The sequence below is a fragment of the Diabrotica undecimpunctata genome, chromosome 7 (assembly GCF_040954645.1).
Source record: "Diabrotica undecimpunctata isolate CICGRU chromosome 7, icDiaUnde3, whole genome shotgun sequence".
NCBI lineage: Eukaryota > Metazoa > Arthropoda > Insecta > Coleoptera > Chrysomelidae > Diabrotica > Diabrotica undecimpunctata.
In genome coordinates, this window is record NC_092809.1 from 81,080,343 (window position 1) to 81,152,431 (window position 72,089).

At 34.2% G+C, this 72,089-nt stretch overlaps 2 protein-coding genes across 2 annotated transcripts; both read left to right on the forward strand.

Annotated features, from left to right (window-relative positions):
- Positions 1-24,704: 24,704 nt before the first annotated feature.
- LOC140446490 (uncharacterized) lies at positions 24,705-25,967 on the forward strand. The gene has a single exon (XM_072539045.1). It carries the CDS (start codon positions 24,705-24,707, stop codon positions 25,965-25,967), a length of 1,263 nt encoding a protein of 420 aa, XP_072395146.1.
- Positions 25,968-26,079: 112 nt separating this feature from the next.
- On the forward strand, positions 26,080-27,327 carry LOC140446491 (uncharacterized). The gene has a single exon (XM_072539046.1). The coding sequence runs from the start codon at positions 26,080-26,082 to the stop codon at positions 27,325-27,327; it is 1,248 nt and encodes a 415-aa protein (XP_072395147.1).
- Positions 27,328-72,089: the final 44,762 nt, after the last annotated feature.

Consider the following 72,089-nt stretch of genomic DNA (forward strand, 5'->3'; position numbering starts at 1 on the left):
GACTAGAATGATACGATGGCAACAAATTTTTTCTAATGATCCTTATGATATGTGACTCAGACAAAGGAGTCTCCAACCGTTTACACAAACTAACAATCTCATTTACAAATATAGTTACCTTCTCCTGCGGAGCTTGTTTTCGAGACTTAATTTCATCAAGAAGATTGTCCTCATAGTTATATGGAAGAAAATCTGACCTAAGTTTGGCAACTAACTCTTGCCATGAAGCAAAACTACCTCGGTTATTGAGATACCAAGTGAAGACTGAATCCTTAAATAAATCGGCAGCAGAAGAGTAACACTCTTCCTCGCTGTTACCACGCGCTATACGCAGACATTCTACCTTCTCTAAGAAACTAACAACATTTTCATTATCTTGACCTGAAAAATGGACACCCCATTTATGAATAGGAGCCGACTTAACGAAGGGAAATGGATTTACTGAAACACTAGCATTATGAGGAGTTGACTATGCCTGTGGAATCACTTTACAATCAAGTTCACCTTCCAGAATCAGAACCCTGAAATTAAGAGACCTCTTCACTTCCTCCTCTTCCTCTGTTGTAGCTTCTAACAGATGGACTCTAGCTGCAACATGACCTAAGCGAGAAGTATAGCGAGCATAGGCAGTATCACTAGGAGAACCAACAAAAGAACCAATTCTGACCACCAGATCTGCAAGAGTAACCTCTATTTCCGAAATCTTGTCCTTAAAATTAAGATGGGAAGCAGACAGAACAGCATAACTCCGATTTGCTGCAGCTTGCTTTAATGCACCACGCAACACTACCCTTTTCCTTTCCACTGTTGTCAAAGATGGATCGTTTAAGTGCCGGACTCTCAACTCGTACTCTAATTCTGGACCTAACAGATGCTCTACCTTGAAAGCAGACATTTTATACAACTTGGAAATATACCAGAAAATATATGAGGAAAACTATGATAAAATAGGTAAAGTCTAACTTACTCTATGTTTCCAGGTTATTATTATAATTGAATTATTTTACCAGTAATGTTTGCTTGTTTATCCAGTCGTGAACTCAGATGCAAGGTACGGCTACAATCCCTGAGAAACCTAGAAATTTCAAAAAATGTTACTTCCAGACAGTGGTGAATTACTTTGGTGCTACTCCGGACTTTTATAGTGTTAAGATAGTTAAATTTAAAATATTTAAATAATTTTCCTTTTTAATATATACTTATGTTATTTATTATTAATCCAATATGGATATTTAGTTAATCAAAAAAAGCAATTTATTCAGTCTACCCACAATATAGCAAAACAAGGGTACTACGGGTATATTTAATAGAGAATGTAGATAAACTAAATATTGAAATACAAAAACCAATGTTGCAGTTAAGAAACCAAGAGTTAAAGAACACAGCTAAAAAATTAAAATACAACACCAAAGGTACACAACCAGAAATTAAAGTGGGAGAAAAAAAAAACCAAAGATATAAAGCCAAAAGTACGTGCAAAAAAAAACAGGCCCCACGTTTGGGTCTAGCCAATTGAAACAACTCAAGTTGCAAACGCAAAAGCGCCAATTGAAACCTAACCAAATTGCAAACGCAAAAGCGCCAATTGAAACCTAAATAAAATTTAGGGGTGGTATATGGAGAAGGAGATGATCAATTAGAGAAGAACTAGCAAAGAAGTTATAATAAAAAGAATGGCTTAGCTCAAAAGAACACAGAGACACAAAACCTCAAGCACGAATTCGGGCTAGCCTCACTACACTAGAATTTGGCTTTGAGATAAGGGGAAAAGAGATCTTTTAACCAAAAGAATACAATATAATAATGCACCGGAAAATCTGGAACTATAAAAGGGGTAAGATAAGAGAATATACGGAGATGCCTAGGAAAATACTAAAATGGGCGCCAGCTAATTTCTGAAGGAAATTAACAAAAAAAAATAAATGAAGTTATGAACAACAAGGAATAAAGTACTATTGATTTAATACCCTGTAATAATGTTTAAAAACCGAAAAGACACTATTGATCTTGTTCTGCTATATTATAACTGTAAGCAGGAACTGAAATAAAAGCAAAACTATTTGTAACAAATATATTTATAATATTAACAACTAACAAAACTCACCTATATATATATATATATATATATATATATATATATATATATATATATATATATATATATATATATATATAGAAAATATAATTACAGTAGTGGGGCTACGGTATGCGAGGACCAAAAAGCCACGACAAAATTAAATATCCCCACTACTGGGCCAAACGAAAAAGTGTATTAGTAAATCTATAATCTAAGTCCATGGGAGAAGCGAAATCTTAACACTAAGGTTAGTTACGAAAGTTAAATCCTAGATAGGTAAGGTAGGGAATATAAATACTAAAAAAAAACCGTGACGGTTATACAAAAGAAACTACCTTACCTAACAAATATACGACTAATATGTGTCGAAGCAGCTTAACACCAGATCTATGTGTAAGTGTTATGCTTACACATAGATGCTGGGAGATATCTAAAGTGATCAAGTGTGATGAGTATGGCCAACAGACTCGGAAAGATATATATATAATTTTTAAAAAACCTGATACATAAATTTCTTCCCTTCCCTTTTAAAAACCGCTATACAAAAATCATGAACCCCTTCCCTAACAATGAATCTAATTTAATTAATTAATAGCTATTTACCTAACTTTTATAGATGTTACAAAAACTGTAATAAGTACTAACCTTGGTATATGCATATACAAAGTTGTAAATTACAAGAAAAACCTTAACCCTGAGAAACTAGTTGTTACTGTCTGTCACAACACTACAGCGGTCCTGGATAAGTCCCCTTAAGACTCTGACGATCCTTGAGGCTCCGAAAAAAAAACGAATGAAGAGGAACGCTGTGGTTCTGGAGACAATCGGTTCCTGGTTACCAATGGGTTGAATTAGGTGTTTGGTTAAACTAATTCTAGTATTAAACGTTATCCTAATCGGGTGAAATCTACAAAAAATAATTATTTCAGTAGATTTGGAAGCCGGGTCTTAAATATTCATTTCTATAGATTTGGAAGTCGGTTTTTTAATCAAGATTCTTTATCATCTGTTCCAATTTCTCCCTTGATGTTCGGGGAAAATATTAAATCCAATTCCAGATTTTCTACCCGATTTAAAGACAAAAAAATGCCGGTTAAGGCTTGGAGAAATACACCTCTCTGCGTGAGTTGTTGGCCAAAACTGACTTTAGCGAGCGCCTCTTGACCTGTAGTTTGCGCATCGTACCGTCTATTGCCCATGAACGTTTCATAAACGGGATTCTGAGGGGTTTTAGGATTTCAATAATAAATTGTATTAATTAATTATATGTTAGCAGTTGTGACTGCTACAATATGAAGACACCAATGCCCTCATAAATTTTCATGTTAGACAAATATTAAAACTAGAACCAATATCTAAAGAATCACATTATGATCTTAAGCATATTCAAGATAAACTAATTCAAAATCTTCGGGTGCTAAAAACTCTTGGTGAGCCTACCGATTATTGGTATTGGATTATACCTTATTAATAAACACAATTTATCTTAAGTTAGATAATAAAACTAAGCAAAAATGGGATTCTAAGGTATCAAAAATCACAAAGCTTAAAAAACCCAATCTTAATGATTTTATTGAATTTTTAAAAGATAGATGTAACCTCCTTAAAGCTCAACAACCTGATTCAAAATTCATTGGCAAATCTAATACTTTCAGTCATAAGCCAAAGGCTTTGACTTCCACTAATGCTGCAACATGCACATTTTGTAAACAAAATCACATCATTCAGAATTGCTCCAAGTTTTTACAACTCAGTCCTAAATTAAGATACGAGCGTGTTAAGCAACTTAAACTATGCATTAATTGTTTACGTAATAATCATTTTACTAAAAATTGCACCTCTAGTAAATGTAGAAAATGCAGTAACTTACATAACACTCTTCTTCATTTCGATAAACAATCAGTACCTTCTAAATCTCAAACTTCTGAATCTCAGTCTGATCACTTTGGCTCGCAAGAGCAGCCTAGCACTTCCAACGCTGTCGCATCGTTTTCAAAGGATTGTATTTTACTTTCTACAGCTCAAGTGACTGTTCTTGATGATCAAGGCAATTCTCATAATTGTAGAATCTTGCTAGATAGTGGCTCGCAAAGTAATTTTATTACAGATGCTTGTTGCAAAAAACTTAATCTGTGTGTAGACAAAATAAATATGTCCGTTGCAGGAATAAATCAAAGTACTTCCAAGGTCAATTCGAAAACATTAGTTACAGTTTATTCTCGTACTACTGCATACAATGCATATTTATCGTGTTTGGTAGTTGACAAGATTACATCTTGCATTCCGTGTATATCCTTTGATAAAGATTTACTTGACTTACCGTCTAATATATTGCTAGCTGATCCTGATTTCAATGAAAGCACACCTATTGATCTTCTAATAGGAGCAGGATCTTTTTGGGAACTACTTTGCTCTGGACAGATAAAACTTGGAACGAATTCACCTATATTGCAAAAAACTTTATTCGGATGGATAATTTCTGGTCCGATTCGATTGGATGAATCAAAATTCACCACAACTCATTGCAATTTTAGTATGAATAATGAAACTTCTATAGAGTCTTCATTAAACTATCAATTGGAAAAATTTTGGGATATTAATGAGTATCCTTCAAGAAAACATTTTTCTCTAGAGGAATCCTATTGTGAAAAGCATTTCGTAGAAAATACTATTTTTCACCCAACTGGTCGTTTTGTTGTTAAATTTCCTTTGAAGGAACCTATCAATAAGTTGGGAGAGTGTCGAGATATTGCTGAAAACCGTCTTTGTTCGTTAGAGAGACAATTTGCTAAAAATCTTGATTTAAAGATTCAATATTCGAAATTTATTGATGAATATATAGCTATGAAACATATGACATTGGTTTCTGATTCAAGTCGTATCTTTAGGTTATTTTTTACCGCATCATTGCGTCTTTAAATCTGATAGCACCACTACCAAACTCAGAGTTGTATTTGATGGGTCTGCAAAGACTTCTTCTGGTTCTTCCTTAAATGATCTTATGATGGTCGGCCCTGTGGTGCAGGATGATTTATTTTCAATACTGATTCGTTTTAGAAAGCACAACTTTGTATTGGGAGCTGATATTGAGAAAATGTACCGGCAGGTACTAGTTGATCCTAAATTGCGTTCACTGCAACGCATTCTCTGGCGAAGTGATCCTTCTAATCCTATATCTGTGTACGAACTAAACACTGTCACATATGGGACAGCGTCTGCTTCGTTCCTTGCCATCCGTTGCCTCCATGAAGTAGCTTACAATATTTCCGAGAAACATCCTTTCATTAGTAAAATCATACTAAAGGATTTCTATGTTGACGACCTGCTCACTGGTGGATCAACAATTGAAGAGGTTCAACATATAAGGTCCATTTTGTCAACCATTTTAAATACTTTTGGATTTCCACTTAGAAAATTCGTTTCTAATTCTATCGAAATTGCAAACTCATCCACTGACCCTGAATCATTTGTCAATTTAGGCATAGACGAACCTACAAAAACCCTTGGACTTTTATGGCATCCAAAAAATGATGTTTTAATGTATACAATCAGAGATCAATTTTCCGATCCTGTCACAAAAAGGTCTATTTTAAGCATTATTTCTCAGATATTTGACCCTCTTGGACTGTTACTTCCGTATACAGTAACAGCCAAGTTAATAGTGCAAAGATTGTGGCAGCTGTGTATCACATGGGATGAATCAATTCCTTTGAACTTAACATATCAATGGCAACAATTCAAAGATCAAATCCACTTGCTTCAGAAGTTACAAATACCAAGGCATGCATTATGCATCTCGGCTGAAGTTATAGAACTTCATGGATTTGCTGACTCTTCAGAATCAGCTTATGGGGCAGTTATTTATGTGAAGTCCATAGATAACTCAGGAACTATTTCGGTTCACCTACTTTGCGCTAAAAACAGAGTAGCACCTTTGAAAATTTTACCTATTCCTAGATTAGAGCTATGCGCAGCATTATTATTGGCCGAGCTCATAAATAAAATAAAAGATTCTCTACAACTGCATGTGTCAAAAATTTATTATTATTCTTTCATGGATCAAATCCTCACCACATCTTTATAAGGTTTTTATTGCTAATCGTATACAAAGCATTCAATCACTTTCTAATTCTCAACAGTGGTTTCATATTCCTACTAAGAAAAATCCTGCAGACCTATTGTCTCGCGGTATTCCAGCTCTAGAGTTATGTAATTCTGATTTGTGGTGGCATGGTCCAGAAGAGCTTTTATTACCTTCTTCATTATGGCCTATCAATGGCACTCCACTTGTTCCTTGTTCAGAACTTCCTGAATTAAAGTCTATTAAAACTATTGTTTTAAATACAAATCAAATTCAAGACTTTAAAGGAATACCCTATTTAAACAAATTTTCTAACCTCACTAGACTCACTAGGGCTTTTGCTTATGTACTGAGATTCGTGAATAACACTAGACATACACCCTTTAAGTGTACAGATCACTTAACTGTAAAAGAGATAAATAGTTCTATGATACAACTCGTGAAACTGGTTCAGTCTGATAAATTTACATTAGAGATTAAAGCTATCAAGATACATATAAGAATATTCCTTCTAATAGTAAGTTGCTAAAATTAACCCCTTTTCTTGATGAATCTAGCATTTTAAGAGTTGGAGGTAGACTTAAAAGATCAGGATATGATTTTCCTAAAAAACATCCTATACTTTTACCCAAAGATCACATTCTGTCTAAGCTAATTATTTTAGATCAACATAATCAATTGATGCATGCAGGGCCTCAATTAACTTTGTACACGCTAAGAGAAAGGTATTGGATACTCGATGCTCGAAATTTAGTTAGAAAAATCATACATAATTGTATTGTTTGTTTTAAATACCGTTGTGTTCCACTGCAACCCTTAATGGGTGAACTCCCACCAGAAAGAGTAACCCCAAGTAGACCATTCTATAATACAGGAGTAGATTATGCTGGTCCTTTTATGATAAGAGATCGATTTACCAAACCCTATAAAACGATAAAGGCGTATATCTGTCTTTTTATCTGCATGGCCACGAAGGCAGTTCATCTCGAACTTGTTGGAGACCTTACTACACACTCATTTTTATCAGCATTGAGAAGATTTTCTTCTAGACGAGGCAAACCTGTAATTTTTTCGGATAATGGCACTAATTTTGTAGGTGCCTATAAGGAGCTTGGATTATTTCTTAAACAAGCAAGTAAAACAATACATATTAATTTATCACTTGAAGGTATATCTTGGAAATTCATACCTGCGAAAGCGCCTCATTTTGGAGGATTGTGGGAACGGGGAATAAGATCTGTCAAGTTTCATTTGAAAAGAGTAGTCGGAACCAATGTTTTATCCTATGAACAGTTTCTAACAGTCTTGGTTCAAATAGAAGGAATCTTAAATTCCAGACCTTTGCATCCGTTGTCGTCCGATCCCAATGATACTACACCACTCTCTCCATCGCAATTTCTCATTGGAGAAGCTATCACAAGCATTCCAGAACCAAATTATTTGAATACACCGACTAACAGATTGAAGCAATTCCAGCTTACTCAAGCAATCACTCAAGATTTTTGGTCTTGATGGTCTAGAGACTATATTAGTCAACTTCAGGCTCGAGAAAAATGGAAAAATAATTCACCTAACCTACTTCAACCTGGAACGTTGGTAATCGTTAAAGAAGATGACTTGCCCCCACAAAAATGGTTAACCGGTCGTATTTCCGAAGTGTTCCCTGGTGTTGATGGTGTTATTCGAACTGCTACCGTAAAGACTTTGAATGGAAGTTATCAACGCCCAGTGATAAAACTTTGTGTTCTACCAATTATTTAAAGTCCACTAGACTTTCAATGGAGGCGGCTATGTTGCATCCCGCCATATATTCAAACTTTATTTTGAACCTTGAACGACGCTGTGTTAATCCTATGCGCATGTGCTGCTGGTGCCATGACCGAGGAGGCGTGCGCCGACCCATTTTTTTATGACAAGTGACATCAACTCACTCGACAAGAAACAACCTTACTTTATAATTGTATTTTTAATAGTCGTAAAATAAAGATTTTAAAAACAAGAATTTTCCTTCTGATTATCGCAGAAGAACGTATATTTGTTATAATCAAAAATACGAAAACCCCATTTTCAGCATCTATATTAGATCTGGAACATAGAAGAAAACTACTGGCCCTTTACTGTTTTGGTATAAAGACAAAATACCATACCTAGTGGAAGCAATTCAACAGTATAGGCCTTATTTAAAGTTAATATATAGAGGTTCAAATTTTCCATGTTACGAAAGTGATTTTCATATACTCAATAAACCTTTAAAATATTTTAACTGTAATTGTAAAAAAGGAGACATTATGCCAAGATTTAATTTTGAGGCCGAAACTAATAGTCTAAAATCTCAGTATACTTTCATTTTTTCTGATGCGTCATAGAGGGACAACAGAGTTGGTTTTGGTATATTCATTCCATCCCTAAATTATAAATTTTCGTGACGTCTTCCCAATCATTTAAGTATTTACAAAGCAGAAATAATTGCCATGCATGATGCAGTAAAAACTGCCATTAATAAAAAAATAAAAAATGTGATAATTTTCTCAGATTCACAGGTGGCTATAACAAAACTCTGTAATCCTTCTTTTGCAACAAATTCTGAATATTGGGTTCTTACGACAAAAAGGCTAATTGCTTCATCTAACATGAATGGTTATAATATCCAATTATCCTGGATACCGATTAATAATTTTAATTTATTAAAATTTCAGGGAAGAATTTATTAGATAAGGGCATTTTAGTATTAATTCTTTTTGACATGTATTTGCAGCAATTTTTATTAACGAAACTAATTTTATTTGGTGAGTTAACAAAAAATGTTTTTCTTTATAATTCAACTTTGTAAGATATTTTGTCTTTTTTAGCAGCTCTTGATAAGAATTGTAAACACAATTGAAAGCTCGAGATATTAAATAGTTAACCAATAGCCCCTTTTATTGACTCCAACCCATCAAAAACATTTATATATATATATATATATATATATATATATATATATATATATATATATCCTCTAAAATAACAGCTGAACTGGTAGATGAAAAAGGGGGGTTGAGGTTAATTGGGTATACAGCTGATTAAAAGCCAAGTGTACTCTGTTTAACAATTCATTATATTTCGCCAATTTTCATTGGCATCATCAGATGAGAGCTACAATTATTTAAAACATGGTAAAATACAATTTAATAATAGTTTGTTGTTTATATACTTACTTAATTGAGGTTAATGGCAGTGCGATTTATTTTAATACCATCAAGTAAAAATGGAATATATTTTTGTTGGAATAATGTTGATTGTAGTTGATGTTGATTACAAATTAAAATATAGGAAACAAATACAATTCAAATTAAAAATAAAACAGACACAACGTTTAGTTCGGTAAATGTCATTAAGGTTAAGTACTAGAACTATCAAATCAAATATCGAATGTTATTAATTGACTTTTGTGATGATGATTAGTTCCATGGTGTTGACGTAGTAGTTGTTTATTTGATTAATATTTACTATAAGGTGTGTTATAGTTGAAAAAATTTTTGAAATTACATTATGTGTTGTATTAATTATTTAATAGTTATATGTGTCTATTTATAATGTTTGTTTTTCGATGTGTAATAAATAAGCATAAATCTCACTCAGATGTTCAACATCTGATTTCTTATTTATTAAATTATCCATTTGAGTGATAAATGCCATCTCGAGGAAGAGTCTTTTATTGAGATTATTTTCCATTGCAAGAATCTTTGTTTCACTGTAGTTCATTATGTGGTGTTCATCATGTACGTGTTTTGCAAGGGAACATCTATCAGGATATAATCTGCTGTCACTCTTGTGGGAAGTGATGCGACTTTTTAGGTGTCTGTTGGTTTGGCCAATATATCGTTTGTTACAACTTCCGCACGGGATACGATAGACTATATTAGATAATTGATACATTAACACATTAACAATACATTAACTATTGGTCATATCATAAGCATAGCACAAAAATTAATCTTATAAAACAAATGAAAAACAGAATTTTACAGATTGCAGATCAATCACTCTATTATAAAAACCTAAAAATCCTTCATCAGCTCTTTCTAGACAATTCATACCCAAACACATTACTTACTAAAATACTATTCAACACAACAAATGATACATTATCTGTAACACAAACCATCTCTAACCACACACCACAAAACACTACACCTACACTAGACACAACCCCTAACACTAATTTAACTCCTTTTAAATACTTTAAATTACTCTTCATACAAGACTTAACACCGAAACTTACACGAATTTTCAAATCAGTTGACGACAACATAAAAATCGCTAATTACACAGTGTTAAACATTAATTCGATATTCACCAAACTAAAAGATAAAACACCTACTGATCAATTATCTAATATAGTCTATCGTATCCCGTGCGGAAGTTGTAACAAACAATATATTGGCCAAACCAACAGACACCTAAAAAGTCGCATCACTTCCCACAAGAGTGACAGCAGATTATATCCTGATAGATGTTCCCTTGCAAAACACGTACATGATGAACACCACATAATGAACTACAGTGAAACAAAGATTCTTGCAATGGAAAATAATCTCAATAAAAGACTCTTCCTCGAGATGGCATTTATCACTCAAATGGATAATTTAATAAATAAGAAATCAGATGTTGAACATCTGAGTGAGATTTATGCTTATTTATTACACATCGAAAAACAAACATTATAAATAGACACATATAACTATTAAATAATTAATACAACACATAATGTAATTTCAAAAATTTTTTCAACTATAACACACCTTATAGTAAATATTAATCAAATAAACAACTACTACGTCAACACCATGGAACTAATCATCTTCACAAAAGTCAATTAATAACATTCGATATTTGATAGTTCTAGTACTTAACCTTAATGACATTTACCGAACTAAACGTTGTGTCTGTTTTATTTTTAATTTGAATTGTATTTGTTTCCTATATTTTAATTTGTAATCAACATCAACTACAATCGACATTATTCCAACAAAAAATTTTTTACTTGATGGTATTAAAATAAATCGCACTGCCATTAACCTCAATTAAGTAAGTATATAAACAACAAACTATTATTAAATTGTATTTTACCATGTTTTAAATAATTGTAGCTCTCATCTGATGATGCCAATGAAAATTGGCGAAATATAATGAATTGTTAAACAGAGTACACTTGGCTTTTAATCAGCTGTATACCCAATTAACCTCAACCCCCCTTTTATATACATATATACACTTAGACTTAGACACAGATATAAAATCATATTTTCAGCGAATAGACAAAGATAACAATCATATTTCCCCTTGGTCTCCCTTCCATATTTCTTATTGACACCCATTGCCCATTAGTGAGACGATTAGTTCCGATCAGAGATATTTTACATATCTCTGCTTCCGATCCTAATATACCCATGAAACTAGAGGTGGGTCGTTGACATTTTTATCGGAACCGTTTTTCGTAAACTGTAACTAGTTGATTGTTTACCAGTAGTTTCAAATAAGCGAGTACACAAACAAACATATTGGCTATTATATTGAAAGAAACTAACGAAGGATATATTTATTATAACTTGAAAAATAAATTAAACAATACAAATAGTACTTACATTTACATTACACATTATTAAATCGCGAATCGTCTAAATTGGCATTTAAAAACATAAGTTTTTCCACTTTTCTTGTTAACCGTGTTCTTCTTTTATTTAAAATTAAACTAGGTTTTGACCATGTGTTCAAAAGGAACAGATTTTGTTACAATACTACAATATTTTATGAATATAGTGGTTAAGTTAGGATATACATGGCGATAGTTTTTCCGCCACTATAATGGACAGTTCCAATCTCCGTTCGAAATTTTTTGTGGGTAATATCAGCAGAAAAATACATGTCGATTTCTTTTGTATCTCTCGATACAGGTGTATGTTTAGATGAGCCATGTCCAATTAATTCATCTTAATTCATCAAAAATACACCATGGACTTAAGTCATCTTTATCAGTTTCTTTTTCTTGTACTGGTTGATTTTCACTAGTACAATCTTCTTTTTCTTTTTTTATAGAAATAACCAGCTTCTTAACTCTTTCTTTTGTTTTTTATAACTAGGTATTCTTATTAATGAATGAGTTTCGATTGATCTGCATTTTCGATTTCAAATCTTTATTGATAGTTCGTTAAAGGATTTATTTAGTGTAAATATTCAATTAAGAATTATTTTTCTTAGTCAAAATTATTGACCTAGTATAAGAATAATAATTTTATTTTCAAAAAATGCACATTTGTAGAAGATGCAGCTTTTATGGTCCACTTTCTGAATATTGCAATGATTGAAACTTCTCATGACGCATTTCTGTCCGTTTCTACTACAAGTACTGACATACTGCCACCGCCACCCAAGCGTCAAAAGGTGATGGATACTTCCATTAATAACAATATTAGTTTAGAACAAAAGAAACAAATAGATATGGATTTACTAAACCTATGCAAAGACTCGTTTCATCCGTTTTCCATAGTTGAAGAACGAGCTTTTAAAAAGTTTTCAGGGTGGATTCCTGGATATAAACCGCCAACAAGAAAAACTTGTTCATTACGTCAGGTTCATTACTTCAGGAATGTTATATTTTCAGGAATGTTAAAACTGAGCAAATTATTAGATCACAAGTTGTTAAAGAAGTAGAAAATATCTGTATTACTACTGGCCTCTGGACTTATGGAGTAAGAGTTACATCGCATTAACAGGACAATATTTATTTTTCACATTTAACATTTTTCTGAAAACCATAATTCAGAAAACATCGCTTTTGAAATTAGTGAAATTATTATCAGTGGGGTCTAAAACGAAAAGTAAATTTTGAATTTTGAAAGTAACTAATAATGCCTCAAATATGGTCAAAGCTATTAAAGATGTTTTGGAATGAAAACATTTAAATTGTTTTGCTCATACGTTAAATTTATTGGTGGAGGACGCACTTAAATGCTGTCGTGTACAAATAGATAAAATAAAAAGTCTTTTTTCGACAATTCGGCAAAAAACACATTTCAAAAAAAGTACCTTATCTTCAGAAAGGCTTTTAAAGTATCAATTACAACATAACAAAGTTCCCAAACGGCCAATCCAAGACGTGGAAACTAGGTAGAACTTCACCTATTACATGTTTAAAATAATGATCGAATTAGAAGAGGCAATCCGTTCCACATTGGTATTAGTTAATACAGACTTAGACTTAGACCAAATCTAAATAATGAAGACTGGATTATTTGTTCTCAACTTTCCCAAATTTTACGGCCTTTTAAAGAAATAACAAGTACAATGAGTGGCCAAAAATACTTGAAGGGTAGTTCAGTGATTGTTATGGTACGCTGCCTGCAAGAATCTTGCAATAAAATCTTAGCAAACGGTAACCTTACATCCATAGTATCCGACGTAGTACAATTACTAATATCGGGTTTAGCAAAAAGATTTAGAAGGATAGAACAGAGTGGCACATTGTCATTATGTACATTTATGGATTCACGATTTAAAGTGCAGGGATTTTCTGATAAAAATGCAGATAAAAAAACGAAAGAAAGAGTTAAGAAGCTGGTTATTTCTATAAAAAAAGAAAAAGAAGATTGTACTATTGAAAATCAACCAGTACAAGAAAAAGAAACCGATAAAGATGACTTAAGTCCATGGTGTAATTAATTGGACATGACTCATCTAAACGTACACCTGTATCGAGAGTCCATTACAATGGTGGAAAAACCATCGCCATGTATATCCTAACCTAACCACTATATTCATAAAGTATTGTAAATGTGAACACATGTTCAAAATCTGTTTTAATTTTAAATAAAAGAAGAACACGGTTAACAAGTAAAGTAGAAAAACTTATATAATTAATAACGTGTAATGTAAATGTAAGTACGATTTACTATTTGTATTGTTTAGTTTATTTTTGGGTTGCCGAGATGAAAACCATAAAAACAATAATGGGCAAAACAAGAAGAGACAGGGTGAGAAATACAAACGTTAGAGATCAGTGCAAAATTCAAGATATTGTAAGATAAGGAAGGTAGCGTAAAAGGATGTGGTACAGTGATGTAATACGAATGGATGGGAATAGACTCCCAAAAATTGCCCTAGAAAATAACCCGCCCGGTTTAAGACCACCTAAAAGATGGAGGGATAGTTGGCAATCTACCTCCCAGGAAATTAACCAGAGGCAGCTTCAGAATTAAACAGATCGAAAGATCTCCAAGAAGTGGAAGAGGAGTTTATTTTTCAAGTTATAATAAATATATCCTTCTGTTGCGTCCCGCCATATATTCAAACTTTCTTTTTGAACCTTGAACGACGCTGTGTTAATCCTATGCGTGTGTGCTGCTGGTGCCATGACCGAGGAGGCATGCGCCGACCCATTTTTTTTATGACAAGTGTCATCAACACACTCGACCAGAAACAACCTTACTTTATAATTGTATTTTTAATAGTCGTAAAATAAAGATTTTAAAATCAAGAATTTTCCTTCTGATTATCGCAGAAGAACGTATATTTGTTATAATCAAAAATACGAAAACCTTTTTCATGGTCCTTCATCGCTGGATTGGAATTAATAGTGCCAATAATTAAAACATCGTTTTCGTCATAACCTTGAAGGAGTTGGTTTTGGAATGGAGACTTGGACATTTTGTAAGGTATGAGTTTTCGGTTTTCTTTATTTGAATCAGAATCAGTATAAGTTGTCGTTGGATGAAATGTTGGTTTCGATTGGTCAAAATTAAATGATACTTGACCATATTTTAGTCAATAACAATATAACCTTGCATAATTTTGTTACTATACTTCTTTGGTTACAGTAATTAATTCCTAACACTTGTCGTAATATTGTTATTATAACCTCCAACCCAGACTATGTGCGTTGTTTTTGGTAATATTATATGTGGTTGTTATATAGTAAGTCGACACACTTAGTTATAAATCATTAGTATTATCTAATCGATTTAAATTTGCAATAAATAAACATAAAGTTCATTCTATAGAACTAAGAGTATACCTCGTAATAATTATCGCTATGTTTTCTTTCATAAAATAAACATTTAGTCAAGCTTTTATTTGCTTTCTCTCACAAAATGGCCGATGATTTAGATCTTTTAAAAGGTAAACGTAAAATTATTAAATCAACTCTCACTCGTTTTCATTCATTTTTAAATAAATATATCTCGTCTTCTAATAAAGATTTTAATCAACTCGATTTGCGCTATAACAATATTCTAGGAATTTTAGTGACTTCAATAACATTCAATATAGTATAGAGGTGGCTTCACCACTTGTTGACGGAGATTTTTTAACTGATGATTTTGAACGGGAACTTTTTGAAGAAACTTATTTTAAATTAATTTCTCTTGCTAAAAAAGAACTTGAAGAAATAAGAAGTAAGTCAAGCTCCTCTAAATCAGTTATTTTTGACAATAGTCAAAAGCCTCTCAAAGTTGTAAATGCTGAAGAAAATATTCCAGTTGTACCTAGTAGTATTGAGTGCAACATTGCCAACACATTACAAGCTACCAATGTAAATACAGCATCGAACATTAACTTCTCTTTGCCAAATAATAATGGCATAAACATGGTATCTAATGATTTTGTTGACTCTAAAACACTTCCATTGCCTTCGGTTCACACACCATTTCCTGTTTATGATATTGGTCTTAAACTGCCTGATATCAGTTTGCCTTGTTTTGATGGTTCTTTTGGAGACTGGCTATTTTTTAGGGATACTTTTATCTCTGTCATTCACAATAAACCTAATTTGTCAAAGGTTCAAAAGTTTCATTACTTAAGACTTGTCTTGAAAGGTGAAGCAGCTGAAACTGTACGGAATTTACAAATTTCGGAAGACAGTTATGATGTAGCCTGGCAAAGTTTATTGGAGCAATATGAAGACACCAATGCCCTCATAAATTTTCATGTTAGACAAATATTAAAACTAGAACCAATCTCTAAAGAATCACATTATGATCTTAAGCATATTCAAGATAAACTAATTCAAAATCTTCGGGTGCTAAAAACTCTTGGTGAGCCTACCGATTATTGGTATTGGATTATACCTTATTAATAAACACAATTTATCTTAAGTTAGATAATAAAACTAAGCAAAAATGGGATTCTAAGGTATCAAAAATCACAAAGCTTAAAAAACCCAATCTTAATGATTTTATTGAATTTTTAAAAGATAGATGTAACCTCCTTAAAGCTCAACAACCTGATTCAAAATTCATTGGCAAATCTAATACTTTCAGTCATAAGCCAAAGGCTTTGACTTCCACTAATGCTGCAACATGCACATTTTGTAAATAAAATCACATCATTCAGAATTGCTCCAAGTTTTTACAACTCAGTCCTAAATTAAGATACGAGCGTGTTAAGCAACTTAAACTATGCATTAATTGTTTACGTAATAATCATTTTACTAAAAATTGCACCTCTAGTAAATGTAGAAAATGCAGTAACTTACATAACACTCTTCTTCATTTCGATAAACAATCAGTACCTTCTAAATCTCAAACTTCTGAATCTTAGTCTGATCACTTTGGCTCGCAAGAGCAGCCTAGCACTTCCAACGCTGTCGCATCGTTTTCAAATACTTTATGTTCAGTGGAAAACAAGGATTGTATTTTACTTTCTACAGCTCAAGTGACTGTTCTTGATGATCAAGGCAATTCTCATAATTGTAGAATCTTGCTAGATAGTGGCTCGCAAAGTAATTTTATTACAGATGCTTGTTGCAAAAAACTTAATCTGTGTGTAGACAAAATAAATATGTCCGTTGCAGGAATAAATCAAAGTACTTCCAAGGTCAATTCGAAAACATTAGTTACAGTTTATTCTCGTACTACTGCATACAATGTATATTTATCGTGTTTGGTAGTTGACAAGATTACATCTTGCATTCCGTGTATATCCTTTGATAAAGATTTACTTGACTTACCGTCTAATATATTGCTAGCTTTGAAGGAAGCGTTGAATGGGCAGATATGAAAAAAGCCATACTAAAAGCGGGAAAGGAGGTCCTAGACGAAGAAGAGAAAACCACTAAAAAAGACTGGATGACACCGGAAATAGTTGAACTAATAAATGAAAAAAGAAAATACAAAAATAAAGATGAAAATAAATATAAAACCATCAAGAATAAAATCAAATATGAAATCAGAAAGGCTAAGGAGGAATGGATGAACAAAGAATGCCAGGAATTGGAAGAACTCAGCAACAAACATGACACCTCAAACTTACATAAAAAAATGAAAGAACTTACAGGCAACACCAGACAAAGAAGAACACTCATAACAAGAGATAATAATGGAGAAATACTTACTGAAGAGAGCAAAATAAAGGAAGTATGGGAACAATATATAATCCATCTGTTCCATGACGAGAGAGAAAATGAACAAGATATAGGTGAAGAAAAACAATACCTACAAATTTTACCCTCAGAAGTAAAGAATGCCCTACGGAATGCAAAACAAGGAAAAGCACCGGGTCCTGATCAAATTCCAGTTGAACTGTTAAAAGCCTTAGATGACGGTAATATAAAGAGACTCACCCGAATTCTCAACCACATATATGTAGAGGGCAACATCCCGGAAGAATGGCTTAAATCGATATTTTTACCTCTACCAAAAAACAACAATCCCAAATCATGTAATGACTATAGATTGATAAGCCTAATGCGCCTAGCTAGGAAGACCTTTGACCGAGTGCAGCATATAAAGTTAATAGATGAATTAAAAAACATCAATTTAGACAAAAAAGACATTGAGTTTATTAAGGCTATATACTGGAACCAGAAAGCAGTAGTAAAGGTGAACGATATAGAAACAAATAATATACCGATTGCGAGAGGGGTTAGGCAAGGATGCGTCTTGTCTCCGACGCTTTTCAACGTGTACTCACAGGTCATATTCAGAAAAGCCTTATGGGAAAGAAAAGAGGGAATAAGAATTGGTGGAGAAATCATAAACACCATGAGATTTGCAGATGACACGGTAATTATGGCTGAGAGTATAGAAGAACTACAAACTTTACTAGATGCAATAAATAATGAATGCATTCAAATGGGACTTGACATCAACACAGATAAGACCAAATTTATGATAGTATCAAGGAGTCCTATAAATAATGAACAACTAACTCTTGGTGGACAGCAAATAGAGAGAGTGACAAAATATAAATATCTGGGAGCTTACATCAACACAGAATTAGATCCAGACCAAGAGATCCGGGTACGAATAGAAATGGCAAGGGCAGCGTTCTTAAAATTCAAACAATTGTTCTGTGACAAAAAGCTGAATACTGCGCTGAGACTGAGGTTTGTTGAATGTTACGTCTGGTCGCAACTATTGTACGCGGTAGAAACATGGACACTAAAAGCGCAAATAGTTAAAAAGATTGAAGCCTTTGAACTTTGGATATACCGGAGAATGTTGAGAATTCCATGGACTGCCAGGGTCACCAATGAGGAAGTGCTGAGAAGGATGGGTCGAGACAAAAAATTGTTGAGAACGATAAAAGTACGCAAGACTGCATACCTTGGACACATACTAAGAAATAATAAATATAGTCTTCTGCAGGTCATCATGCAGGGTGGAGTCGATGGCAAAAAGGGAATAGGTAGAAAGAGGAAGTCATGGCTGCGAAATATTCGAGACTGGACAAACATGACTGTAGACGAATTATTCCAAAAAAAAGTTAATCTTTGTATATGGGTATATTTTATAAAAACCCTAAAAGGGCTACATTAAAAACACGAACGTTTTCGGAACAACAGTTCCATCATCAGGTTAAAATACCTAAAATAAGTATAGACCATTTAATTAAAGTAAACGTGGTTTTAAATTTTGACTAAGGTTAAAAAAGCAAAATGGTTATACTTACAGGTTACCATGCCTGAGCCACCAAAATATTTGGGTAAATACCCTTTAAAATATATTGTGTTACCGAAGATAGTACATAATGTTGATAATATTATTTGATGTTTAAATTTTACTTCAGGTAACATACACCCATGCTTTAAGTGAGTTCCAGTGTCCGGAGAGTAAACCTCTTCAAACGGACTTCACCTGGTAACTGATTGACAAGATACCCATGAACGGTGTCAAAAACAAAATGTCAGTGTACCATGAAACAATATTAGTTAAACATAGGATTACTACAGCCAAAAGATTCAAAACTTGATGTTAAAATGATAACAGCAATCCAGATGTTGGGATTTTAAAAAATTTTTTTAATTATTTAATATTGGATATAAAAGATGTAAAATTACTGATGTTGTTAAAGGTCATGTTTGAGAGGATGACGTATGCATTAGGCAGCTTATGTTACTCTTTGTCGTATTTAGTGTGGTCTAAAAAGTGTAATTTGTGACAAATTAGCTTAAATATATGGAATTGTCCTTTTATGTAGCTTACATCTAGGACAAGGAAAATCGAATAGAATATATTTGTAGCTAATGTAAGACTTCGTATTTAAATGAAAGTGTTTGTTACTGCTCGTATGGTAAAAAGGTTTAATATGAGTGAGTCCAATAGATTGAGAAAAGGGATTGAAAAATCTTCCGGCTGAAGGAATTAAATTTAAAACATATGGAATTAATTTACAATTGAAAAGGATGAGCTCCTCAGAGACTTGACAAGAGTAAAAGTAAAGGAAATGACTAAAGAATAAAGGAGAGAGGGTTAAAGGAAAATAAATGAGTTAATCAACAAATTAGAGATAATAGAGGTCCTTCATGCTTAAAGCATCTAGCACCCTGAACAAAATATATTTGATTGTATTAAAATCGGTACATAAAATCCTGAAATTTTATTTATGAATGTGCTGTACTAAGGTGTTGACTAATAAAGTGGAGCGAAGGTTGATTAAGGGTTTTGGTAAAGTGGGAAATAGTGAATTCTGATGAGTTGTTGGGTTATGTTTAAAAGGTTACTGAGTTTAGAACTAATGAGTGGACGGTAGATATATGAAATGACAGAGAACTAGCAAAAGAAAAAAGAATGGGCAGGAATATGATGTAAGCGTAAAGATTGTAAAAATGATGGAATAGTGAGGTATGATAGATATGGTAGGTTATAAAGTTGACAATAGGGGCGGAAAAATTTTTGGAGGGAGGGTTGTGACAATAGTGTAAAGAGAATGGTTGTTTAAAAGCGACAATTGTTGAAAAGGATTAAGGTGTTGACGTTTATAGAGGAAGGTTAGATAAAGAAGATAAGGCGAATTTCAGAAGTGTGGGTTATGAGAAGAGTTGTCGGTGTAAGGGTTGAAAGTCACGGTTGAAAGAAACATGGCGATTAACGCAGTTGGGGCTTCTTTGCTTTTCTTTGACTATTTCCAAGTCTTCATATAAATCTAATTTTAGAAAAATTTTTTGAGGTATATTATGTAACAAAGAGAGGTCTTCTGGTATGTTGAGGGTATGTTTATGTTGTGCGAGATGTTGTGAGAAGGTGGAAGTGTTCTCTTTTTTAGTATGTTCTAGTGAACGGGAAGTTAGTGATCTACAGGTTCTACCTATATATGTAGCATCACAATCAGAGCACTGTAATTTGTAAACACCACTACGATCCATGTACTTGATGCAATCTTTTGAATTGGTTAAACATTGTCCTAGATTGTTCAGGACTTTAAAAGAAATGTGAGTATTCTCAACAGATCTTTTTAGGATATATCTGATATCTCCGGAAACACGTTCTTGAAGGTATGATAAGGAAGCATAATGAGGTTTAATGGTCAAGTCTCTGGGGAACGCAGCCTCTCTCAATAGTTTGAGTTGTCTCTTATGAATAAGTTTGTTAATGAGGTTGGAGTCATACCCATTGTTGGATGCTATTTGCTTTAGAATATTGAGTTCTGTGTGGTAGTTGGATTGTGATAGTGGGATTGTTTCTAGGCGGTGAATATAACTATGGAAGGCTACATATTTATGTGACATTGGGTGGTTGGAAGATAAAGGTATGATATGGTCGGTTTGTGTAGGTTTCCTATAGATACTGAAATCGAAATGGTCGTTTAATCTGGTAATAGTCTTGAGCTAGACAAGTTTGTAATAATTGAATAATTGAGACTTTTTTGTTTTCAATAGTAAATTTTACAGACAACCTGATGGCTTAGCCATGGGTAGTTGCCTTTCCCCTCTCCTAGCTGATATATTTATGGATCACTTAGAATCCACACACATTATAAAAAATCCTGAAATTCTCCATTGGTTTCGATATGTTGATGACTGTTTAGTCTTCATATCAGGTAACTCGAATTCAGCTGATCTATTACTCTCTAAAATAAATCAAATCCACCCAAACATAAAGTTCACTATGGAACTAGAGTCGTCTCAATCTATTAATTTTCTCGACCTTACTATTACCAGATTAAACGACCATTTCGATTTCAGTATCTATAGGAAACCTACACAAACCGACCATATCATACCTTTATCTTCCAACCACCCAATGTCACATAAATATGCAGCCTTCCATAGTTATATTCACCGCCTAGAAACAATCCCACTATCACAATCCAACTACCACACAGAACTCAATATTCTAAAGCAAATAGCATCCAACAATGGGTATGACCCCAACCTCATTAACAAACTTATTCATAAGAGACAACTCAAACTATTGAGAGAGGCTGCGTAAAAAGATCTGTTGAGAATACTCACATTTCTTTTAAAGTCCTGAACAATCTAGGACAATGTTTAACCAATTCAAAAGATTGCATCAAGTACATGGATCGTAGTGGTGTTTACAAATTACAGTGCTCTGATTGTGATGCTACATATATAGGTAGAACCTGTAGATCACTAACTTCCCGTTCACTAGAACATACTAAAAAAGAGAACACTTCCACCTTCTCACAACATCTCGCACAACATAAACATACCCACAACATACCAGAAGACGTCTCTTTGTTACATAATATACCTCAAAAAAATTTTCTAAAATTAGATTTATATGAAGACTTGGAAATAGTCAAAGAAAAGCAAAGAAGCCCCAACTGCGTTAATCGCAATGTTTCTTTCAACCGTGACTTTCAACCCTTACACCGACAACTCTTCTCATAACCCACACTTCTGAAATTCGCCTTATCTTCTTTATCTGACCTTCCTCTATAAACGTCAACACCTTAATCCTTTTCAACAATTGTCGCTTTTAAACAACCATTCTCTTTACACTATTGTCACAACCCTCCCTCCAAAAAATTTTCCGCCCCTATTGTCAACTTTATAACCTACCATATCTATCATACCTCACTATTCCATCATGTTTACAATCTTTACGCTTACATCATATTTCTGCCCATTCTTTTTTCTTTTGCTAGTTCTCTGTCATTTCATATATCTACCGTCCACTCATTAGTTCTAAACTCAGTAACCTTTTAAACATAACCCAATAATTCATCAGAATTCACTATTTCCCACTTTACCAAAACCCTTAATCAACCTTCGCTCCACTCTATTAGTCAACACCTTAGTACAGCACAATCATAAATAAAATTTCAGGCTTTTATGTACCGATTTTAATACAATCAAATATATTTTGTTCAGGGTGCTAGATGCTTTAAGCATGAAGGACCTCTATTATCTCTAATTTGTTGATTAACTCATTTATTTTCCTTTAACCCTCTCTCCTTTATTCTTTAGTCATTTCCTTTACTTTTACTCTTGTCAAGTCTCTGAGGAGCTCATCCTTTTCAATTGTAAATTAATTCCATATGTTTTAAATTTAATTCCTTCAGCCGGAAGATTTTTCAATCCCTTTTCTCAATCTATTGGACTCACTCATATTAAACCTTTTTACCATACGAGCAGTAACAAACACTTTCATTTAAATACGAAGTCTTACATTAGCTACAAATATATTCTATTCGATTTTCCTTGTCCTAGATGTGAGCTACATAAAAGGACAATTCCATATATTTAAGCTAATTTGTCACAAATTACACTTTTTAGACCACACTCCATACGACAAAGAGTAACATAAGCTGCCTAATGCATACGTCATCCTCTCAAACATGACCTTTAACAACATCAGTAATTTTACATCTTTTATTCCAATATTAAATAATTAAAAAAATTTTTTAAAATCCCAACATCTGGATTGCTGTTATCATTTTAACATCAAGTTTTGAATCTTTTGGCTGTAGTAATCCTATGTTTAACTAATATTGTTTCATGGTACACTGACATTTTGTTTTTGACACCGTTCATGGGTATCTTGTCAATCAGTTACCAGGTGAAGTCCGTTTGAAGAGGTTTACTCTCCGGACACTGGAACTCACTTAAAGCATGGGTGTATGTTACCTGAAGTAAAATTTAATTAAAATATTAAACATCAAATAATATTATCAACATTATGTACTATCTTCGGTAACACAATATATTTTAAAGGGTATTTACCCAAATATTTTGGTGGCTCAGGCATGGTAACCTGTAAGTATAACCATTTTGCTTTTTTAACCTTAGTCAAAATTTAAAACCACGTTTACTTTAATTAAATGGTCTATACTTATTTTAGGTATTTTAACCTGATGATGGAACTGTTGTTCCGAAAACGTTCGTGTTTTTAATGTAGCCCTTTTAGGGTTTTTATAAAATATACCCCTATACAAAGATTAACCTCTTTTTGTGATACGTGGTATACAGCCAGCTGCAGGAATTATTTTCCTTGTGGATTTTGAATTATTCCACGTTGCAAAAGACCGAGAAGCTTTTAAAAATGTGGTCGCCAACCTCCGTTAATGGGGACGGCATAGGAAGAAGAAGATATTGCTAGCTGATCCTGATTTCAATGAAAGCACACCTATTGATCTTCTAATACGAGCAGGATCTTTTTGGGAACTACTTTGCTCTGGACAGATAAAACTTGGAACGAATTCACCTATATTGCAAAAAACTTTATTCGGATGGATAATTTCTGGTCCGATTCGATTGGATGAATCAAAATTCACCACAACTCATTGCAATTTTAGTATGAATAATGAAATTTCTATAGTCTTCATTAAAATATCAATTGGAAAAATTTTGGGATATTAATGAGTATCCTTCAAGAAAACATTTTTCTCTAGAGGAATCCTATTGTGAAAAGCATTTCGTAGAAAATACTATTTTTCACCCAACTGGTCGTTTTGTTGTTAAATTTCCTTTGAAGGAACCTATCAATAAGTTGGGAGAGTCTCGAGATATTGCTGAAAACCGTCTTTATTCGTTAGAGAGAAAATTTGCTAAAAATCGATTTAAAGATTCAATATTCGAAATTTATTGACATTGGTTTCTGATTCAAATCTATCTTTAGGTTATTTTTTACCTCATCATTGCGTCTTTAAATCTGATAGCACCACTACCAAACTCAGAGTTGTATTTGATGGGTCTGCAAAGACTTCTTCTGGTCCTTCCTTAAATGATCTTATGATGGTCGGCCCTGTGGTGCAGGATGATTTATTTTCAATACTGATTCGTTTTAGAAGCACAACTTTGTAGTGGGAGCTGATATTGAGAAAATGTACCGGCAGGTACTAGTTGATCCTAAATTGCGTTCACTGCAACGCATTCTTTGGCGAAGGGATCCTTCTAATCCTATATCTGTGTACGAACTAAACACTGTCACATATGGGACAGCGTCTGCTTCGTTCCTTGCCATCCGTTACCTCCATGAAGTAGCTTACAATATTTCCGAGAAACATCCTTTAATTAGTAAAATCATACTAAAGGATTTCTATGTTGACGACCTGCTCACTGGTGGATCAACAATTGAAGAGGTTCAACATATAAGGTCCATTTTGTCAACCATTTTAAATACTTTTGGATTTCCACTTAGAAAATTCGTTTCTAATTCTATCGAAATTGCAAACTCATCCACTGACCCTGAATCATTTGTCAATTTAGGCATAGACGAACCTACAAAAACCCTTGGACTTTTATGGCATCCAAAAAATGATGTTTTAATGTATACAATCAGAGATCAATTTTCCGATCCTGTCACAAAAAGGTCTATTTTAAGCATTATTTCTCAGATATTTGACCCTCTTGGACTGTTACTTCCGTATACAGTAACAGCCAAGTTAATAGTGCAAAGATTGTGGCAGCTGTGTATCACATGGGATGAATCAATTCCTTTGAACTTAACATATCAATGGCAACAATTCAAAGATCAAATCCACTTGCTTCAGAAGTTACAAATACCAAGGCATGCATTATGCATCTCGGCTGAAGTTATAGAACTTCATGGATTTGCTGACTCTTCAGAATCAGCTTATGGGGCAGTTATTTATGTGAAGTCCATAGATAACTCAGGAACTATTTCGGTTCACCTACTTTGCGCTAAAAACAGAGTAGCACCTTTGAAAATTTTAAATATTCCTAGATTAGAGCTATGCGCAGCATTATTATTGGCCGAGCTCATGAATAAAATAAAAGATTCTCTACAACTGCATGTGTCAAAAATTTATTATTATTCTGATTCTACTATTATTCTTTTATGGATCAAATCCTCACCACATCTTTATAAGGTTTTTATTGCTAATCGTATACAAATCATTCAATCACTTTCTAATTCTCAACAGTGGTTTCATATTCCTACTAAGAAAAATCCTGCAGACCTATTGTCTCGCGGTATTCCAGCTCTAGAGTTATGTAATTCTGATTTGTGGTGGCATGGTCCAGAAGAGCTTTTATTACCTTCTTCATTATGGCCTATCAATGGCACTCCACTTGCTCCTTGTTCAGAACTTCCTGAATTAAAGTCTATTAAACAAATTTTCTAACCTCACTAGACTCACTAGGGTTTTTGCTTATGTACTGAGATTCGTGAATAACACTAGACATACACCCTTTAAGTGTACAGATCACTTAACTGTAGAAGAGATAAATAGTTCTATGATACAACTCGTGAAACTGGTTCAGTCTGATAAATTTACATTAGAGATTAAAGCTATCAAAATACATAAGAATATTCCTTCTAATAGTAAGTTGCTAAAATTAACCCCTTTTCTTGATGAATCTGGCATTTTAAGAGTTGGAGGTAGACTTAAAAGATCAGGATATGATTTTCCTAAAAAACATCCTATACTTTTACCCAAAGATCACATTCTGTCTAAGCTAATTATTTTAGATCAACATAATCAATTGATGCATGCAGGGCCTCAATTAACTTTGTACACGCTAAGAGAAAGGTATTGGATACTCGATGCTCGAAAGTTAGTTAGAAAAATCATACATAATTGTATTGTTTGTTTTAAATACCCTTGTGTTCCACTGCAACCCTTAATGGTTGAACTCCCACCAGAAAGAGTAACCCCAAGTAGACCATTCTATAATACAGGAGTAGATTATGCTGGTCCTTTTATGATAAGAGATCGATTTACCAAACCCTATAAAACGATAAAGGCGTATATCTGTCTTTTTATCTGCATGGCCACGAAGGCAGTTCATCTCGAACTTGTTGGAGACCTTACTACACACTCATTTTTATCAGCATTGAGAAGATTTTCTTCTAGACGAGGCAAACCTTCTGTAATTTTTTCGGATAATGGCACTAATTTTGTAAGTGCCTATAAGGAGCTTGGTTTATTTCTTAAACAAGAAAGTAAAACAATACATATTAATTTATCACTTGAAGGTATATCTTGGAAATTCATACCTGCGAAAGCGCCTCATTTTGGGGGATTGTGGGAACGGGGAATAAGATCTGTCAAGTTTCATTTGAAAAGAGTAGTCGGAACCAATGTTTTATCCTATGAACAGTTTCTAACAGTCTTGGTTCAAATAGAGGGAATCTTAAATTCCAGACCTTTGCATCCGTTGTCGTCCGATCCCAATGATACTACACCACTCTCTCCATCGCATTTTCTCATTGGAGAAGCTATCACAAGCATTCCAGAACCAAATTATTTGAATACACCGACTAACAGATTGAAGCAATTCCAGCTTACTCAAGCAATCACTCAAGATTTTTGGTCTCGATGGTCTAGAGACTATATTAGTCAACTTCAGGCTCGAGAAAAATGGAAAAATAATTCACCTAACCTACTTCAACCTGGAACGTTGGTAATCGTTAAAGAAGATGACTTGCCCCCACAAAAGTGTTCCCTGGTGTTGATGGCGTTATTCGAACTGCTACCGTAAAGACTTTGAATGGAAGTTATCAACGCCCAGTGATAAAACTTTGTGTTCTACCAATTATTTAAAGTCCACTAGACTTTCAATGGAGGCGGCTATGTTGCGTCCCGCCATATATTCAAACTTTCTTTTTGAACCTTGAACGATAATAAACACATAAACGATAATAGTGTAAAGTCTTTTATTTATTTATAATTATTTATATTTTGTTGTATTTTATTTACGAATTCTTTACTAATTTATTATATTGTTCTTATTTTAATTTATTAAAAAGCACGATAATTTATATCAATTTATTTAGCTAATAATACATAATTTCTCTAGACGAACGTAACAATTAAAATCGCGACAGCGAATCTTCTTCAAAATTAACTGACCCTCTTCATAACAAAATTCCTCTATAAATATAAAATCCCGCTATTCGAGAACAACGGCAAAGCGACGATCTCCCATCGAAGTAACCAGAAGCTCAGACCGGTCTTATTCGGCCTACCTGGAAACCTCGAGTCGGATGATTCATCATAATTTGGGTCTAGATCCTTCGCCGAAATTTCTACAACAAAAACAGAATTAGTCACAATATATTTACAGTTTTGTAGGCCATGATATTTATTATCGTAACATTGTCCCCCTCTTAAAAGAAGGTTCCTCCTGGAACCTTGTCGGGACTGGAACTGGAACGGTATGCTGGTATCGGCAACTGGACCCTCTTTTACAACTTCCAGTTGTATAAAAATGACAAGGGACGGTTTTCTCTCCGCACCAGTAACTATGCGGATTGCAACAGACTAACACTTGGACTTCTGTGTCTTTAAAGATTTCCTCCACCATATTTCGGATAAGCCTCCAATCTAATTGGCGGCACTCCAACTTTGGCATGGCCAACTTTTGCACGTAGGAATCTAGTACGTGCTCTCTCAATTGAAGTAAGGCTTCCCATACATCTCGGTAGGTAGGTTGGCCACGGGCAGTGTCTTTTGTTACCAGGTAGAAAAGGTAACGTGATGCATCTTGGAGTTTCAGGGTTTTACCGGGAGCTGGCACTTGGCATTGAAGTTCTGCAACTCGACCAAACTTCCTTCGAAAAACGGATGCCAACCCTGGTGCGTCTTTGATACTGGCCGGGATGGTAAGGGCCAGCGAGTAGTCATCGGGGAGTGCGAGTAGATCTTGCTTTTCTTCGATTAAAAAGCACGATAATTTATATCAATTTATTTAACTAATAATACATAATTTCTCTAGACGAACGTAACAATTAAAATCGCGACCGCGAATCTTCTTCAAAATTAACTGACCCTCTTCATAACAAAATTCCTCTATAAATATAAAATCCCGCTATTCGAGAACAACGGCGAAGCGACGATCTCCCATCGAAGTAACCAGAAGCTCAGACCGGTCTTATTCTGCCTACCTGGAAACCTCGAGTCGGATGATTCATCATAATTTGGGTCTAGATCCTTCGCCGAAATTTCTACAACAAAAACAAAATTAGTCATAATATATTTACAGTTTTGTAGGCCATGATATTTATTATCGTAACAATAGTCATTATGTTTGTTCATGTAGGTACTCTCTTTCTTGAAACTACTGTTAAACAATCATAGTTACTTGTTTACGAAAATCGGTTTTAAGAGCCGTAGGCGCAAAATTTCAGGCCAATGCTTTTTAAATGCATTCATTTTTTTCGAATCCTGAGAAAACTAACAAATATTTTTGAAAAATTTAAACGCAGAATGAAAGATTACATTATTACCAAGGGCCGAAAGTCCTTTATAATAAACAAGAAGTTTTTTTTTAATGAGATATTTGAAATTCAAAATCATACTAAATTTTCTCGTTTTTTCATCCCTGTAACTTATTAAAATAAACATTATAGTTTCAGGGACTTTCGGCCATCGGTAATAATGTATTCTTTCATTCTGTGTTTAAATTTTTCAAAAATATTTATTAGTTTTCTCAGGATTCGAAAAAAAAGAATGCATTTAAAAAACATTGGCCCGAAATTTTGCGCCTACGCTCTTAACGATAAAAACGTCAACTACTCATCTCTACTCGTTCTCGTTACCTGTGTCCCTACTTTGATTTGGAGCTTTGACCACGCGACACGAGATGTTGCCAAATAATTTTGTATGAAGTTTGTGGCGTTATATGCAGTTTATTATTTTTATTGGAAATAAGGCACAATCTGACTTTAAAATAAGCTTATTTTGATGTTTAGATTTTTAATTCGGAAATCGTACTTAAAATACGAATCATTAATAAATTTAAGTGGTTATTATTCCCAATAAAAAAGAGTAAGCTGCCATTTAAATCCATTTCGATTACCTTAGAACATTGTTCAAATGCTAAAAAGACAACAGGTCAAATAAAACCAATAAGTTTGGCAACGTTGAATTTCCCCTTTTTTATTATTTCCACTCATGTATTTTCGGCGATATTTAAAGGACGGACCTAATATACCTCTCTCTTTCTAAACAGGTGTTTCTCACTCCATTTCACGTAAGGTCCATACCGATCATAAACTTTTACCTATACTGTATATATATATATATATATATATATATATATATATATATATATATATATATATATATATATATATATATATATATATATATATATATATATAAATCAAAATCATAATATAAGTTCCAGAAAAATATTCTGGTTATCATCAAAATTATGATTTTGATTAGATTAGCAAAATATTACTTCTTGCAAAAAGAAAACCCAAGAATGAGGAATAACTGAATGATAGCGAAAACAAAAAAAACAAGCAAAAAAAGAACAATGGATAAGGTAAATCAGTTATTTCTAGGGTATGTTTAAAGTTTTCACCCAGAATGCAAGCTTTGCTAAAACCTGATATATGTAGTAACTATAACTATATTTGCTCAGTATAAACTCCAAATAACAGAGGATAATAATGTTTTTATGCCTGAAATGACAAACACAATCACAATCAACAGGTTTTCTCACCAGTATGTCATCTTAAGATCAGTCATCCCATGTTATATCCATATCATCACATCAACAGAATAGGACAGATCCCTGTCGACACATTCAAATTTATTTATTCATAACTCTGAAAGCCTGACCACTGTCTGTGTGGATGCAGGCTAATTATATTTATATTTTTTTTAGAACACTTTAGATTATTCTTCGATTGAATTTGTGGAGTGTTAAAACATTATTTGTTTTGACTATTCCATCTATTCATCTATTTTTTTTTTGTTTTCATAATGTCTGCATTTAAGGTAAAACATTTGTTAGTGAAGAAATTGGATTACGAGTGAAGGATTAGGGACATCAATATTGATGAGTCTTCCAATGTTGATCTAAAACGCAAAATATTGCGTGGAGCTTTAAGGCGGGAAGAAGGAAACAGGAGTTTCCGACAGATTTCCGCCTCAAATATTCCTTTTGAGGTGCAACAACATGAGATTAAAGACACTGTGGATGATTTGGCGAAAAGGATAGCCGATTTTAGAGGGACTGTCCAAGATAGCCTATATTCCAGGCTAATATCACGCCTAGCTCACATATCAGGTCGTATTCATCTATTATCTTGCTCAGATGAGGCACAACAAATCTTCCAACGCTCTGTTTCTGTCCGAATCTTAAGTCTAGAGGGCGAACTTGATTCTCGAGTGAGTCCAATAGCAACATCAACTCCAATCTCTTCTGTCCAAGCGGCAAATGCGTTTCTACAACCCAAACCTGTTCTGGTTTATAAATGGGGCATTACATTTTCTGGTGAAGGTCATTATGACCAGGTTATTTCCTTTTTGGATCGAGTGGAATGTCTTCGTGTATCGAGAGGAATGAGTGAAGATGATCTCTTCGCAGCGTCTGCAGAATTGTTTTCAGGTGCAGCTTTTACGTGGTTTATGAATAACCTCAATATTTTTTCAAATTGGTCTGATTTAGCTCAGAAACTTAAGTCTGATTTTCTACCTTACTCTTTTCAAGACGACCTTTTAGATCAAATTAAAAATCGTAAACAGAAGCCAGACGAGTCTGTTACGATGTTCATTAATAATATTTTAGGTATGTGTAGTCGCCTTGAAACACCTCTGACAGATTCTGCAAAGATTAAGATCATCCTGAAATGTCTATTGCCATTTTATCATCAGCAGTTGGCCCTCGTAGAGATCACTAGTATAGCTGATATTACGGAGAAGTGTAAACGTTTAGAAGAAACTTTATCTTGGTCTTCTCACCTTCCTTCTACTTCTCGGCCCTCTTCTTTTAACTCTGTACGTCACCTAGATACTTCCAAACACCGTTCGTGGCAATCCAAAGGCCATGAACGTAATATTTCCACATTGAGTTCTGTAGTTTGTTGGAATTGTCGTGAGTCTGGTCATACTTTTTATGATTGCGGTATCCCTCGTACCCGTATCTTCTGCCATGGTTGTGGTAAAGAAAATACTCTTAAACGTAATTGCTTTAAGTGTTCGGGAAACGAACGATCGGAGGTCCGTCCCCTGAGCGTTTCTCCGTCCACACCCCCATCAGGGAGCCAAACCGATACATCAAACAAAGCAACTGTTCCAACCACTCAAACCCATCTTCCAGTCGAAAAGGAAAAAAACCAACACACATCACACAAAATCACTCAAAAAAGTAACTTCCCAATCTAAAACATTTGATTCGCATAGATTATCTTCCCCAAATTTTAGTGTTAAACGTGATAGTAGTAGTGTAGTAGTTCCAGTATGTATACCAGAGTCTACCACAGGTCAGGAGGATTTTTTTATTTCTGATTCTTCTTGTTTTCCTATTGCATCCTCTGATTGTGTTGGTAGAGATAATAAGTTTAGTTTGGTACCATTTAAAACTTTTGACCAATCAGATAATGATTGTTTTGATTTGAATTCATTATTAGTGAAGAAACATAATGATAATAGACCTTATCTTCCTATTAAGATTTTAGGACAATCTTATTTACCTCTTTTAGATAGTGGCTCAAACATTTCTGTGATAGGTTCACATTCATTAGCTTTATTGAAAAAGGCTAAGATTTCTATTATGCCCATTTCTTCTCTGCAAGTATCTACTGCAGATGGTACAGTTCAGTCTATTACAGGCAAATTTGAAACTGAAATCACGGTAGCAGATTTATGTAAGCAAATTACATTCTATATTATTCCCTCAGTTCAGAATTCTATAATTTTAGGTATGGATTTCTTAAATGCTTTTAATAGCACACTAAATTGTTCTAATTTTTCTTTTTCTGTTTCTCAATTTAATCTGTCTGTACTTAGTACTATTCAGGACTTTTCGAGTTTATCTAGTCTCGAACAAAGACAATTAGAGAATATGATCTCTAAATTTGTATCTCTTTCATCAAAAGACAAGTTAGGTCGTACCTCCTTAATATCTCATACTATTGAAATGGGAGATACCACACCTTTTAGACAATATCAGTATCCTATTCCTCAGGCATGGCTAGTTGACTTGGAAAAGGAAATCAATTCCATGTTAGAGTTGAAAATCATTGAACCTTCCACGTCTTCTTACTGTAGTCCATTGTGGTTAACAAAGAAAAAAGATAGATCTTTTAGGGTCTGCTTCGATGGTCGAAAGTTGAATAGTATTACTTCAAATCGGGATGCTTATCCTATTCCCCGAATAGATGTCATTTTAAGTAAACTTCAGAATGCTAGGTATATTTCTTCTATCGACCTATCTAAAGCTTTTTTTCAAATACCTTTAAGTGAGGAAAGTAAAAAGTATACAGCTTTTGCAGTCAGTGGGAAAGGATATTTCCAGTTTGTCACTATGCCTTTCGGTCTTGTTTCAGCTCCTCAGACAATGTGTCGTTTGATGGATTTGGTTATCGGCCCTCAATTAGAGCCCTATGTTTTTTATTATTTGGATGACATTTTGGTTATAAGTTGTTTTTACGTCTCAAAGAGGCTAACTTGACTATTAATTTAGATAAGTGTCAGTTTTGTCGTCCTAGTCTTAAATTTTTAGGATATGTAGTAGATAGTAAAGGTTTAAGGGCAGATCCTGATAAAGTTACTGTAATATGTGTTATATAAATGTCATATGTAAAGGTGGCTGAAGTCCTAAAAGGTAATGGTAATGACAGTTACCTGTTAGGACAGTTGTCATCTAGGCGCCTGTCGGTAGCAGCCGCAACACTTAGGTTAGAAGTTATTGATACACATGTGTTATGTATTCTTGAATAAACAGCTATACTAAAGATATCTAATGTTTATTTTAAGTCATATCTTACAGTTACAGCCATTAATTGTGGATATTATCGTCGGTTTGTTCCGTCTTATTCTACTTTGTTGTGTCCCTTACAGATTTGTTTAAAAATAGGAAAAAAGGCCAAACCACTACATGGACTTCAGAAGCCGATGATGCTTTCCGGCGTATAAAAGAAGCTCTTACTAGTGCTCCTGTCATGACGTCTCCAAATTTTAAAGAGCATTTTTATCTCATGACAGATTGTTCCAACACTGCTTCAGGTGGTGTACTATTTCAGATAAAGGATGGTTCGGAACACCCAATAACTTATACCAGCAAAAAGCTTAATAAAGCACAGAAAAAATATTCCACCACAGAAAAAGAACTTCTTGCAATTATTCATGGTCTTGATGCCTTTCGGTACTATTTTGAAGGTCGTAAGTTTACTATCATTACGGATCATAGTTCTTTATTATGGTTACATTCTATGAAAAATCCGTCACAGCGTTTGTCCCGTTGGATTTGTAGGCTTTCTGTTTTTGATTATAGTATTGTACATCGCAAAGCCAATGGTTTTGTGGTTGCAGACGCGTTGTCACGAACGTTCGATATCAATCTTTTAGATCTGTCCACTTTATTTCCAGATAATTGGTATCGAAAGATGATTCATAATGTCACCCAAGAACTTAGTAGATATCCTGATTTCAAGGTGGAAAATAATATCCTTTATAAACACGTTATCAGTCCTGTCGAATCTTTATCGAATATGTCTGATTGGAAAATAGTAGTCCCAACAGCTAATAGGGATGAAGTGTTGAAAACCTTTCATGATGATGTGACATCAGGTCACTTTGGTTTCTACAAAACAAAAAAGATATAGAGTTTGTGCAACATGCAAGCCGAGCATGGACGTATAAATAAAGAAGGACCGGGCTATTTACATCTTTACTTGAAGTCATAAGATCGTCACAGTCATAGGCACAAATCCCTAATTTGACGTTGTCAATTTTTTTGTTTTTAAGTCAATCTTCGAAATAATTTTCGATTTTTAGTAATATATTCTGATAATCTTAAATTTTTGTAAAACTTGGCACATTGGTAATATAAACCAATCGTAGCGATTTGAGGAAAAGGAACATGGCGTTGTATTGTTTACCTTTGAGTTGATAATTTCCTTATTTGTGACATTTTAGTGAATTTGTTAATATATTTTAAATTTTAATTGAAGAATAGTTAAGTGTAATAATGGTGCGTAACTGTATTGTATGCAGGAAAACTGCATATTTACATCCAGAACTGTCATTTCATTCGTAAGTATTATAAACATTGGAATTACGTCCATGGGGGTAGTACAGGGATGTGATATTACTTAATTCTTGACATGAATTGGAGTTTTTCTAATCTACACTATAATTGCTATAAATATAATAATTTCAATGAAATATCATATTCAGGTTCCCAGTAAAGAATCTGCAGATGCTGGATATGTGGTTGTCTATGTTCGGCTTAGATAAAGAACAAATAACCAAAACTGCTATGGTCTGCTCAGAACACTTTAGAAAGCATGATCTAATTATACAACCAAGTTGTAGCATTTGAAATTTATTGGAATCCTCTCGTATATGTGTTAATTGAAATCCTCTTATATATGCATTATAATAACGAAGAATTTTTCCAATGTTTCGTAGTTCGTATCCTTCAATGTAAAACCAATATAATCCTTCGTTCTTTTTAGGTCGCCGCCGTCGATAATAAATCATTTTATTGTTTATTTATGTCACAGGAGCAAATTCTTCGATATTTCTTTGTTCAAACCGCCCGATATTGCGTTTTCAAATTAATCTACGTCTTAATTTTCGTTGTGTTTTGTTTATTTTAGCGTTTTGTTTATTCTAGTTTATGCGAGCAATTTTTGAAGATAATTTCGTCACTTTCAGTGGAGCCGCTGTTAGAGGCAGTGGTTTCGGTGTTGGTCCGAATTTTCATCTAGTTCGTAATGGTTTTTCCTTATTGTTTTTTTTTATCGGAATTAGTGAAGTTTTTTAGTATGTAGCAGTTCAATGTGTAGTTACAGAGGTTAGGTTTGAAGAGTCAATCAAAGGGGACAGTTCGTTGTTATGAGATGATATAATTTGTTTAAAATAAGTGGAATTTTACTCTTATGTAATATGTCGAATTTAGAAGAGTAACCACTCGTTTCGATGTTCTGAAAGATTTGTGATAACATCTAAAAAATAAATAAGATGGTTCCAGTTTTCAAGATTTGCATAAATGCCACCTTCAACATCCTTTTGTTCCTGGAGCAGTTTTATATTTGGAAGTGCCAGTTACAACCTCAGGAACTTAAAGTGTTTTTGTGAAATCCAGGTAACTCTTTTTTGTGTTCAATTTAAAGTAAAGACAGACATTTTTTTAATAATTGCTTTCATTAAAATTTAAAAGGATTTGTAATATTTAAAGTAGTAAATTTTATGGTTTGACTTTTAGCTGTCATTGTATTTATTCAGTTTTGTTTTAAAACATTTTTGTTTTGTTTTGTTTTCTTTAAAAGAAAGGTTAGCTTACATTTAAATTTTGTAAGTTTTTGTAGTATCTCCAACTCCTGGAAATTGTAAACAGATGACACATGTAAGTTTTTTTTTGTATTTTTGTATTTTGCAGCTATTGTTATTATATTTTTGTATTGTCTTTTTTGAGCATTTTTGTGTTCTCGATGTTTTGTAACTGTTTGTGGTGACACAAAAATAAATGTTAAATTTTGTTTCTTAACATTTTGTTTTTTCCTTTTTTTTGAGTTTCGATTTGGAAAAGATATGGTTTTTTATGTTTAATAATTATATCTCCTGTTACAACTAGATGGTTGTAATAGGTATAATTAGGCACCTCAAGTGGCGCCCTATATTAAATTTCTTGAGGTGTTTCCGGTTTATTTTCATTCTGTTTGTCCCAAGAGATTCATGACCCTTTATTTCATTTTTCTGTAGTTGCCCCAATCCCAACCCCCTTGTCTTTTACTTATCCACGACCCCAGCTCTCCTACCAAAACCTGAGTGCCGTTCGCATATGTTTCGATTATTTTGCTTGCCCTTCTCCAACCTCAGTAGTTTCTTCCCCCAATGTTCTACCCTTAATAGTAATACCCCATGGTAGGCAAAATATTATCGTTACAAAAATGGCGCCTCCCAACGTGTGGCATTTTTTAGATTTGTCCCTTTACCCGAAGCCAGATATCTTTTCCAATTCTTCCCCGAGTTTTTCTGCCATGTATATGAAACACAACTGGCATGGGGCGCTTTCGGCAAATTAGCATATATCTTGAAAAACACCTCCATTCCTGTAAACTTAAAGAAAAAGGTGTATAACACATGCATACTACCAGTTTGTACTTACGGCTTGGAGACAGTAGCCCTTACCAAAAAATCTGCTAAAAAATTAGAAACAACGCAAAGAGCAATGGAACGAATCATGCTTGGAATATCACTAAGAGACAAGATTAGAAACACCGAGATAAGACGTAGAACGAAGATTAGGGATATTGTGGAAGAAATTGCAAAAATGAAATGGCGCTGGGCAGGTCACGTAGCCCGATATAATGACAACAGGTGGACACGGAGAATTCTAGAATGGAGACCAAGGACGACAACAAGAAGCACGGGAAGACCTCAAAAAAAGATGGGTAGATGACATAAGAACAGTGGCAGGCAAACAGTGGATTAGATTGGCGCAAGATAGAGAAAGATGGAAGCAATTGGGAGAGACCTACATTCAGGAGTGGATGGAAAATGGTTGACAAAGAGTATATGAAACCCCGTCTTCCAGATAGTGCCCCGAGTGTCCCACAAACAGTTTGTTCATGTATTTGTATGAAGATATGTATTTTGTATCAACATATGTATTTGTTTTTCTATGTAATGTACTGGAAATGTTTCTATATGTATCTTATGTGTATTGGTAAATGAAAGCAAATATTTTGAGATTGAATATTTAAATATGAATTTTAAATGAAGTATTGATATTGATTTGAATTTTAAAAGTTTATTAACAGTAACAAATAATACCGTTATTGTTGCATTTATTTTTGATTGATTTAACATGCTTTACAGAATAATCGTTTTTTGTAATTTAGTTTGTTCGGTCATTTTGAGTAGATGTTTGTATTGTTCGAGTGACTTTTGTTTGAGCTGTGTATAGTTGAGTTATGCCCTTTGTCCCTTGTTTTTCATTGTTTCCTTCTAGGCCCTCTCTGACGGCGTTTATGTTATGCCACGGGTAAGTAGGAGATTGTGAAAGAGAAGTAGTTCCCTGTATCCCTGTTGTTTTCCTAATTAACCCTCTTTGACGGTGTTTTTGTAATGCCACGGGTTAATAGGAGATTGTGTTCCCCTGTGTCCCCTTTTGTGTTTCCTGTCTTGAATCTGAATGACCACAAGTGTATACTCGTGATCAGAGGTGCTGTTTAGTTTTGACTATGAGCAGTCTCATTTAGTTTTCAGAACAAGAGCAAGGTATTTTATTTTGCGTTATGTATCAGTCCCCTGAGTCCCCTGTTGTTTCCTAATTAACCATAATTAATTACTATTTATCTGGGAATAAGCCACAATTAAAGGTTAAAATACGTTTATTGACGTTTCAATTTCCACTTCGGAAATCTTTCTCAAAATACAAACATTAGTAAATTAAACAAATTTTGTTTTTGTTACTTAGTGAAAAATTCTTCTAATAATTTAATTTTATCTGACTCATCTATATTGACAATTCAGACATACAATATACATTTTAAAGTAGACGACTTTAAAATGATATTGCCAATATTGTTGAGTTGCGTTCCTGGGACGACTTTACTTATAAGATAGTTCATTCGATTACATGAAATCAACTTTAACTTGAGAATATCCGTCAGAAAAGATCATAACATGTAATTCGTCTTTAAAAAGACAACTACATGCCATGATGACAGTAAAACTCTCCTGTTAGTGATTCCATAGTAAATTATGAGGGAAAAACCAGGAAAAAAACCTCATAATACTATCCCGACATGGTAAGTATTTGATCTTGCATTTATTTTACCTTCAATAAATAACAAATTCCGATTTTATATGTTTGTTATTTAAAAAATATAAATGATGTATTCTCTATATGTTACTGACTTACCAATACTGAATATTGAAGGTAAAATAAATGCAAGATCAAATACTTACCATGTCGGGATAGTATTATGAGGTTTTTTTCCTGGTTTTTCCCTCATAATTTACTATGGAATCACTAACAGGAGAGTTTTACTGTCATCATGGCATGTATTTGTCTTTTTAAAGACGAATTACATGTTATGATCTTTTCTGACGGATATTCTCAAGTTAAAGTTGATTTCATGTAATCGAATGAACTATCTTATAAGTAAAGTCGTCCCAGGAACGTAACTCAACAATATTGGCAATATCATTTTAAAGTCGTCTACTTTAAAATGTATAATGTATGACTGAATTGTCAATATAGATGAGTCAGATAAAATTAAATTATTAGAAGAATTTTTCACTAAGTAACAAAAACAAAATTTGTTTAATTTACTAATGTTTGTATTTTGAGAACGATTTCCGAAGTGGAAATTGAAACGTCAATAAACGTATTTTAACCTTTAATTGTGGCTTATTCCCAGATAAATAGTAATTAATTTAAAATGCCACAAGAAAATAGCTTCAGAACAATACTAATTAACCATCTTTGACGGCGTATTTAATGCCACGGGTTAATAGGAGATTGTATTCCCCTGTGTCCCTTTTTGTGTTTCCTGTCTTGTATCTGAATGACCACAAGTGTAATACTCGTGATCGGAGGTGCTGTTTAGTTTCGCCTAGGAGCAGTCTCATTTAGTTTTCAGAACAAGAGCAAGGTGTTTTATTTTGTGTTATTTTGTGTAGCTCACTCAAAAGTCAAGTTTTCAATATTATTAGTTGTTTTGTCCCCCCTGTATGTGTAGTTTATCGAGTCTGTTGTTTTGTACCCCCCTGTATATGTAGTTAATTGAGTTTGTATGTTTTAAACCATTTTTTTAGTTACATTGTGTATTTGCTTTCATCCAAACATTGTTTTAATATTTTTGTATCCCCCTGTATGTGTATTTCATTGAGTCGGTTTGTTTTGAACCATTTTTTTTTAGTTAAATTGTGTATTTGCTTTTACCCAATTTTCGTTAAATCAAGTCCACTGCTACTATAAATATTCGTTTTTTATGTTGTCTTTGAAAAATTGCGTAGTAATATTCTCGTCTATATTTTGTGAATCAAATACGTATTTGGAATGATATAATCATCCACTGCTTACATGCGAATTTCTTTTCGTCGGTATTCTAAATGTGAGAGATATTAGTTTGTTTATTTCCAATTCGTCTAAAATAAACATTCCATGTTAGAGAAATTTTGTTTACGTTCATGAAATAATTGATTTGTTATCTAAACGCTGGCTTTCTTTGAAGTGTTTGTAAGTCATTTATTTTGTCTTCATTTTAAGTGTAGACAATTGTTGCCTTTTTAAATCAGCAGAGAAATTTTGATGACCCAATTTCCGTACGAAAAAATATTTCAAATATTTTCGTGAAAGATTTCATAGCACGGGTGCTGTGATGAAAATTTTTAATCTCCGAGAAATCTATTTACAGACCATGTTCCGTCCGTGTTTCCGTGTTGTTTTTTGCTTTACAAATAGGAGGAAGTAATGATACGACTTCGCTTGTCCATGGCTAAGGCCGATTTGTTAGTGACAAAGTGGAGTATTCCTATTTTCCTTCTGTCTATTAGTCCCGTGTTTTCCCGTGTTTTTACCTGTTCCTTTTGTGTGTTATAAGTAGGAGGAAATGATGATACGACTTCGTGTATTCCTGGCTAAGGCCGATTTGTTGAGAATATATAGCGGAAGTATTGTTATGTTTTCTCCTGACAGTTAGTTTTGTGTCTTTCCGTGTCTTTGTGTGGTCAGATGTTGTAGTGGAGATGTGTTGATGGTCTAAAATGTATTAGTTTGTGATTTGAGTATTATGTTTTTGAAATGTCATATAGGACGTACAGGCGTGACCTGGATTTGTGTATCCTTGGATATTTCTGTTGTTGTGTAAGACTGCGTAGCAGCATCCCCCTTTCCGTGAATTATTAGAAAGGATAAACCTTTCTGTGTTGAAGTAAGACTATTGGCCTAGTCCCAATAGCATTCCTTCTTGTTGTAGAGTTTGTGATGAGTGAGATGACTTGGCAGAAGCGGAGGTATAAATACTTGCATTGTCCATTGAGACGTTTTGATTGCTAAGGTGAAAGTACCTGGCCGCTTATTGTGAAAATATTTTGTATGTCGACTGTGAGACCACGTTCGTGAAAGATTTGAAGTAGTTCTAGTACTACCGTCGAATGACCCACTAAGAATTCCCCAGTCTTATGTTGTGACCCTGTTCGAGTTTTGTTGAAGAATGATTAACGTTTCTTTGTGATTTGTATCATGATATTGTATTTGATTATTATCCGTGAAATGATGAGGTTTATTTCTTGATTGTGTCCTTTATTCCCTTCCCAGACTATGTCTTTGACCTTATTAGTTGTCACGAGAGGAACGGCTAGGGCGATGAGTTTTGGATTCGTCCGCCAGGTGACCTGTTTGAGCTTCTAAGGAAGATAAGCAATAGTTTTTGCCTTGTGTATATATATATATATATATATATATATATATATATATATATATATATATATATATATATATATATATATATTCTTCTTTTCCCTTCTTGCCATTTCGTTTGAGATTTTTGTACCCAGTTGGAAGTTTTATTATTGATGACGGACTGTAATGATTTTTTTGTTCTTTTGGAAGATTGTAGTGATTCTTATGTCCCCTTGGAGATGTTAGTGATGATTCAGTTCTTTTGAAGTGTTGTCGTAACATTTTTTGTTTTCTTTGGAAAACTGTTACGATTTTTTTGTTCTTTTGGAAATATTAGTTTGAGACTGAACTATTTGTGTATCGATTATGGTTTGTATGCCATTTGCCCCTTTTCTTCTTCTTTTCCAAGATTGTGTATTAGCGTTTTGGATTTATTTTCTTCTTTTGTCCTTTTGGGAGTTTCCTGACTTGGAAATTGTTCGCTGTGTCGATCCCAGAGGATATCCTATGGAACTATTGGCCATCCTGTTTTCTTTTGTTTGTGTAGTTTGATTTTCAACAAGGTGTTGGAAAATCAGTGGTTGACTGCCAGAGTCAACTTTGTTATTGTTATTTGATGCTATTTTGGTTATCTACCTAGTGGATAACCATAGCGAAGCTTGCTTAAGCTGTGTTGTTGGCCACCCGCCTTTGCTGAGCTGGAAGCACCCCTCGTTTCGCTCCCAGAAACTTCAGCACTGGTCTGTTCCACTTTTTTGGTTAGGCTAGAGCCATGTTTGTAGAAATCTGCCATTGGTCGTTGTGCTTAAGAGCCAACGAACTGTACCTGGTGCCGATTCATCAAATCGAGCATCAAGTTTTATTTTGAGTGTTATTATGTTAGTACCATAGACAGTTATGATGAATAGTTTTTGGTTATGATTTTTGTTTTTTTTGTTTTGTTTGATTCCCTGAAGTCATGATGTATTTTGCAATGGTTGGAAAATGCTACTGTTGTTCCAACCTGATTGTTGTTTGCCCTAAACGAAAACTTTTCCTGTTTGTCCAGTTTTCGCTCTTACGTGGGGGTATTGTAGCATTTGAAATTTATTGGAATCCCCTCGTATATGTGTTAATTGAAATCCCCTTATATATGCATTATAATAACGAAGAATTTTTCCAATGTTTCGTAGTTCGTATGCTTCAATTTAAAACCAATATAATCCTTCGTTCTTTTTAGGTCGCCGCCGTCGATAATAAATCATTTTATTGTTTATTTATGTCACAGGCGCAAATTCTTCGATATTTCTTTGTTCAAACCGCCCGATATTGCGTTTTCAAATTAATCTACGTCTTAATTTTCGTTGTGTTTTGTTTATTTTAGCGTTTTGTTTATTCTAGTTTATGCGAGCAATTTTTGAAGATAATTTCGTCACTTTCAGTGGAGCCGCTGTTAGAGGCAGTGGTTTCGGTGTTGGTCCGAATTTTCATCTAGTTCGTAATGGTTTTTCCTTATTGTTTTTTTTTATCGGAATTAGTGAAGTTTTTTAGTATGTAGCAGTTCAATGTGTAGTTACAGAGGTTAGGTTTGAAGAGTCAATCAAAGGGGACAGTTCGTTGTTATGAGATGATATAATTTGTTTAAAATAAGTGGAATTTTACTCTTATGTAATATGTCGAATTTAGAAGAGTAACCACTCGTTTCGATGTTCTGAAAGATTTGTGATAACATCTAAAAAATAAATAAGATGGTTCCAGTTTTCAAGATTTGCATAAATGCCATCTTCAACATCCTTTTGTTCTTGGAGCAGTTTTATATTTGGAAGTGCCAGTTACAACCTCAGGAACTTAAAGTGTTTTTGTGAAATCCAGGTAACTCTTTTTTATGTCCAATTTAAAGTAAAGACAGACATTTTTTTAATAATTGCTTTCATTAAAATTTAAAAGGATCTGTAATATTTAAAGTAGTAAATTTTATGGTTTGACTTTTAGCTGTCATTGTATTTATTCAGTTTTGTTTTAAATTTAATGTTAATTTATGACAGCCCGTTTTAGCATTTTTGATTTGCTTTGTTTTCTTTAAAAGAAAGGTTAGCTTACATTTAAATTTTGTAAGTTTTTGTAGTATCTCCAACTCCTGGAAATTGTAAACAGATGACACATGTAAGTTTTTTTTTTGTATTTTTGTATTTTACAGCTATAGTTATTATATTTTTGTATTGTCTTTTTTGAGCATTTTTGTGTTCTCGATGTTTTGTAACTGTTTGTGGTGACACAAAAATAAATGTTAAATTTTGGTTTTTCCTTTTTTTAACAAACCCTTTTTTTTTTAGTTTCCATTTGGAAAAGATATGGTTTTTTATGTTGTTTAATAATTATATCTCCAGTTACAACTAGCTGGTTGTAATAGGTATAATTAGGCACCTCAAGTGGCGCCCTATATTAAATTTCTTGAGGTGTTTCCGGTTTATTTTCATTCTGTTTGTCCCAAGAGATTTATGACCCTTTATTTCATTTTTCTGTAGTTGCCCCAATCCAAACCCCCTTGTCTTTTACTTATCCACGACCCCAGATCTCCTACCAAAACCTGAGTGCCGTTCGCATATGTTTCGATTATTTTGCTTGCCCTTCTCCAACCCTAGTAGTTTCTTCCCCCAATGTTCTACCCTTAATAGTAGTAATAACAGTAATACCCCATGGTAGGCAAAATATTATCGTTACAAAGTGGACGGGTTAATTTGAGGAAAGGAATTGTTCCAATAAATATTTATCATAAAACACCAGAACCAAGGTAACTAAAACGAATTTCTATTTAATTTACCATACCGAGTATAATAAATACTCCTATATATTCCATAATTATGATAGCATGTTTTTTTTCTATTAATTCAATGTTTTAGTTCTACAAACGATATGGAAAATAAAGAAACAGCTTCGAGTAGTATTGATAAGGATGATTTTTATGGACCTTCAAAAAGGTGAGTTTGTTTTTTTCGAATTTGTTTATTAAATTTACAAATAAAATCTTAATCTGGATTTTGATTACTTATTTCATTTTAATATTAAAATTACTCACACTATTTTAGGAGTTTCATTGATACTGACGAATGTAATATGGAGACAGACTTGGGCTTTAATCTAAAATCTAATTCTCCTAAACTGTTAAAAGAAGGTGAGTTTTGGCTTAATTTTGTATGAGATTATTTCAACCTTAAACCAATTTTAATATTTTTCTTTAATGTACATAAATTGAATATTCTAGATGTTTAAATGCCAATGAAGAAAACAAGGAAAATATAGATATAGAAAACGCATCTTCGAGCACCATTACAGCATCAGAAACTGAAACTGTAGAGTTGTTACTTGGTGATAATACTTTAAGGTATGGTGAGTTTTCCGTTTAATTTATAAAAATAAGGATTATAACTATGAAAACCTAATTATATGTTTTAGAAATAAAACCGTTGAAGACATGTCTAGCAGCGATTTTTTAACACCTGAAAAGGCCAAGAAACATTTTAGAGTGTTAAAAAATACTGTTAAGAGTCAAAAAAGTAAAATAAAGTATTTACAACAATCTGTAAGAAGGCTGAGAACAAAAATTACATCTCTAGAATCACTTTTAACATTATTGAAAAACAAGCTATTGCTTAATGAAAACTCTGAATGGCCATTGAAGGTTAGCGTTATTTAATTTGATTTTTAATTAATAATAATATATTATTTTTTTAAGGCTTCACTACCAGGGGCCACTAACGATATTTTTGAAAAAATGTTAAAAGGTCCAAAGAAACAAAAATATACTCCAGCCTTAAGAAGTTTTGCACTAACATTGTCATTTTATTCTATGAGGGCATATAAATATGTTAGGAAAACATTTAATCAAACATTGCCACATCCAAGAACAATTTCAAAATGGTACCAGTCCATAGATGGTAAACCTGGATGGACACAAGAAGCATTGAACACGCTGAAAATTAAAGCAAATGAAGCCCAAATGGCAAATGCAAAAGTTCTTTGTAACCTTGTGTTGGATGAAATGTCTATTCGGAAACAAATTGAATGGACTGGAAGTAAGTTTTGCGTTATGTGGACATTGGAACAAACCTTAATAGTGATGAACTTCCTGAGACCAAGGAGGTATTGGTTTTTATGTTAAAGATACCCGATGGATACCTCCAGAATAGTTCCTGGAAGATACCCGTTGGGTATTTTTTATTAAATGGAACAACTGGCTCTGAAGAGCCAGTTGTTCCAAGAGCAGCAGGGCATGCTTTTCCAATATTTATTAGTTAAGTTTTCAATGTTTAATAATTCTAATAAGATTTGTTAAAAGGTCTGACTCTTTGTGCTAATAGTTGTGTACGTAATTCTAATGGAATTTCACTATACTCTACTAGCATAACATTTGTTGGAATTAATACCATTGTAGTGCAAGTAACATATTTTAAGCATCTGTATTGTACACACGATCTAATATTTTAAATTCGTATTGCTGGTTGATACATGTATACAACACCCGTAGTCCACGACTGAATACTCATACACTGCTTATTTTAGTTCATAAAAACAATGTTATACAATCCATTTTTGTAACTATTACTGTAAACAATTTTGTATTGTATTTTTATGTTGAATTATTATTTTGTTTTTAATGTTTATGCGTAGATTTTAGAATTTTGAATAATGTTATAAAACTATTAAAATAATGCAAATTCTATATTTGCAATCACTTTGTAATTTAAAATTATGTCATTAATAAACAGCCCAGATCGGGCGAATTGATTAAAAAACATTCTTATTTATATATAGAGACAGACAACAATGGCGTGTGTGTATATAATATGAATAAACAAATAAAATAAATACTACTAGGTATTTATTTAGGTTTTGTTAATTATTGATCTTTTTTATCCAACGCATAGATTTGTCCAAAAACATGTGTTTTAAAAAGATTTTCTTTTTTAAACAATGATAAAACTTAAGTCTCAACAAAAAAATAAACACTCGGATGAATCTTCTAAGACGATGGCAATCGAGTCTATTTTAATTACAGTCCATCTAATTTACAAACCGTTGCACTTCATCGGCGTCATAGTCCGTGACGTCACATGATACCAACACGAAATATTTAGGCGGTAGGTGTGTTCTTTTTTAGAATCACTTTGCCGAGTACACTGGCATTACAGACACACACTAGACATATTTTATTATATACGGGTAGAAATAGTATTTAAAGATTTCTATTAATGTTAACTTAAAAAAATACACAATAATATGTTTCATATAATTTGTATAAATGCTTTAAAGCGTTTTTATGAAGAACATTTGTTCGGAACACACTGTAACTATAATCGAACGAAGGTGATATTTTGGCATAAATTGGTAACACTTATTTGACAGTTGCGGTGTTGACACTTTAGTTTTGTTTTTATTATTTGCTATTAATTAAACTATGTTGTTTTTTAAACAAGCGGCTCAAATTGTTTTTAACAAGATTTTTTTTAAATGTTGTTTTGTTTCTATTTATTCACATTAAATATTAATTTATTTTGTTGTATAATCCACTTTTGCAATAATTATGTGACCTATTTGATTTAAAATGGATTCAGGATTTTTTTATACTTTGGCAACTATGTCAACTTCGATCTCTGTCAATGATGATGACGTGCAACAGTTTGTAAATTAGATGGACTGTACATATTTATAATCATTTTCTAACAAATCGAATAAACAAATTAAATATCTGGCAAACTAATAAACATTAAAAAAACGGCAGCATTTACATTATTTAAATAGATTACTGACCGATTTAGATTTGGCAAGTCTCAAATTATATAAAACAATTTGAAATATTATTTGATTCTTGTTTTAGCACTCGAACGAGGAAGTCGTATGCCAAATATAATTAAATTCCAGTTTGCCTTATCGCTAGTAATTAGAGTGTTTATTTTTAAATAGTGTAATTTAGTAAAGTAATTTCTGGACAAGTTTTACTGTAAGTTAGACCATCTTTTTATTAATATCTCATCAACAAATAGCAAACAACGACCAGAAATATTAACGTAAAGTTAATTAATTTGCTTATTACTAATAAACCTGTTCAAGTACGAGGACCGTAATCAGATAACATAGACCCAATATGCAGGACCCAGGGGAAGGAATTTCTGGACTTAATAATTCATCCAACCAATACGTCAAAATTATACTCTACTGCTGTAAACTATTCTAACAAAAAATTCTCAAGCAAAAAACAAAAAAAAAAGCATTTTGTTCAATTTACTTTCAAATACTAAAATTGAAGATTATTTAAAAGCCATAGCTACAAATAGTGATCCTAATAAAACAGATAATGGAACAATAGTAATCAATCACGAACGTATCCAAGCTAGGAAGTTAGTCACACCAAGTGAAAGACATAATTTTTAACGTCTGCCCAGCAATACCTCAGTATTATAGAAGCTGAACTATAAAATATTGATATTCATCAAATAACTCCAATGTATTTTCCAACAATAGCAACAATTACTCTTTATTAAAGCATATTTTGAGCTTCGGACCTTATACTTACATTACTTCTAAAAATCTTGAAAAATTCCGGACTCCATGGTAATTAATCATGACAATCAATTATTCAATTTTTTTTTTCATAGGAAAAAACAGTCATGCTACATTTGCGAAAAGCAAGAACATTTAGCATCTCAGTGTACAAATAATACAAACACAAATATCTATTGAAAATACACCGTCTATTTCTCATCCAAATTGTAACCAAAATTATCACCCTAATATTCAATCAATTATCCATTATTTAAATTCTCCACAACCGACTAGTTCAAAGTCGGAAGAAACAACCAATATTTTTCTATTATTTATTTAAACCCCATACAAACTCCCATCCAACCAGATAACGTCAAAATTAATAATCTAGGCCAAAATCAACCTCCAAAACTTCTGACACTCAATCGTAAAAACGAACGGCATCAGAAATAATTACTCCCCCGACAGCAGAAGACCAGAACTCATTTAAAGAACCTGTAAGTAAATCTAAGAAACCAAAAATCCCAAGCAACCCCTTGATACCCAGGCTGTACGGTTTACCTAAGATACACAAAGAGGGCATTCCCATTCGTCCAGTTGTTAGTTTCATTAACACTCCAGTCTCCATCTTATCAAAATTTATATTAAATCTTATTAACAACATGACGAACTTCACTTCTCGATTTCAGTCAAAAATACTAGTCATCTAGTCAATAATTTACAACACATCAATCTTCACCCCAACATTACTATGCTTTCATTTGATGTCAGCAATCTATTCACGTCTGTCCCTAAACAAGAAACAATTAATCTGGTTAATTCTCTTCTCAGAGCCAACTCCATTACTTCATCTACTACCAAATCCATTATCCAACTTCTACAACTTTGTTTAGAACAAGATTTCTTTGTTTTTAACAACAAATACTATAGACAACCTGATGGCTTAGCCATGGGTAGCTGTCTCTCTCCTTTTTTGGCTGATGTATTTATGGATCATTTAGAATCCACACAGATCATGAAAAACCCTGAAATACTCCATTGGTTCCGCTATGTTGATGACTGTTTAGTCTTCATTTCAGGTAATTCCAATTCAGCTGAACATTTACTTTCCAAAATTAACCAAATTCACCCCAATATCAAGTTCACTATGGAACTAGAATCATCCATGTCAATCAATTTTCTAGATCTCACCATTACCAGATTAACTGACCACTTCGATTTCAGTATCTATAGGAAACCCACACAGACTGATCACACAATTCCATTTTCATCCAACCACCCCATGTCACATAAACATGCAGCTTTTCACAGTTACATCCACCGCTTAGAAACCATTCCACTTTCAGACATAAACTACAAAAAAGAATTCAACATACTTAGACAAATAGCAGTCAACAATGGATATGATCCCAAAATCATCAACAAACTCATCCGTAAAAAACGCCTTAAGACCCTGCAGGAGAATGCGTTCCCCAGAGACCTCACCATCAAGCCCAATTACGTTTCACTTCCATACTATCATGAAAGTCTTTCTGGAGATATTCGAAATCTCATCCAACGGTCGGTTGAAAACATCCATGTGTCATTTAAAGTACCCAACAATTTGGGTCAACACATATCTAATTCCAAAGATCCCATCAATTATATGGATCGGAGTGGAGTGTATAGATTAAAATGTTCAGATTGCAATGCCTCTTACATAGGTAGAACATGCAGATCACTATCCTCACGTTCTCTAGAACACACTAAAAGAGAAAATACTTCCACTTTCTCTCAACATCTTAAAGAACACAAACACACCCTTAATATCCCAGAAGACGTTTCACTTATTCACAACATCCCCCAAAAAAATTTCCTTAAATTAGACTTATACGAAGACCTTGAAATTCTTAAAGAAAAACAAAAAAGCCCAAATTGCGTCAATCGTCATGTATCCTTCAATCGAGACTTCCTCCCTCTCCATCGCCAACTATTTTCATAATCTTCATCCCCTACTCACTTTTACAACAAAAATCTACATTTATCACTATTTGTCCGCCCAATACTCATCTTCTTTAATCCACTCCAAAAAACTTTTCTGTTTACACATCACACTCCCAATCAGTCCTTATCTCTCTCTAGTAAACCCAAACTTCTAGTCCGACCCACTATACCTTTTGTTGTCCATACTTCTTGTCGGCACCTCCAAACCTTAGACTATTCTTCATCTCTTTCAAACAAACCTCTCAGTCCTCATTTCACTCTTCCACACAACCCCCCTAGGGTTTGGTTGCAGCTCTCTGGGGATCTCAGCCTTCTGTATTCTTTCCGTATCCTACATTTTTTCAAAAACACTATAATTTTCTTATTTTTCACTCAACTTCATCAGAGCCACCCTAGAACCATTTCAATTTCATAATTGAGGTTTATATACACCTATAAAATCACCCAACTTATAACTTATCTCTCTATATTTCTCATGTACCTAGTGTTGCTTTATGACAGATAGGGCCTTTCTCAAGTTATAAGTTGAGTAGTATACTTACAACATACTACAAAACCATGCTCCAGCCATCAAATTCTGTTTATTTTAGATAATAGTTTAATGAACACCTTAAGACCTTCATATCCATTAAGAATTAAAAACAAATCACACAACTTAATTACCATTAAAGCTGACCCCATAATTTTTGTTTTACTTAATTCTAACAGAGCCAGCCCACAACCATTCCATTTTCACACTTTGGACAATTATACACCTGCAAATCATACAACTTGTAACTTATCCTTTTATAGTTCCCATGCACCTAGTGTTGCTTATGACAGATAGGACCTTTCTTAAGTTATAAGTTGAGTACTATTCTATTAACTTATTAAAAAAAAACCATGTCCCAACCATCAATTTCTATTCATTTCACATAATAGATAATAAAATAAAACTTCCATACCACTTAGTCTGTTAACACCCTATCAGATATTTAATTTCATGTACTTATAACTTAATTAGTTTTACATTTACCAGGTACCAAATGTTGTTTTTTGACATACAGGGCCTTCTATAATCGAGTTATAAGTTAAATTTCACATGACCATTATACTACAAAAGTTTTATTTCATTCATGTAAGAACACTTTCATATTTTAAATATATTCATTCATTTTCCACCAATATCAAACAAAATTTCTATAACTCAACCTTCTACATGTGCCCATTTTCTATTTTCCAAGTACCAAATGTTGAATAAACATAAAGGGCCTAAATATAAAAATCTCTTTTTCATTACACTACCACACACATGCATAGTTGGTTGCCTAAATATAACCACATTATCTTCTCTCCACATTTCATCTCATACACATAAAAATCAATTTTAAAAAAAAACAACAACATTGATGGTTGATACTGTTATATTATTTAATATCAAAAAATCTATTACTTTAACAAATTTAATTAACGTTGGCTTTTGTCTTAAGTAGACACATACAGTTATATTGACTACTCTGTTACTTGTTCCGTCCTAACTTGTCAACATTGTCATTTCAATCAGTTGCTTCCATTAAGTCCTCGTAGACACACCGTCTCAGGACTTGCAACTTCAACGTGGAGTCATATGTCACCATGTTACCTAATCCAACGGTAACTTTAACATCCTAGTAATTTATATAATATAATGTAAAACAAATGTAACTAAATTTTTGTTAACGGGTTTATACCCATGTATTTAGTGGCTACATTCATGTACTCCTAGTAAGTATTAACCACACTTTACATTAACCTTGGTCAAAATTTTAACTTCACGTTCTTTTTAATTAAGTGGTTATATATTTTATAGGACACTGATGATGGAATAATGGATTCCGAAAACGTTTTGTCTAAAACAGCCCGTTTGGGTTTTTAAAAATATATACCTTTTACAAAGGATTTTTAATAAATTTTTTTAATATATGGTATACAGCCAAATACAGGAACGTAGATTCCTTGTGAATTTCAAAAATTTTCCTGAAGATAATGCTAATTTAGCAGAAGATCTTATTAATTGCGCTAGTTCTTTCTTCAAAGATAATTCTGGTAATGGATACCAAGGAAGAAGTAATTGATTTCTTCGAAAATGCACACGGTTCTTCTGATCCTCTTAGCATCGCTAAAATGTAGGTACACAGAAGATATCGACGGATTACTCAAGTTTTTAACTAAAATCCATTCAGCACTAACTCCCGGGTATCTTAAAAGTCGCCGCTCTAGATTAAAAAATAAAATTATGAAACAGTATGCAACTCACGTCTCTACTGATCAGAGCAGCGATACCTCTTCTGACACTTACTAGAACAACATTCAACTATACTGCTGTGGAACCTAAATGGTTATTACACCCATTTAGATAAATAACTGAACTCTTCTATGAAATCACAGAGCCTCGTATTATTTTAGGCGATTTTAATGCCCACAATATACTTTAGAGGGGTAAAAAACCGATTCCTTAGGACGTAAAATTCAACAAATTTTTACTAATTCTAATATGAATATCCTTAATGGTGGAAGAAACATAAGATTTAATATTTCCACTGGCGATGGGTCCCCAATAGATTTATCGCTCTGTGACCCTGTCTTGCAACCATCTCTGTCGTGGGATGTAACATTCCATTTGCATGGAAGCGATCATTTTCCCATACTAATTATGAACAATAACCTTATATCCTCATCAATTCCATCTAATAAGTGACGTCAGAAAAATGCAGATTGGTCTCTTTATTCTTCTTTAATTTCACAGTTGGTACAGGCCTTCGATGTAGATATTGATATCCACTTTAAAGTATTCCGTTTCGTAAAGTTTTTAACGTCAATGTCTCATGAGTTCGTAGGTTTTGCAAAGTTTTATAAAAAACATACTTCAGTCCCATGGTGGAATTCTGATTGTGAAATAGCAATTAATGAGTCAAAAAAAGCGTTTTATAAATTTAGAAGGTACCCAACTTTAAATAACCGGCTGGAATTCAAAAGATTAGGGGCCTACTATAGATACATTTTAAATAAAAGTAACAGAGAAGCATGGAAAAAATGTGTATAATCTTCAAATTTATCTACCCCTGCTTCTGAGGTTTAGAAAATGATTAACAGAATGTATGGTAAAAAATCATTTAACTCCATGCATTGCCTAGAACGTTATAACCATATTTATTCAACAAAGCAAGATATAGCCTCCGTACTAGCAAACGTATATCATCAACATATATCAGTGAGGAAAATCTATCTACAAGTTTCCTAGTTCAAAAAAATAAATTTAATAATGACTGTGTAAATCTTTATGATCATAATAATTTACTTATAAATTTTATATTTACAGTGGATGAACTGTTGGAAACATTAAACAAAGTTAAAGATACTGACAACAACAAAGGGCATGACAACATGCCTGCTACATTTTTAAAAGCTATGCCAACGGAAGGCAAACAATATCTTCTGGATCTCCTATAATTTTATTTGGACAAAGGATGTTTTCCAAATTAATTAGTACAACTCAATTATCGTACAGACCACTAATAACTAGACATTTCACGCAGGTAGCTCAAGGTCAAACTAAAATAAATGTCATTTGTAGTACCGATACAAATCTTAAGATGTCACTATACTCTGTGTATAGTCTATACTCTGCGGTTTAGGTTTAGAGCCAAACTAAAAATTATGCTTGTCAATCGCAAATTGTCAGTAATTGATTAGCGTCAATATAATCAGATTTCAGATGGTTATTATTCGTCTAAATTGTTTGATTTAATGGTTATTATTGCAAAAAATCCAACTTTTTATTATCTCTGGGTTATTGTTAGCATCAACCTCAAATTAGTTTGTGTTTTAAAAGTTCCTGGACTTCGAATAGTATTGTTACGTAAAAATATGAGTCATAGTTTTAACCTGTAAACATGTTTTTATTCACATGTTTATGTTTTAGATTTTACGAGAGGCTTCTATTTACCTGAAGGGACCTTCCAGAAAAACGGTCGAACCGATGTGAAAATACCCGTTTGCCTTTACCGTTATAATTTCGCCGCTAGTCGAGAAGGCTGCCGATGGTTCTAGCTAACGGCATTGGCATATATTAACAGGACATTTTATTTGGAAGGGACAGTTAAATCTGACGACTCGCGCCCGCGATTTTAATTGTACCGTTCGTATAAAATAAATTATGTATTATTGAGTAGTTAAATAAATTAATATAAGTTATCGTGCTTTTTAATAAATTAAAATAAGAACCTTTTAATAAAGACATTATAAACTGAATAAAGACAACAGTTAAATAAATAACATCACAGTGGTGTAAGAAGTGGGATCGAACATAAATTAGACTTATAATAATAATACAAGTGAATATTTGTAAATTGTGAAAATGACGACGATTTATGAGCTGACAGTGACTAATTTAAGAAGACATCTCGAAGACAGAGCTTCTACCGGAAAAAAGGCTGAGTTAGTCCAACGACTAAAGAACGCTTTGCTAGAAGAACTAGATCCAGAGACTTATATATTTGAAGATGCTGTCCTCTCGTCGATTTCGAAAGTTTCTGGTGACATTGCATCATTAGAGAACAAAGTTTCTGACGATATTTAGAAGGTATCTTCTGATGTAGCCAAAGTTTCTGGTGACATCGCATCATTGGAGAACAAAGTTTCTGACGATATTTCGAAAGTTTCTTCTGATGTAGCCAAAGTTTCTGGTGATGTAGCCAAAGTTTCCGGCGACATCGCTTCGTTGGAAGACAAAGTTTCTAACGAGATTTCTTCGCTGGAAAGCAAAGTCTTTGCTAACATCTCTTCGGAAATCTCTAAAGTCACTTCTGAGATGTCTGCCCTGGACGATAGAATATCTTCGTTAAAAAACCAAGTTGCTGCCGATATGTTGGCCTTCGAAGAAAAGATATGGAAAGAGATGGAAAAGAAGCTGGAGGAAACAGGGACGGCAGAGAGAGGAAAAAATCCAATTACAGTAGAGACAAAAGAAGACGAGACGAAATGTAAGTTGGAAATACGGCCGAAATTTGAAGGAAGTGGAGGTTCTGTCCATGTGAAAGTCCCAACTTTCGACGGAAAATCGTCATGGAACAACTACATGAAACAGTTCGAATCAGCCGCAAAAGCGAATGGATGGTTTGAAAAAGAAAAGGCTGTAAACCTGACTATCGCTCTTCGAGGAGATGCCTTAGATGTGCTTCAGACCATAGCCGTAGAAGAGACGGATGATTTCGAACAACTTAAGAAGAGGTTAAATATGCGATATGGCCACGAACATTTGGAGCATGTATATCAGTCGCAGCTTAAAAATCGAAGACAAAAGAAAGATGAGGCTCTTCAAGAATACGAGGTAGATATTGCCAGATTAGTACGATACGCTTATCCAACAGCTCCCGAAGACATGATGGAAAAGTTGGCCGTTCAAACGTTTATTGATGGTCTTCGTGATCATGAAATGCAGAGAACACTGCGATTAGCTCGTCACAAGACGCTGGTTGATGTCCTCTCCGCCGCCCTCGAATACGAGTCAGCTACGCAGGCCTCTGGCGGGTACAGTAAAGTTAGGACTGTAAAAGAGGAAGGAGATGAAGATAAACTTGACCAGCTCGTTAATATGATGAAAAGCATGACATACAAGAAAACGAAGACTATAAAATCAAGAAACTCACCATCAGGAAAACCAGAACGAGTCGGCTTTAGGGGTGCAGCTTCGACCCGGAACTTTTCCAAAGATCCTCTTATCCTAATAGCTTCTTTGAAATGTCGTGAGGATAGCGTATATGTAGATGGAGAAATAAATGGTAAAAAGCATACGTTGTTGGTGGATACCGGAGCGACCAGAACCATTATACGCCCGACAGTTATAAACAGCCGTAAGAAACTGTTACCAACGAGGTTGCGACTTCGGACCGCTACAGGTGAAAATGCCAACATTCATGGAGAAATCCAGGTACAATTGGGAATTGGAGCAGAAAAGTTTGTCCATACTGTTATAGTTGCTGACATCGAAGAGGATGATATATTAGGAATGGATGTAATGAATATGCATGGATTCCAATTGGATTTTAAGAATAAGATAATCAAAGTTGGCAACGAGGAGGTATTTCTCCATCCACATAATGACAACACTGTGCAAGCAGCCATTAAAGAAGATACAGTCGTGCCTGCGAGAAGCGAAAAGATCATAGTAGCGCGGCTACAGGAAATTGTGGACGAAGGGAGACCTGTTATGATGGAGCCTTGGAACCACGACGATGAGGTTGGCCGTGGAATCATAATTGGAAAGGAATTGGTGACTTCGGCTAAAGAAATTCCTGTGAGACTTATCAATGTCAACGACTACCCAGTGACCATAAAGAAAGAGACAAAAGTAGAAACTTGTGTACCTGTGACATCCATAATCCGTCAGGCGACAACATCTGATAATTCGAACGTCAAATTCGACCAAATGGTTGCAGTTGCAGGACAGTCTCTAAATCAGATGGAGAAAAGGAAATTAAGGGAATTTCTTCGGCAGTATCGTGATATTTTCGTACCGAAAGGAGGAAAGACGGGAAGAACTACCGTTGTTAAGCATAAAATTGATACTGGTAATGCTAAGCCAATTCGTCAAACAGCTCGACGATTACCACAGGCGAAAAGAGAGGAAGCTGAAACGATTGCTCAGGAAATGAAGAAAGACGGGGTGATAGAACCTTCTACGAGCCCATGGGTCTCTCCGGTGGTCCTGGTTAAGAAGAAAGACGGAACGACGAGGTTCTGTGTGGATTACCGTTTGCTGAACAACGTTACCAAGAAAGATAGTTATCCTCTGCCTCGGATCGATGACACATTGGACACATTGGCTGGAAGTAAATTGTTTTCTACTTTGGATTTGAAGTCTGGATACTGGCAGGTAGAAATGGACCCAGTAGATAAAGAAAAAACAGCCTTCACCACAGGATCTGGATTGTGGCAATTCAACGTTATGCCATTTGGACTCTGTAATGCTCCTGCGACATTTGAGAGGCTGATGGAAAATGTGTTGAGAGGGTTATCTTGGAAAACATGCCTGGTTTATTTAGATGACATAATCGTCTTGGGGGAGACATTCGAAGATCATTTGAGGAATTTAGAAAACGTTTTTAATCGACTTAAAGCTGCCCAATTGATGCTAAACCCCAAGAAGTGCCAGCTATTTCAAGGTAAAGTCAATTATCTGGGTCATATAGTCAGTAAAGAAGGAGTGGCCATGGATAAGGGAAAAATCGATTCCATTAAGGAATGGCCAAAACCAACTGACAAACATCAAGTGAGAAGTTTTCTTGGACTATGTACTTACTACCGGAGGTTTATTAAGAAGTTTGCAGATATCGCTAAGCCATTAACGCGACTTACAGAGGAAGCAAGAGAATACCGCTGGGATACAGACTGCCAAAATGCCTTTGAGACCTTAAAAAAACATCTAATAACAGCACCAATTTTAGGGTATCCACTGCCAGAAGGAGAGTTCATCTTAGATACGGATGCAAGTAACGTGGGAATTGGAGGAGTGCTGTCTCAGATTCAAGGAGGACAGGAACGAGTCCTCGGATATTTTAGTAAAGTTCTTTCAAAACCTGAGCGGAATTATTGCGTCACGAGAAGAGAACTTCTAGCAGTAGTTAAATCAGTAGAGCACTTCTATCAATACCTCTATGGCAGAAAGTTTCTAATCCGAACCGACCATGCCGCCCTTAAGTGGTTGATGCAGTTTAAGAATTCAGAGGGTCAGATAGCCAGGTGGATCGAACGACTCCAAGAATACGATTTTAAGATTGAGCACCGGGCCGGAGTTAGCCACAGAAACGCTGATTCTCTTTCCAGAAGGCCATGCCCAGCAGAGTGTTCCCACTGCAACAAAACGGAATTCAAGGAAGCAGCAGTGCTAAGAACGACGATTGTCAACGACGACTGGACGCCTACTAAGATCAGGGAAGAACAAGAGAGAGATCCAGTTATACAGAAAATCCTAAAATGGAAAGAGGAAAACCGTCGACCACCTTGGCAGGAAATATCAAACCTATGCTCAGTAGTTAAGAGGTATTGGGCCCAGTGGGACTCATTTATCATCGAAGATGGCTTGCTCAAACGAGTCCTGGAAAATGATGACGGTTCAGAGAAGAGAAGACAGTTGGTGATCTCAAAGAGCAGAATAGCCGAAGTACTTCGTCAGTTACACGACAGTCCATCGGGAGGGCATTTTGGTGTAAGGAAAACCCTTCAGCGAATTCAAGAACGGTTTTATTGGATGAACAGTTCCGACGATGTAAAAGACTGGTGTAAGAAATGTACTATTTGTGCCACGAGTAACGGGCCTTACCGAAAAAGGAGAGCTCCTATGAGACAATATAATGTTGGAAGCCCGTTTGAAAGAATAGCTTTGGACATCGCTGGGCCATTTCCAGAAAGTGAAAATGGAGGCAAGTACATGCTGGTAGTAATGGATTACTTCACTAAGTGGGTCGAGATTTACGCACTTCCAGACCAGAAGGCCGCCACCGTTGCAGATAAGTTGATCCAAGAATATATCAGCCGATTTGGAGTGCCTTTGGAGATCCATAGTGACCAAGGCAGGAACTTCGAAAGCGATCTATTCCAAGGAATATGTGATAGACTAGGCATGAAGAAAACAAGAACTACCGCGTATCATCCGCAATCGGATGGTATGGTAGTACGAATGAATAGGACAGTTGGCAAGTATTTGACAAAGATGGTGTCCGATCATCAGCGAGACTGGGACCAATACCTTCCGTTCTTCACAATGGCCTACAGATCTGCTGTTAACGAATCAACAGGCCAGACACCAGCCAAAGTCCTATTCGGACGCGAAATGCGACTACCTTGTGATCTAGAGTTTGGGTGTCGACCTGGAGAAGATGTAGCAGGTGAAGATTATGTGATCGAATTACGAAGAAGAATGGACGATGTACATGAGTTGGTCCGTTCCCACCTTCAGATCGCTAGCGACCGAATGAAGAAACGGTACGATACACAAGCCGAAAAGGGTTGCTTTAAGAAGAACGACAAAGTCTGGCTGTATAATCCCAAGAAGCGAAAAGGTTGTTCTCCCAAATTGCAGCAGTTTTGGGAAGGTCCATACCTCATCATGGAGAAGATCAACGATGTTATCTACCGAATAAGCAAGATTCCGAGGGGAAAGCCGATGATAGTACACCATAACCGGCTGGCGTCTTTCGAAGGTGACCACGACGTAGATGAAGAAGTGGAAGTAAACCAAATCCAAGATGTGTCTGACCTCACGTTTGAGGAATTCATGGGTGCCTATGGAGGTACCGGTAAAGCGAGACATGGTGTTACCACTAAAGAAAAGCAAGATCTACTCGCGCTCCCCGATGACTACTCGCTGGCCCTTACCATCCCGGCCAGTATCAAAGACGCACCAGGGTTGGCATCCGTCTTTCGAAGGAAGTTTGGTCGAGTTGCAGAACTTCAATGCCAGGTGCCAGCTCCCGGTAAAACCTTGAAACTCCAAGATGCATCACGTTACCTTTTCTACCTGGTAACAAAAGACACTGCCCGTGACCAACCTACCTACCGAGATGTATGGGAAGTCTTACTTCAATTGAGAGAGCACGTACTAGAGTCCGACGTGCAAAAGTTAGCCATGCCAAAGTTGGAGTGCCGCCAATTAGATTGGAGGGTTATTCGAAACATGGTGGAGGAGATCTTTAAAGACACCGAAGTCCAGGTGTTAGTCTGTTGCAATCCGCATAGTTACTGGTGCGGAGAGAAAACCGTCCCTTGTCATTTTTATACAACTGGAAGTTGTAAAAGAGGGTCCAGTTGCCGATACCAGCATACCGTTCCAGTTCTAGTCCCGACAAGGTTCCAGGAGGAACCATCTTTTGAGAGGGGGGCAATGTTACGTAAAAATATGAGTCATAGTTTTAACCTGTAAACATGTTTTTATTCACATGTTTATGTTTTAGATTTTACGAGAGGCTTCTATTTACCTGGAGGGACCTTCCAGAAAAACGGTCGAACCGATGTGAAAATACCCGTTTGCCTTTACCGTTATAATTTCGGCGCTAGTCAAGAAGGCTGCCGATGGTTCTAGCTAACGGCACTGGCATATATTAACAGGACATTTTATTTGGAAGGGACAGTTAAATCTGAAGACTCGCGCCCGCGATTTTAATTGTACCGTTCGTATAAAATAAATTATGTATTATTGAGTAGTTAAATAAATTAATATAAGTTATCGTGCTTTTTAATAAATTAAAATAAGAACCTTTTAATAAAGACATTATAAACTGAATAAAGACAACAGTTAAATAAATAACATCACAGTATTTTGCAGATTAATAATAATTAGTTAAATATAGTTTTTCATAATAAATGTTGTATCCTACAATGTACCAATTCGTCAACAATTAGACATGCCTTTCCAAATTCTGATAAAGACATTATACGATTTAGGAAGCGGCTTAGTGTTATAAAAAATCCTAATTTTGATATGATCCAATCCAAAATTCCACTACAGTTTTTAAAACAAAACGAATATGCCACAGGCACTTTGAAGATAAGTTTGCTTCTACATGGAGTCATAGCTTGTACCAAAATGCAATTCCCGAGAACAAATAACTGATTGATTTTAGATTCCTGTTCTAATCTACATCCCAGAAGTACATATTTCAATATTGTATGCTGAAGCAAATGTAACAGAAAGTAAGTAACCCTGATATGTAATTAATAAAAATTATTTTATTTGAAGTGAATCATGCTATAAATTATTATATTAACTTTTTCTTTTAGTTGAAAGTTCTTCAACAAGTAAAGATGCACAATCTACACACATGTTTCAATCATTTGAGATACCCCATTGTAGTAACTATTGGGAAGATAACAAATTAATAATTTTCCAATTGGTTACTAGATATTTCATGAAACTTTTTAGTTGCAGAACACAATTATGCACAGTTACCAAACGAAGAGATTTTAATTATAAAAACTGGTGAGAGTAAGGATTTAAAAGGTTATTGTAGTTAAAATTTTATATTTTGTATTGTCATAAGCAGATTTGTAAACATTATCTAATATGATTAAATATAAAATTAACAGTTTGCTTAACCTTCGGATAGTGATACTAGAGTTTTTTATAAGTTTAGTTGCCTTTGTATCATAGACCAGCCGGGGCTAAAAACTAGAAATAGGAGCTTGCCTGTGTTCATAGTCTCAATGGCAGCTATGCTAATTCAAATTCAGTACAGAGAGAGCTGTAAAGCAAAAAAGCTAAGACAATTTACTCTTAATGAGAAATGTTTAACTTTGTCTTTTTAAAAACAAAGTGCTCGTTCATATAGTATATTTTCCAATCTATTTATCTTACCCAGTAAGTCATTATTAAACAAACTTCTGGCTTAAACTATTGGGGACCCAGGAATTAATTATTAAGTTAATATTTGAGTCACTAAAAGCAACCATATCAAAAATAGAAGGAATTGATAAGCATATAGCTATAATATTTGATGAAATGGAGATTATGCCAAGTCTTCGTTACAATGAGGACATAGGATATAACAGAGATTCATATATAGCAGATCATGTTCTAGTTCTTATGGTAAGACGTCTAAGAAAACAGTGGAAGTAATCTATTTCATACCAGTTTTGTAGCAGAGTTGGTGTAAAAACCCCTCAAATAAAAAAAGTGTTGGTAGAAGTCTAATTTTTTAGAAGCCTCAGCCTGCTAATCAGTAAGATCTGTTTCGAAGGAAATCAATTTAGCATCTTCCAAAATAACATATTTTTCTTTGTTCGAGTCTCATCTTTGATATGGTCTTCTTTTTTGGGGTTCTAGAACAGCTGCCCCATTCTAATGTTGTTTTTAAATTTCAGAAAAGAGCAATACAGTATCTTTTTGGCCTCAATAGAATAACATTTTGAAAAACGTACTTCAAAAATCACGGGATTTCAACTCTTCCCTTTTTATATATTTTAGAAAGTATTTCTTAATTCGTAAACACCTACATGTTTTTCCAGCAAGACCTAATCATGACTACTCCACTAGAAATTCAAAGAAATCTATATTATATTCAGCAAAAAAATTGTACAACCACCTCCTTTTGCAATTTAAATCTTCAACTTCTTTCTTTAAGTTCCGTAAAAGGACAAAAGCCTATCTATCTGAAAGACCATTATTCAGTAGAAGAGTTTCTGAACGAATAGCTTTATGTACAAGTAACTAAAGTATTTGTATAAATATATATTTCAGTATCACATGCAGCAACTAAAACTATGCAATTTGCAATTTATTTAAATTTTGCAATATATTGTGTATTTTATTATCTTTTATTTTGTCATATTGACGATTTATGTAATTTCGGTACATTTTAAATTGTTGTTATTTTTCTGACTTTTTGTAAGCTTCGTCCACAAAATTGTACAATTCTCAGTAGTAATAAAGCATATTTCTATTGTATTCTAAATTTATGTATGTACAAAGTTGTTTTACATGTATTAAATAAATAAATAAATTATATTTTGTCTTATTTTTTCGTAAATGGTATAGTGTATATTTTAATTTAAAAATAATTTGCACATTTTAAAATTTCAAATGCAATTTTTTTTTATATTATATTTAAATTATATTTAAATATTTTAAGCTTTATATAAATTTTCCCACCAAAATTAAATTTTGAAATTCCCGCGTAATTTCCCGCTTGAATTAGTTCCGATACAAATCTCTTGGAGCGCTGAATTTCATATCTAACTAAAGTATTGTCGTGAAGCATCTAGAGGTAGGTGATCTGTGGTACAAACAGAGTTAAAACAGGGTAAGAATAATCCGGACCAAGAGTATTGCCGACCAATATCTCTAACTTCTACTATGCTTAAGTACATGCAAAAATGGTAAGCAACAGACTAATATGGTACCTAGAAGATCGACAGCTACTTAGCCCTATAAAAAGTGAATGTAGAAAGTCCAGATCTACATTAGACAACCTAGTGGACATTGAGTCTGTGATTCATAAGTCATTTGGATGTGGTCAATAATGTTTGGCTATCTTTTTTGGTATAACGCGTGCGTATGATACAATTTGGAGATTAGATATTATAAGAATTCTGTCAAGTTGGTCGATTCAAGGAAATATCAAATTTATGAGTGATTTCCTACATACACGAAACTTCAAAGTTCGAATAGACAACTTCCAAAATCCAATTAAACGGCATTCCTCAAAGGTCTACTCTTAGTGTTGCACTTTTCCTTATTGCCATCAATAACATCGTTAAATCCTTTAGCCTATTAGTTAAAGACCGTCTATTTGCTGATGATCTTGTTATATTCTGTCGAGGAAAAAATATATTAACAATGACGAACCATATACACCAAACCATTTACAAACTAGAGAATTGGTCGAGAATATATAACACCCTGACAAGAAGTATCCTGACATATGGGTCCGAAAACTGGACAATAAACAAGGGAAATAGAGGTAGAATAAGAGCAGTAGAAATAGAGTTCCTGAGGAGAAGCTGTAGACTTACAAAAAGAGACAGAATTGAAAACGCAGAGATTAAGCGGAGAATGGGAGTGCAATCAGACATAATCGATTATATAGAGGAGAAGAGACTATCCTGGTACGGCCACGTCAGAAGAGCGGACAGAGGACGCTGGATAAACAAAATCACAGAATGGAGCCCGATTGGAAGAAGAAAGAGAGGAAGACCCCGAAGGTCATTCAGAGATGAAATCGACGAGACTATGGAGAAAAGAACCCTGCGAGATGGAGACTGGAATGACAGGGAACATTGAAGAAAACGGTTGAGTGAAGGAAGACAGTGAAAACTGTGGAAATCCTTAGTAGTAGTAGTAGAATTGGTCGAACACTACTGGCATACAATTTTCTCCCACTAAAACAAAAGCAATCATCCTAAGTAAAACTCCAAAGAAAGTATATTATACCACCGAAACTCTACCTAAAGAATTCACAAATAAATTATTTAAAATCGATTAACATCTTGGGAGTAAAACTGGATAATCGACTGTCTTGGCAAGACCACATCCACTCACTCTGTCAGCTTCAAACAGCCTTAACTTACTGAAAAGCATCTCTCATAATCAATGGGGTGCCGACTTCCAAACTCTTATGACTGTGTACAAAACTTTAATTCGTTCAAAATTATATTATGTTGCTATTGCCTTTAACTCAGCCAAAGGTTCACTGTTGAAAGTGCTAGATCCAGTATATAATTCAGCAATTAGAATTGCACTAAGAGCACACTATACAAGCTCAGTTCAAAGTATGTATGTTAAATCGGGTGAATGAACCATACCTTGAACTCTGTAGAGAATATCTTAGCCTCTTTTATGTCTTAAGGGTATCAGCTAACCCAGAGGTTCCTGTTTATAAAAACACATTTACAGATAGATTTCCATCGATGTTTAATTGTAGAAAAAGATTGGTTCCTCAGTTTTATCATCGAGTGAAAGCAATGTTACAAAGCTGAGACATAATAATTCCACCCACTTACAATATTTTAGAAGTTAGAAAACATATGTTACCATGAACCATTGCTCTCCCTAATTGTAATACAAACCTTTCTGCATTCAAGAAATGTGACACACAAGCCAAAATTTTCAAACAGAAAGCACTGGAATATTAAATGGTTTTAATGATTACATCCTTATTGTCACTGACGCATCCGGTTCTGCAAACAGAGTAAGAGCAGCTTTCACAACAGATACCTAAATATAACAGTTCCTATCAGCATGCTTCCCAAACCTACATATTCTCCGCTAAACTCTTTTCTATCCTCCAGGCATGAACGTTTGTCCACACACATGACATCAGATACTCTCTAATAATTAGCAACTCTTTGAGAGCATTAACAGCCCTAAAGAAATTGTAGCCTCAAATATCCCGTCCTGCTTTTAATTAAGACGGAACTCTTAGCATGCCAATAAAATCAAAATCAAAGATTAGTTTACTTCCTATGGGTTTCTTCACATTGCGAGATAAGTGGAAATGATAAAGCTGACATATTAGCAAAAAATGCAAGCGATAATCCGTTAACAGACATCATAATTACCTGTGTTTATACTAATTTAAAACAATATTTTAAGAACAAAATGATGATAAAATGGCAAATAAATTGAAATCATTAAAGAATCATCTCTACATTAAGAACTATCGAACAAAGTGTTGCCGTGGAAACTTTCTACTAAGAGAAGAGATCAAGTGATCATATCCAGATTGCGACTTGGACATACAAAGATAACCCATGATTTTATATTAATAAAGGAACCTCCTCCGATGTGTTATGTGTGTGATAGTGAACTAACAGTGCAACATATCTTAATAGACTGTCCTTTCTATGTACTAGAACGACAACAAAAACAGTTACCCAACACCTCAAAAGAACGTTTAAGTGAAAATAATACATCTAAAATTCTTAATTGCTTACGTAACATAGGACTGGGTAACTAATTTTAATATTATCTTTTTGTTCATTTTTCACATTTCATGTTAATACCTATAGTTCCATGCTAAGAGCTCTTTATGGTTGAAACAAATTGCAAATAAAAGAAAATGTGAAATATTCGCTCGAAATAGTGAAGTTATCTATCACAAGAAGAATTTAATGGTAATAACTGTCGTGTTATCGAAGAGGGGTTACAAATAATAATCGTTACTTCACATAAACATCAGTTTATTCTCAACCCTAAAACATACATCCATGCCCGAGCTTCGGCAACCTTCACATGACATGTCTAACCCCCGTCATCCGTGTTGCCTAACTCCGGCACCTATATCTTAAACTAGGCTAACAACACATCTCCCTTTTTTTTATAAAAGATCCCTGTGTCATTGATGATCTTATACCTAAACTAACTTAAACTACTACAAACATAATCTGTTAAATGAACCGGTTTCTTCACAAGTCTTTTTGGCCTGCTAGGCTTTACGCACTCAAAGTCCGATACACTATCAGTGTCACTATCACTTTTATCCTGACCCGATGGAGGTAAAACATGGTTTCCACTTTGTTCGATTTTGTCCGGAAATACACTGGGTTCCCCCCTACTACTTTCCTCCATAATTTTACCCTGTATGTCACCATTGCTTTGATTAGAGCAAGGCATTAGCTTTGTGTTACTAGAAATTGGCGGAACATAATCATTTGAGGATTCTGGTTGGGTGCTCAATACAGGGAAACAGTAGGGTGCATGAATCAAATGCCATCTATTTCTTCTAAATTTCCCAGTTTGTTTCAATTATATAGGACCTGGGTTCCTGAGAGATCGCAACAACTTGCCCATATTTCCTGATATCAACCACTCACACAGAATCACCAACCTTAAGAGGATCTAAATCCTTGGCATTGTATCGCTTATTGTAGTTTTTCACTTGTTTATCCTTTATTTCGTTCTTTTTATTTTCAGTGTTTGGTTCTTTTGAAAAGTTTAATAAGCTTGGAAGCTGGGGCAAGTTAGATCTTAATTTTCTATTCATTAATAATTCAGAAGGTGAAACACCACATTCTAGGGGTGTACATCTGTATGCTAACAATGCCACACTTAGGTCCTCTTTTTTATTTTTCTGAATTAATCTTTTTGCAATTTGTACAGTGCGTTCCACTCCACCGTTGCTCTGTGGCCAGTGTGGACTGCTCGTCTTATGAACAAAATTATATTCTTTTGAAAACTTTATAAATTTTGATGAAAATTGAGTACCACAGTCGGATCTAACTTCCTCTGGGATACCATAACGAGAGAAAATATCTTTAAGTTTAGGAATAACGGCATCTTCTGTCATATTGGTTAAAGTAAAAATTTCAAACCAATGTGAAAAGTAGTCAGTGGCAATCAAGTACCACTTATCATAACATTTAAACAAATCAACCCCCAGTTTTTGCCACGGCCTTTGTACAGTATTGTCTTTATGAAATGTTTCTCTATGATTTACTCTGTGTTCAACACATTGGGGACAATATGTGACAAGGTTATTAATCTGGGATGACAAACCCAGCCAACTTGACAGCTCGGTCTTATTTTTTGGTTCAGGAAAATCACGGATAGCTTTAACCCTATCTGGATCAATTAATATACCTTGCTCAGAGACCATATGACCCAAGTATTTAGCTGTTTTTGTTGCTATAGAGCATTTGTTTTTATTTAGTGTAATACCTTCCTTATGAAGTTTTGTTAGGACTGTGTTCAAACTATTGTCATGTTCCTCTATTGTCCTTGCATGAATAAGAATGTCATCTATATGGACAACACAGCCTTCAATGCCAGTTAAGATTTTTGAAAATCTCATAGTTAAATACTCTGGGGCACAAGATATACCAAATGGAAGCCTTTTAAAGAAAAATCTGCCAAAAGGTGTTATAAAAGTTGTTAACAACTGACTTTCCTTATTCAATTTTATTTGGTAAAACCCACTTGTGGTATCCAATTTTGAGAAGAATTTAGACCCTTTCAACTGTGCTAGTGTATGAGATATTTTCCCGAGAGGAAAATGTGACCGTCACACGTTTTCATTAAGTTTAGTATAGTCACCACAAAGCCGTACACAATTTCCCTTGTCCACACAAACAATTGGGCTGACCAAGTAGGATCTTCAATGGGTTCAATTATCCCTAATTTTAGCAATCTATCAATTTCAATTCTTAATTTTGGTAACAGAGGTAAAGGAACAGTTCTGGGAACGCTCTGTACATAAGGTTTAGCATCTGGCTTAATTCTAATTGACATTTCTATTTTAAATTCACCTATATCACTAAAAATACCAGGAAATGTTTTAGCAACAGACTCCAAATTAAATTTTGAAAACATATTAGTACTCTTAGATTGATTACAATGAACAACACTGCAACTGATTTGATTTACCTGTTTAAGCTTACATTTAGAAAAATTTAGAACATTAAACCTAATGATTGACTCTCTGCTTAATATAGGTTGTCTCAACTTCCTAATACAATATATTGTTTCATCATTTGTAAAACCGTCATAAGTAAATTTTATATGTAGCTTACCCACTGTGTCCAATTTATGATCGTCCGCTGCACCAATTGCATCACATGCCACAATTTTACCCATATATTCTGGAGGTAATTTTTCATAGGGAAAACAGTTAACATCTGCTCCTGTATCCACAAAAAAAAGGTACCTTAAATTTTTCATCCAATAAGATGTCTACATACCAACGATCCTTCTTGTCTAGGTACACTTGGCCAATAAAGGAATCTGTATGTACCACTTGATTTACTGAATCCCTTCCTTCGTCGTCTGTACTACTGCTACTGGTGGACCTTGAACACTTAACAGCTCTGACAGCTTTCTTCCTGCACATCACACTCCAATGACCTCTACGTGAACAAGATCTGCATTCAGAGAACTTGGCTGGACATTTCTCCCTATTTTTACATGTAGGTATGCCACAGTATCCACATCTGTAACCTTCCTTAACTTTCTCATGAGTTGTTTCTTGTTTAGCAAAACTCTTACCTTGATTTCTTTTATCACTACGCTCCCTGTAGTCCTGTTTAACTGCACTAACTGACTGCTCCTGTCTCATAATTCTATTTTGACTATCTTGAAGTTCAGCTTGGCGCGCTGTTTGTATTGCCTTCTCTAGTGTCAAACCATCATTTAGTTGCATTCTTTCGCTCACCTTTTTATCAGCTATTCCGATAACAATCCTGTCACGAATTAACTCATCTTTAAGAGCTCCATAGCTACAGTGCTCTGCAAGAGTATGTAGATTTGAACTAAAGTTTCCCACAGGTTCTCCTGGCCTTTGTACCCTTGAATTAAATTGAAATCTCTCAAAGATTGTATTTCTTCGGGGAATAAAATGATTTTCGAAAATCTGCATTACATCTTGAAAGGATGCATTCTCCCCTGGTTGATTTTGAAGTAAAATATCTTCTGCTTCATTTCCCATTAAATACAACAATAGGTCTAGTTTATCCTTGTCAGATTTTTGTCCAAATCCACTTACAGACATATATCTTTCTACTCTTTTCTTCCATTGGTGCCATGTCTGGGGCTGTGTAAAATCAAATTCGCTTGGAGCCGAAATGTTCGCAAACACTTCTTTATTTATTTGGATAGGTGCATCCATTTTAAGGATTTTAGGTCCCCTCTGATTTATAGGTTATGCATAAGATTTGCACTGCTGTCACGTTCGATCACTCTTTGCTTGTTTAATGTTAACAAAACAAAGCACCAGCTGCCACCATGTCGTGTTATCGAAGAGGGGTTACAAATAATAATCGTTACTTCACATAAACATCAGTTTATTCTCAACCCTAAAACATACATGCATGCCCGAGCTTCGGCAACCTTCACATGACATGTCTAACCCCCGTCATCCGTGTTGCCTAACTCCGGCACCTATATCTTAAACTAGGCTAACAACACAATAACAGTAAGCGTTTTATTTGAATCTTATATTTTCTTCACAATCTGACATCCGTGTACAGGTTATTATTGTTTAACAGACAGCTGAAAATATACTCGAGTAGAACCCTGCATGCAATTAAGTTTCTGTTAATAGTTTTTAAAATTTATTACTAGAGGCCGCCACCTGACGGCAGATTAAAAGTCAAACATTTGTTCCATAAGGATTGTCTAACTATTCTTTTTTAAACAATGGTACTACTTTAAGTTATAGCATACTAGTCCGATAATTATTTTGTCATTCTCACATAATAGGGCCAAAATAGAATTCTACAAATCTACTTACGGCCATAAATAGGAAAACAAAATATATCTTTCCTCGTTTATGGCCACCGAGATTATAAGCGTTGGAGGTTAATATTATTAGGTTATTTTGCTGAATATTAAAAATATAACAAATAATCGCGCCTCATGCCTATTTATTATTAAAAACAAATATCGGATGCATTAAATAAAATTAGATATAAAAAAGTATTTGCTTACCAAATTTCTTAACAAATCAACAGTTATGAAGTTTTACAGCAAATGTCAATAGTCAAGTTTTTGTAGAACTATCAGCGCCCCGTAGTATTAAGTATTTAAAGTAAATATGTTTGTAGATTACTGTAATGCCCTAAAGGAATCAATATTACCTAAGTAGAGTTTAATAATATAAATCAATATATCAGGTGGCCATAACCGAAGTTTCTACCCTACTTGTTACATTTTTTTCAGGTATCTGTGAATAATAAATAAATCTTCTTTTTTCTTATTAAATAAAAAAAGAATTTGTAACAAAATTTTCATGTTGGCAATATAATTGTCAACAATGAATTAAAAGACAAACTAGATGTTGGCATTCATGACATTGAGGGTTATTTGTAATTTTCTATTGGTTGCTATTCTAATTTATTTATAATTTATTAAAATCTATTTTTTTTTGTTTAAATAATTTTTTAAAAGAAGTAGAAACATTTATTAGACCAAAGAATTTTTAAAATAATGTTTTTTAAGTATGTTTTGCAGCAAATTTTGTTAAAAAACCCAATTTTATTTGGTGAGTTACTACTTTTTTACAATTATTCGTTCCACTTTATCAGATGTTTTGTATTTTTATTTTAGCTCTTGAAAAGAATTGTAAGCACAATTGAAAGCTCGAGTAGTAAAAAATAATTATCTAATAGCCCATTTTTATTGACTCCAGCCCATCCAAACATAGTTATATAAAGTGTAAGACCATTTAGGGGAACAGACGAGAGGGAAGAGAAACCACCAACGATTCTTGAACTTAAAGAGATGCAGTTAAAAAACTAGCCAAAAACAAATCACCCAGAATAGATAATCCCCCAGCTGAACTATACAAAGAAAGTGGACATGATACCATAATGGCATTACAGCAGCTTATAAAAGAAATATGGACACAGAAATCCCTCCTCAATGATTGGAATACTTTGCACATACACAAAAAAGGAGATATCTATGAATGCTCTAATCACATAGGAATTACGCTTCTAAATGCAGCTTATAAAATATTTTCCACAGTACTATGTCATCGTATGGCACCACATGCAGAACGGATAGTAGGAAAATACGAGGCTGGTTTCAGAGGTGGTAAATCGACAATTCATCAGATTGCAACCCTGAAACAAATTTTGGATAAAACACTGGAATATGGCATTGATACTCATCACATACTTATAGACTACAAAACAGCCTACGACTCTGTGAATAGAAGAGAAATGTTCAAAGCAATGACGCCCAGTCCTAACATATGGTTCAGAAACCTGGACTCTAATAACAAATAATAAAAACATGTTAGGATGTTTCGAAAGAAAAGTACTAAGGCGAATTTATGGAGCAGTGAATGACAATGGAGTGTGAAGAAGACGATACAACTTCGAACTTATCGGGAACCAGCTCCTTGATAGATCCATTGGTCAGAGAAGAAGAGGAAGACCTAGAACAAGGTTCCTTGATAACATCTATGAAGACATGAGAAATATGGGAATACGTGCTTGCCGGAGAAAGGCTAGGACCCACGTAGGGTTGTAAAGCCAGAAGGATGATGATAAGGACCATTTAGAAACGTTTTAGTTTTATACCAATAAAATGATATATCGTGGCAGCTAGGATTTAAAAAACTATATTAATACTGTGCCCAGAAGCAAATATACTAATATGTCTAGCCCGACATCCCCGATCGGTGCTCGCCGAAATGAACCACGTATTGCAAATGTAATTACTCCTGTATAGCAATTCCATGCACCTGAGCGGTTTTTCTTCAGACCAAATGATCCCTTAGGCTTAAGCTATTTTTAACTCGTTAAAAATATCTGATGCAGAATTACAGGACTATAGTCACTACTAAATTTCAAAATCATTTTGTGCCTAGAAAAAATGTCATTTATGAACGTTATCTCTTCCATACTCGTTATCAACTAGAAGGGGAAAGTGTGCAGGATTTTATAACTGTACAATCTAGGACTGATGACTGTAAATTTCCAATCAGTTTTAAATACGAAGCCATAAGAGCCAAGTTGTTTTAGGTATCAGAGAGAGAACATTATCTGAAAAACTTCAGTTAGGATATACGTTAACTTTAAAAAAAAAAGCCTGTTACTTCTGCAAGACAATCAGAATCAATAAAAAGCCAAGATTATTTTAGCTGTACTCAAGCTCTATAGTACAAGGGATTTAAAATTGGAACTAAGAGTTAGGTTGGCGAGGTGCTATGTTTTTTCGACTTTATTTTATGGAATGGAATCTTGGACCTTAAATGCGACATCAATGAAAAAACTGGACTCATTCGAACTGTGGGTGTACAGAAGAATTCTGAAAATATCGTGGACAGAACACGTCACAAACAAAGAGGTTATGAGAAGGATGAATAAAGAAATAGAAATTATAAATATAATTAAAACAAGAAAATTGGAATATCTCGGACATATTACACGTGGAGAAAAATACACCTTACTCCAACTGATTATGCAGCGAA

What these genes read in the sequence shown, in the direction of transcription:
- LOC140446490 (XM_072539045.1), top strand. Translation starts at nt 24,705, where the DNA reads ATGTACCGGCAGGTACTAGTTGATCCTAAATTGCGTTCACTGCAACGC.
- LOC140446491 (XM_072539046.1), top strand. Translation starts at nt 26,080, where the DNA reads ATGATACAACTCGTGAAACTGGTTCAGTCTGATAAATTTACATTAGAG.